Source organism: Miscanthus floridulus, chromosome 11, assembly GCF_019320115.1.
Source record: "Miscanthus floridulus cultivar M001 chromosome 11, ASM1932011v1, whole genome shotgun sequence".
In the NCBI taxonomy this organism is placed as follows: domain Eukaryota; kingdom Viridiplantae; phylum Streptophyta; class Magnoliopsida; order Poales; family Poaceae; genus Miscanthus; species Miscanthus floridulus.
This window is the reverse complement of record NC_089590.1, coordinates 91,483,248-91,555,336: the sequence shown is the minus strand read 5'-3', so window position 1 is coordinate 91,555,336 and position 72,089 is coordinate 91,483,248. Positions and strand designations below refer to the sequence as shown.

The 72,089-nt window shown below is 44.8% G+C and overlaps 3 protein-coding genes and 1 long non-coding RNA gene across 4 annotated transcripts; 2 read left to right on the top strand and 2 right to left on the bottom strand.

Annotated features, from left to right (window-relative positions):
- Positions 1-41,689: 41,689 nt before the first annotated feature.
- Positions 41,690-46,440, bottom strand: LOC136492445 (ribosome biogenesis protein BOP1 homolog). The gene is made up of 12 exons (XM_066488458.1): positions 46,399-46,440; positions 46,183-46,342; positions 45,948-46,056; positions 45,768-45,870; positions 45,552-45,676; positions 44,230-44,255; positions 43,367-43,499; positions 43,182-43,288; positions 43,025-43,095; positions 42,459-42,937; positions 42,244-42,326; positions 41,690-41,818 (listed from the first exon to the last, which is right to left on the bottom strand). Exons 1-10 carry the CDS (start codon positions 46,438-46,440, stop codon positions 42,782-42,784), a joined length of 1,032 nt encoding a protein of 343 aa, XP_066344555.1. The 3' UTR covers positions 41,690-41,818; positions 42,244-42,326; positions 42,459-42,781.
- Positions 46,441-46,823: 383 nt separating this feature from the next.
- LOC136493891 (uncharacterized) lies at positions 46,824-49,069 on the bottom strand. Its single transcript, XR_010768447.1, has 3 exons — positions 48,919-49,069; positions 47,324-47,441; positions 46,824-46,915 (listed from the first exon to the last, which is right to left on the bottom strand). It is a non-coding gene; the product is annotated as an uncharacterized lncRNA (long non-coding RNA).
- Positions 49,070-56,108: 7,039 nt separating this feature from the next.
- Positions 56,109-56,895, top strand: LOC136492444 (uncharacterized). The gene is made up of 2 exons (XM_066488456.1): positions 56,109-56,280; positions 56,561-56,895. The coding sequence occupies exons 1-2, from the start codon at positions 56,109-56,111 to the stop codon at positions 56,893-56,895; spliced, it is 507 nt and encodes a 168-aa protein (XP_066344553.1).
- A 7,791-nt stretch (positions 56,896-64,686) lies between these two features.
- LOC136490577 (WUSCHEL-related homeobox 4-like) lies at positions 64,687-65,726 on the top strand. The gene is made up of 3 exons (XM_066486782.1): positions 64,687-65,024; positions 65,164-65,445; positions 65,530-65,726. The coding sequence occupies exons 1-3, from the start codon at positions 64,782-64,784 to the stop codon at positions 65,692-65,694; spliced, it is 690 nt and encodes a 229-aa protein (XP_066342879.1). The 5' UTR covers positions 64,687-64,781; the 3' UTR covers positions 65,695-65,726.
- The last annotated feature ends 6,363 nt before the right edge of the window (positions 65,727-72,089 follow it).

The following is a 72,089-nucleotide window of genomic DNA, read 5'->3' as shown; positions in this document are numbered from 1 at the left end:
AAACTTCTATGGCGAAATTAATTTGTATCCACCAAAAATTTCATGCTCTTGACCTGGAAATTCTAGGCTCAAAATTTGTCTGTACTGGTGAAATTTTGAGCGACCTTGCTTGGGTGGAATTGTTTTTCAACTGCCGGAACTTTTAGGGCCCCACCCCAAAAATTCCAGACTGAATCGGAAGCGTGAGGATCAACACTGTGTTGCGCTGTGTTGGGCCCAATTTTCCAGGCCCCTGGCCCGAAATTTTTATGTTGGATCTGAAAATTGCGCCAACGGTAAGTTGACTTAGGGGCTCTCTCTCTTGGATATTTGCAACTTTCACCTACTTTGAGACAAGGCACTTCAACTTTCTCCCTCTCCCAAACTCTCTCTCACTCAAGCTTAGATCCCCATCTTTGTGAGTGAGTTCGGAGTGCGATCTTTGTGCTTGCGACTCCTAGAGTAAGATCCATCTCTTGAGCACTTGTGGCACTGGCCAGTGTTTTTTCATTCTATTACTCTTGGGTTCTTCTAACCCTAGCTAGCTAGGTGTTACCCATTGTAGCACTTGATTCTTGTTCGTCAAGTGCTCCGGGAAGTTTGTATTACCCACATTGTTCTAGTGATATTCCAGGCTTGATGTTTGTGGTCGCAAAGGAAAGATGGGAGTTGAGACTCTAAAGACCTTTGTGGTTGCCTCAACAACGTAGACGTAGACACAACTTTGAGGTGTGGCAGAACCTCGGATAAATCTTGTGTCCTAGTGTGCTTTTGTGACCTTGTGATTGCATATCTTGTATTACTTATTGTGGTGGCTCAATCTATATTGTGTGTAGTTGTTGAAGCAAGAGAAAGGGTGGAATCATTTTGTATAACATCTCTACACGTGTGGTGAAATTAATTTAGTGCATGAGCATTTTCATTTTCATAACCCTAGTTAGCTCTTTTCTCTCCAGGACTAGGAAATTTGGTCCTTAGCGGAATTTCTGACAAGTCCAGAAATTTTGATTAGGAATGGATATTATGGTACCTGTGATTTAATTCATTGCAAAGTTTTTAAGTTTCAGATTACGCTTATTCACCCCCTCTCTACGCATTGTGATCCTTTCAACACTTATATAGGATAGAGTCGTGTGTGCGCTTTGTTCTCCATGCCCTTTTTCCCATGGGGTTTTGGAATAGAGTTTTTAGTGAGGCACACACGCGTAGGTTGCAAAGGGTGATCTTTGCGACTAGGGTTCAAGTTGTATTCGCGCCTCTTCTAGTATGAGCATCTATTAGTTCATGTTGTACCGGCCATAACCTAATAGCTGAGGGACAACTTTTTTTATGGGGGCATGAGGTATGTGGGACAAATATTCCCCTTGAAGAGGCTCAACTAGTAGGTAGAGTAATATCATGTGAAATCCAACCCGACCAAGGGGACACTCGAAAATAGCCCTTGCCTATATAAGTGCACAAGGGCATGAGGGCAAGGAACCTCACCTCCCACTCATTTTCACTTGTTCAAAACCCTAGTGTATCCCCTCTCCACCGAGCTCTCTCCTCCCTCTCTCCTATTCGGAACCATCACTTCCAACACACTTAACATTCATTATATCAATTAAGTACTATTGTGATCAGCAATCAATAATCAACAGTTCAATAATTATTTTATGGCTTATTACATCATTTAGTATTAAGTAAAGAACCTAAAGGAGAGAGAGACATATATTATAATCATGTATAAACTAAAGAATGAATATCTATCTCGGTCAGAAATAGTTGTGTTAAAAATATATCGTAACTAAACCAAATAGCGGTGTTTAGTGAAGCTAAAATGTAATAATGGAACATTTAGTAATAGTTTAGTGGTAGACCTTCTGAAAAGCTATAGCAGGCAACGCCAAGTACTGCGTTGCCAATCTCTTCAGCTCTGCCGCCAATCCCGTGAAGAAGTCTCGCCTATCCGCTGTCAATATCTTCAACTCCGCCGCCGATCCTGTAAAGAAGTCTCGCCTATTGACAACCATATGTGTTCACTGGATTATGACATAGGAGCATAGGTGCATTTGCCCTGAGAGTCGTCGACAAGTTATGTCATGTGCGGGACACACCGCGACAGCTTCAGGATCTTTTTAACGGTCGAGTGACATGGAACACCCCATGTGGCAAACCAACACATATAACATCCAACATCAGGCCCAACTAAGAAAGTTATTATGCTTATGTTGACGGTAGTTAATATTCATCACAAACCGTCAATATAACTTGCATAAATGGATAAAATGGATCATCAACATAGACTTAGGGGTTTTAACTGGCAAATTCCATGAGTTTTGGTGAATATGTGTTTCCAGTAAGATTTAATCAAAAAACCGCCAATGAGGACCTATTCGTCAAAGGAAATTATGAAATTCCACTGCGTAAACAACATGGGAAGACTCTAGAAGACTCCACAAGGCGAATCATCAAAATAGAGGCTAAGCCACTGACATGTCATCTGGCCCCACATGCAGGCCGTCCAGCCCCTCTATGTCCCACCTGTCAGCCTCCTTGCTATGTCGGTTCTCTACCGCCTTAAGGATTGCATCTCCGCCGTTTATTCAAATTAGTTTGATCTAAGAGCTCAGGATTGACACTCTGGCCTATATATCTGCCTGCACCCCCCTCTAGGACATGTCTCATTTGATCCTGAGAGCTGAGAAGCTAGAAACCCTAATCCATATTTTCATCGAGATTAGAGCTAGCAATCAAGAGAAGATTAGTCCTCCATAGGATCTAGTTTTGTATTAGAGATAGAGAGATAGAGTGAGAGGAAAGAGTTTTGGAGGAGTCCTGGCCTGTTGGTGCTCTCCCTACGGCTTGTACCCTGGAGGAATCAAGTTCTTCTTGAGCTTGCTTCTAAGATTTCTCTAGTAATTGACTTCTAATTCAAGTAAGCATCTTGTTCATATTGTTCTTCAGGTTTACGACTCTTTTTGAGTACTTTAATCCTTGTAGCTCCTGGGTTAAAGTAGTATTCATAGTTTAAGTGTGGTGCTTAGACTCAGTTACCCGTGGATGTACCCTACTTTCTAGATCGGTGGTAGCTTGTGAGGGTGACTTTTATAGCCTCGTTGAATCCTTTGTAGTCCACCTCCCGTTAGTAGGCCTAGCAGAACTTTCTTACTATAGAAGACATACTCTGCCTATGTTTTCTCTAGTAATATCCCTAGAATTGAACAATACAAGACAAAGCTTACCGAAGTTAGAACTAGAAGACTTTAGCAGTCTCCTCTACGTTCCTATTATCTAGCCTTGATTGTAAAGTTGGGATAAATTAGATTTGGTAATTCTCACACATGTTTCCTCGAGTTCGATATAAAACTGGGTACTCCCAGTGAAGTACTACATCGGTATAATATTCGTGCACTTGTGGATTATTCTTTATGCATTAATTTATACCAATAAGCATTTCTGACGTCGTTGCTAGAGAAACAGTTGTTGAGTTAACTTTGATCCTAGCTTATCCTTGTATCATTATCTTTTATCTTATCTTTTCTTTTTACCATGCATCTAGAATCCACCCTGTCGGGTACCAGAAAAAGGGGTACCCCAAGCAAAGACCAAAAAAACTGCTTAGACCCTAAAAAGCAAGAACCAATAGAACAAACAAGGTCTCGGCCAAAATCTCCGATTCGCTCGAGGCCCCCTCACCGAGGCCTCAGAGGAAGCAACGAATCTCCGATTCGCCCGAGGCCCCCTCGCAGAGGCCTCAGAAGAAGTACCGATTCTCCGATTCACGCGAGGCCGGCTCGACACCAGCCCTGCGACTGTCGCTTTGACCAAACTGCTCTGGCTGAACATCACGTCCAATCAAAGCGCTCAACTACTCCGACAACCGCATGATGGCAGGTACAGCGAAGTGGCCGACTATACGTCAGTCGCGTCAACACCCTGCCATCTGCGACAGGACGAAGCAGGGGTTACCGATCACTGTGCTGCCTAACTCCTGCACCAAGGATAACGTGACATGGGGAGTCATGGCTGGGTCCCTATAACCTTGGAATCAGCGCACCAACCACTCCATCTCGCCCGAGACCCCTCGACAAGGCCTTGGACTCACTGATCCCGCTCCGTCTCGCCCGAGAGCCTCCAGAGGGGCCTCAGACAAACTGTTCATGCTCCGCCTCGCCCGAGGCCAGGCTCCTCCCGCAACCTCGTCGTCTCTGCCTCAAACGTCGCTCTGGCAAGTTGTCGCATCCAATTAATGCGACCAGCGGCACCCACTACATAAGCCACGATCGGCAGTGCACTACTATAGGAGCGATGAGACAACGGCCAAATCTCCTTTTTACCTTCCCTTGCTGACAATACAGGTACCATACCCTGTAGACGCACGTCCCGCGCTGTTCCGCCTAAATCAATTACGAGATGGTCGCCGAGACCCCCACATTGTCGCTTCTAAAGGCCTCTGCACAGCGGGCCTTGGCGCGACCAGCTACAGCAGCCGCCAGGCCTCGGCACTTCATAAGTCAACAAATCCATAGGAGCATAGCATGTCGCCTGCCTGACCATACTGACTAGACTTCTATGGGAACTCCCATGATGGCACACTGCCCCAGGGGTAGAGTACGTCATCAAATAGTCCTTTAAAAGCTCTACGTATAGCTCTCTCATGTACACTGGCTTCCCCCTTGCGGCTATAAAAGGAGGTAGCCAGTACCATTTCGAGGGGGGAGGAGGATAGATCAAATCGGCTCACAAACGCCCACACAAGTAACGCACCTCATTCTATAATTTAGATTTCCCCTCATAGAGACCTAGGACAAACTCCCTCTCTTGCCTAGCTTGTAACCCCCTACTACAAGCACCCCGGTGCGAGGAATACAAGAACACTTTCTCAGACTGGATGTAGGGCATCCATCGCCTGAACCAATATAAACCTTGTCTCTTTGCATCACCATCTGGAATCAAGAGCACGTAGCACAAATTCACTCATTGATTGAGGACCCCCGGTCCAAAATACTGACACGCCCCTATCTACCAATATGGTGCATCCACAAGCGCATGCCTATAGCCACGAGAGTCTTCAAAACATATCCTAACACCTAGCTATGAGTTGCGACCACGTTTAATTAACATGGTTTAGGATCAACCCTTTTCGGGCAAAAATGATGAAAACCCTTATTCCCATCTAAATGAGTTCGAGCAAACCTATGCATGCCTACGCATTGCGGGCATGTCAGATGAAACCTTATGATGGAAGCTTTTTCCTTTCTCTTTGATGGGAAGAGCTAAACATTGGTATAATCTCATCATAGGGAGTAGACAAGGAGATTGGGAAGCCTTGTGTTCTAGCTTTTGCTTGCAATTCTTTCTCATCTCTAGAGTAGTCAGTCTTCGTTCTGAGGTTCTATCTTTTAAATAAAAAGAAAAAGAATCTCCAGGCATGGCTTGGGAATGCTTTAATGCTCTCATTAATACTGGCCCTGACCTTGCCATTCAGACCCTATTCTTCTTTAGCACTTCTATATGGGTCTTGATAGGAAAACCTCGAGGTGTATTAATATGGCCTCAGGAGGCTCATTCTTGCATGTCTCCGCTAATTCAGGGAGAAGAATTCTTACCAAAATCTTATAGAACGCCCCTAAAGAAGTAGAAAAGAAGTCGCTAGAGGAGGAATCCCAGATAGCTGAACCAGAATCTATGCCTAACCTATCACTAACTTCAGTTATCCCAGATTCTGAACCACCAGAAAAGGAGGAAACTTCGATTTTGGATTTCATGCTTGAATTTGAGGATGAACTTTTTGAAAAATATGGAAATACCTTGAATTACCATACGATGAGGAGACCCCACAAGTCTAGGAAAACATCATTTTATGAAGAACCTTTAGATCCTTCTAAGGAAGCTTTCCTTATAAAGACTATGAAAGAGCTAGTATCTATTATAAGCAATGAATGGTTAGAAGAATTAGAGCTTTCCTCTGATGTAATTCATTTAGATTCACCTTCTATATCCATTCATTGTCAAATTAATAAAGCTTCTTTCGTTGCTCTTTACAATCCAGCTATGGGTGTTAATATCATGTTTGCATCTTTTGCTCATGGTTTATTGAAACACATGCCATTAACCCCAACAATAAAGTTATTGAAAAGTCTTTTGGGACACCTTCTCCTAAGTTTGGAGATACTTTATGTCCTCCCTATCTAGGTAAAAGAAACTAAGGTTCATCTAAGCTTCTATATCTATGATATCATAGAGTTCAGCCTATTGATAGGACAACTAATCGAAAGACTTATCAAAAAACAACAAACGGGGAAGTTGAATATAAGACTTGGAAAAAACTTTAAACTTTCTATACCCATTACTCATTCTCTAAATACTGAGACTGAGCCAATTCCCAAGAAAGACCCAATGGAAGAGGTTAAGGTTGCATCCCTTGATGACTTGATCGAACCCAACCTTGAAGATGATACCCAGTTCTTCATCGAGGAGGAAGAAGAAAATCCTATGGAGTCTGAACCTTTAGATGAATTGCTGGAACCACCTAAGCCCACAATTGAGCTTAAACCCCTGCCTTATGGTCTTAGATATATTTTTCTCAATAATGATCAGGATTCTCCTGTGATCATAAGTGATAAATTCCCTCAAGAAGAATATAGTTTTGTATTAATGATAGAGACATAGAGTGGGAAGGAAGAGTTTTGGAGGAGCCTCGGCCTATCGGTGCTCTCTCTAAGGCTTGTACCCTGGCAAAATCAAGTTATTCTTGAGATTGCTTCTGAGATTTCTCTGGTAATTGACTTCTAATTCAAGTAAGCATCTTGTTCATATTGTTCTTTAGGTTTGCGACTCTCTTTTGAGTACTTTAATCCTTGTAGCTCCTGGGTTAAAGTAGTATTCATAGTGTAAGTGTGGTGCTTAGACTCAGTTACTCATGGATGTACCCTACTTTTCGGATCGGTGGTAGCTCACGGTGGTGACTTTTATAGCCTCGTTGAATCCTTTGTAGTCCACCTCTAGTTAGTAGGCCTAGCAGGACTTTGTTACTATAGAAGACATGCTGATGAGGACATGACACCCATGCATATGACCATGTTTGGTGCATGGTATGGAGGGGTAGGAGGCCAGCAAGGGTGTCCAAGTCAAGAAGGAGACCCAAGGTTAATTCGGTTCGAGTCCCTGAGGTGGAGGCCCAAAGCAACTCAAGTTCAATTCTGCCTCGGCCTTCAGGACCATTCTACCCTAAACTGGTCACCCAGGACGCATCTGGACTCCATTTTCGATGATCCACATGTGGTTGGAAAGCTAATTTGATAAGGAAGCCAATCCAAGTGCTCTCATGTCAAAATCCCTTCAGAATCAACAGGAATCGTCAAAACAAGTTAGCATCTAGAATCTGCCAGGGTGTTGCGACACCGTCTTTTGGTCCGTTGGACCGTGTATTGTGTTTGGGGCCCATTAGGGGGCGTGTCCAGGGTAGGCGACGACCCTAAGACCTTTATAATCATATGCCACCGCCATCATTAGGTTTTGGGTTTTGCTTAGATTAATCTATCAAGAATAGTTTCACCGTTCATCGGTTTGTGAGACCCCAACTTCGTGAGATTAATCAATCATCTATAATTTGGTTGCTTTCTTTCTTGTTCTTGCTTGTGTTCTTCGTTGCGTAGACAGGGATTAGCCTTCTTGACGAGGTCAACCAGATCCGTGTTTCGGTTGATAACCAGAGGAGTTGTGGTGCTAAGATTGCAGGGTTCGATCTTTCGATCTGAAGTCAGATCGGTGTGTCATTCTCTGCCACAACGATAGTTATCACTACCTGATGGAAGATCGGGATCCCCGCTTCCATTAAGTGGTAATCAAAGCTAAGGTATACCATTAGGTTCACATTTATCCCCTAGTTTTGAGTGTTTCACATTCATCCCATAGTCCAGTGCCATATTTTTTTCCTGTCCTAGAACCTTCCACGCCACAGCCTTTGCATATTTCAGTTTTAGAGTCCGTCGTGTTGAGTTTGTGTCCTGGTCAAGGTCTTGTTGCTAGTTAGGTCATGTTAGAGTCCAGTTCGTGTGTTTCCCCCATCGTTTCCATCAAATCCTTGCTACCGTGACCAATTTTGCGCGCATTATTCCTGTTTTGTCCTCTAATTCGGAGTCCGTTCTTAAAACTGGTCTAGTTTTCACATACGAACTCAGATTTTGACATTCCATATATCAAAATCAATCAAAAAAATTTAGACAAGGTTTTGCACTTAGTCCTTAATTGGGAAAAATATCATTTTATGGTTAGAGAATAAATAGTGCTTGGACACTTGGTGTTCGAACAAGAGATAGAGGTAGATAGAGCTAAAATTAAAGTAATTGAACAGTTACCTCCTCCCATAAATATTAGAGGGATCCATAGTTTTCTTGGTCATGCTGGTTTTTACCGCCGCTTTATAAAAGATTTTTCACATATTGCTAGATCACTTATAAATCTTTTGACTAAAGATGATCCCTTTGAATTTGATGATGCATGCTTGGAATCTTTTAATATTCTTAAGAAAGCACTCATCTCTGCACCAATCATTCAACCCCTTGATTGGTCGCTATCTTTTGAAATCATGTGCGATGCTAGTGATTATGCTGTGGGGGTAGTTTTGGGACAAACAAAAGATAAAAAGCATCATGCAATTGCTTATGCTAGCAAAACTTTGATAGGACCTCAACTTAATTATGCAACAACTAAAAAAGAACTCTTGGCTATTGTTTTTGCTTTTGATAAGTTTAGATCTTACTTAGTAGGAGCTAAGGTGATTGTTTATACTAATCATGCTGCTTTAAAATACTTGTTCACTAAGAAAGATGCCAAACCTAGACTTATAAGATGAATTTTGTTACTCCAAGAATTTGACTTAGAAATAAAAGATAAAAAGGGAGTAGAAAATTCTGTTGCCTATCACTTGTAGAGAATGCAGTTTGATAATTTGTAGGAACTGCCCATCAATGATTCCCTACACGACGACATGCTCTTTAAAGTCACGAAATCCGACCCCTAGTACGCAAATATTGTTAATTTTATGGTTGTAGGTTATGTACCACTAGGGGAGAACAAAAGAAAGCTCATCTACGAAAGTCATCTCCACATATGGGATGAACCATACCTCTTCAGAGTCTACTCTGACGGCCTGCTTAGAAGATGTGTACCGATGGAAGAAGGGATCAAGATCATCGAATGATGCCACTCATCACCATATGGAGGACATTATGGTGCATTCCACACTCATTTGAAGATCCAGCAAAGTGGATTCTTTTGGCCAACCATGTATGAAGACACAAAAGACTTCATCAGGAGGTGTGGAGCTTGTTAGAGGCATAGGAACATTAATTCAAGAGATGCCATGCCACTCACCAACAACCTCCAGATTGAGCTCTTTGATGTCTGGGGAATCGACTACATAGGACCTTGTCCAAAGTCAAAGAACTACGAATACATCTTGGTGGCAGTTGACTATGTCTCCAAGTGGGTTGAAGCCATGCCATACAGAGCTGCTGATGCAAAGAACTCCAAGAAGATGTTTGAAGAGATAATATTTCCAAGATTCAGAGATCCAAGGATGGTGATTAGTGATGGAGGCACTCACTTCACTGACAAGAATTTTCATAATTACTTGTCAAAACATAGAATCTGTCACAATGTCGCTACTCCATACCACTCTTTGACAAGTGGCCAAGCAGAAACATCAAACAAACAAATCAAGAATATTCTACGAAAGACGATCAATGAGATGGGGACTGCATGGAAGGATAGACTACCTAATGCACTATGGGCTTATAGAATGGCCTATAAAACACCACTTGGGATGTCACCATACCAACTTGTCTATGGAAAGACCTATCATCTACCTGTTGAGCTAGAATTCAAGGCTCATTGGGCCATCAAGCGATGAACATGGACTTTGAAGCTGCCGGAACTAAGAGAAAGAGGCAACTCTCTGAGCTTGATGAATGGCGTGAAAAAGCATATCATAACGCCAAGACATATAAGGAGAGAATGAAGAGATGGCATAACAAGAGGATCAAGAAGGAGTTCACCCCTAAAGATAAGGTATTACTTTTTAATTTCAAGGTTAAATTATTCGAGCATGAAAAACTTTAAAGCAAATGGGAAGGACCATTTAAGGTTATAAGCATCTTGTCGCATGGAGTGGTAACACTTCAAAACAACAAATGTACGTTATTCAAGCTAAATGGCCACTGTCTCAAGATCTTTTTAGAACCTAAAAACCACCAGAGGATATGGATGAGGTAGATTTTCTGATTTTATCATAGATTTACACCTTTGCCATCCTCTTTATGTTTCGTAACGCATAAATATACTTTTTGGGATTAGATAGGGACAAGAAATAGTGATGAGAAAACCTCGCACGAGATGATGACATGTGGGGCTGGTTGGCCCCACCTACAGGCTGACCGTCCCACATGTCAGTCACCTCGCGCCCGGTCAATTCTCTCGAGTCTTCTAGATCCTTTCTCTCCGCAATCCCGTAGTTTTTTTACGCATTTGGTTTTTCTTCGTTACGAGCCCTCATATGGATAGATCTTGACCCCTACTACAAGTTGTTCCCCCTATATAAGTGAGCCTATGCCTGCCTCTATTGCCATACCTTCAAAGCCTCCTCTCTCCAACAGCAGCAAAGCTCTCCTCCTCTCTAGTTCTCATGGCCAACAAAGAGATCATCCCATATGGTTTTGATCTAAACAAGAAGCCCGATGCGCTTGCGCTGACCGTCATTCCCTCAGAAGCTACCCCCACTTGCTCAAGTCAATCTTACTTCACCCAAGCTATCCATCATCCAGTGATCGCTCCACTGTCACCATGTCCACTTCTTGAAGGCAAGCCATGCCAACAAGAGCCTCGTCTAGATGTCCAAAAGCTGATCAAGGTGATGAAGGAGATCAACCTCCTTCCTCCAAAGGGACACGAGGTGCTGACTAGAGTCAAGACCAACAATTTTGGAGACATCACATGTGCTAAGTACAAGTCGGTCACCCCACGCACCACCATTGACGGAGTTTGGGCTATGCTAGATCAAATCAAGGTTGTTCCTCTTGCTCCGTTGTTGCCACGTCCACTTCTTGAAGGCAAGCCACGCCAACAAGAGCCTCATCTAGATGTCCAGAAGCTGATCAAGGTGATGAAGGAGATCAACCTCCTTCCTCCGAAGGGACATGAGGTGCTGGCTAGAGTCAAGACCAACAAATTTAGAGACATCACATGTGTGAAGTACAAGTCGGTCACCCCACGCACCACCATTAATGGAGTCCGGGCTATGCCGGATCAAATCAAGGTTGTTCCTCTGAAGGAAAAGAAGAGGAAGGCACCATCAATTCTCCTAGAAAATGATGAGAAGCATCCACGGTTGACCATTGCCCTCTTAGAGAAGAAGATTAAAGATCTATGTGATGTTATCTATACCTTATAGCAAAGAATCGATGAAGAACACATTTATCGCAAGAGTCTGCAACACGATTTAAATGCTTTGAATCATTTTGTTGCTAAGATGAGGAAGTGAGAATTAGGTAGTTGATAATAAGGCACGAGTGGTTAGGTTAAGTATTTAAATATAGTATGTTTAGGTTACTCACTTAGCTCAGATTGTTAGAGTGGTTAAAGTTTGTGTTTAGGTTGATTTGTGAAATAAAGTGCCTTATGATATTAATTGAGTCTTATTCTTATTGTCTGCTCTTTATTTCTTTTGGATATGTGTTTTGTCTCCATATGTTGTGCATAAAGGTATACAAGAAAACAAGTGTGGGGGAAACACACCACGGTGACAGAACAAAATTTGATCACGTAAATCACGGAATTTAGAAAGCAATGGACCAAAAACCACACTCGCTAAAGTTGAACCCGAACTGGCCCAAGAGTGGGCCACCCAGCCTCCTACATGGGCCGGCCAGCCCAACACAGCGCTTTCTCACCTCGTGCTTCATCTACGGTCAGGTTTATGGCCCATACACTATATTTTCACATGTTATGCTTTCCGTTTCGAACCGAATTGAAAATCCTTTGATAAAACAACTTTAAAACCAGAGAAAAGATTATTTCAGTCATGACTTAAGGATAGACTCACATAATACTTTTTCTAGAAGTCTTGTTACTATTAGAAACTTATTATTAGGGACCCATGCTACTTAAGTTGTGTGGAATGAGATATAGTAGAATAATGAGAACTTGATTCTTGATGTCTTGTTATTGGAGAATTGTATTTCAAAAACCGTTAATATAACTTGTATAAATGGATAAAATGGATCACCAACATAGACTTAGGAGATTTAACTAACAAATTCCATATGTTTTGGTGAATCTGTGTTTCCAGTAGGATTTAATCAGAAAACCGTCAAGGAGGACCTATTCATTAGAGGAAATTATAGAATTCCACCGCGTAAATAATGTGGGAAGACTCTAGAAGACTCCAAAAGGCAAATCATCAAAATGGAGGCCAAGCCACTGACATGTGGGGCTAGACAACCCCACATGCAGGCCACCCGGCCCCCGTGGGTCGCACCTATCAACCACCTTGCTATGTTGGTTCTCCACCGCCTTAAGGATTGCATCTCCACCATTTATTCAAGTCAGTTTGATCCAAGGGCTCAGGATTGATGCTCTGGCCTATATATATCTACCTGCATCCCCCTCTAGGACATGTTTCATTTGATCCTGAGAGCTAAGAAGCCAGAAACCCTAATCCATATTTTCACTAGGATCAGAGCTAGTAATCAAGAAAAGATTAGTCCTCCATAGGATATAGTTTTGTATTAATGATAGAGAGATAGAGTGGGAAGGAAGAGTTTTGGAGGAGCCTTGGCCTATCAGTGCTCTCTCTAAGGCTTGTACCCTGGTGAAATCAAGTTATTCTTGAGTTTGCTTCTGAGATTTCTCTAGTAATTGACTTCTAATTCAAGTAAGCATCTTGTTCATATTGTTCTTCAGGTTTGCGACTCTCTTTTGAGTACTTTAATCCTTGTAGCTCCTGGGTTAAAGTAGTATTCATAGTGTAAGTGTGGTGCTTAGACTCAGTTACTCGTGGATGTACCCTACTTTCCAGATTGGTGGTAGCTCACGGTGGTGACTTTTATAGCCTCGTTGAATCCTTTGTAGTCCGCCTCCCGTTAGTAGGCCTAGCAGGACTTTGTTACTATAGAAGACATACTGATGAGGATATGACACCCATGCATATGACCATGTTTGGCACATGGTATGGAGGGGTAGGAGGCCAGCAAGGGTGTCCAAGTCAAGAAAGAGGCCCAAGGTTAATTCGGTTCGAGTCCCTAAGGTGGAGGCCCAAAGCAACTCAAGTTTGAGTCTACCTTGGCCTCTAGGACTAGTGTGCCTTAAACTAGTCACCCAAGATGCATCCGGACTCCGTTTTTTGATGATCCACATATGGTTGGAAAGCTAATTTGATAAGGAAGCCAATCCAAGTGGTCTCACGTCAAAAGCCCTTCAGAATCAACCAGAATCATGGAAACAAGTCAGCGTCCAGAATCTGCCAGGGTGCTGCGACACCGTCTTTTGGTCTGTTGGACCATGTATCATGTTTGGGCCCATTAGGGGATGCATCTAGGGTAGGCGATGACCCTAAGACCTTTATAATCATATGCCGCTGCCATCATTAGGTTTTGGGTTTTGCTTAGATTAATCTATCAAGAACAGTTTCACCATTTATCGACTTGTGAGACCCTAGCTTCGTGAGATTAATCAATCATCTGTAATTTGGTTGCTTTCTTTCTTATTCTTGCTTGTGTTCTTTGTTGCGTAGGTAGGGATTAGCCTTCTTGGCGAGGTCAACCAGATCCATGTTTCGGTTGATAACTAAAGGAGTTGTGGTGCTAAGATTGCAGGGTTTGATCTTTCGATCTGAAGCTGGATCGGTGTGTCATTCTCCACCACAACGATAGTTATCACTACCTGACGGAAGATCAGGATCCCCATTTCCATTGCATACTCTGCCTATGTTTTCTCTAGTAATATCCCCAAAATTAAACAATACAAGACAAAGCTAACCGAAGTTAGAACTAGAAGACTTTAGCAGTCTCCTCTATGCTCCTATTATCTAGCCTTGATTGTGAAGTTGGGATAAGTTAGATTTGATAATTCTCACACATGTTTCCTTGAGTTCGATATAAAACTAGGTACTCTTGGTGAAGTGCTACATCGGTATAATATCCGTACATTTGTGAATTATTCTGTGTGCATTAATTTATACCAACAACTTACAAGAAATTATAGAAATTCACATAGTGCATATAATCATTGTTATCCCTCCTAGGCTCAGCTCTTCAATGTCTCGCTTGAATTCTGATTGGAGTTAACTTATACCTCATCTCGGATTCGTATGATCCAAGGTCTACTATGCAGCGGTGAATAGAGTGCTACCTCACATCCACTGGGCAACAATGCCTACAAAACAACTCAACGGCTACACCATGAGTAAATTTTGTACTCACAGGCCTTAATTCCAACATATAATATCTGGTGAATGTATAGGGTAATTATTAGGTATTTGTTTAAGTGTGAAAAGTAATGATGTTCATTAAGAGTATGACATGCTATGCTCAACATTAGAAATACAATACTTATCATTATGACAAAGTGCTCATGGTCCATCATTCATGCTACCATGGGTATAGAAACAAAGAACAACTGAATAGTTTCATCCCGAAGGACTTCAGGCTTTCAGAACTCTACGGAAGTGTACAACTATATCCACATGGAAGAACGGGACAAACCACCATACCTCGTCCATGAGGTAAGGGTTGCCTCACGTCTTCCAACCTTTCCCTAATCCAGGCTGAGTGTCCGACAAAAGGTTCGACTAGGTTCCCGATCAATGTCCTAGACATTCCTGACCGACGCCACCCCATTGCCAGTTTCATAGATAAACTAGTCGTAATTAGTTACTTGGCTTGTCGACCCCATCCACGATATGTGGTCTGTATGGGTGGTTACATAGACTTACATATCCCAATACACAGTCTTTACTGCTCCACGAGCTATGTCATCTGAGATCCCACACTCACAATGACCAACCCCTCGCATGAGCAAGATATCCAAGTTGTCATCATTATTATCATATTAGGGATATTATTCTTTAGCTAGATTAGTAAGATGAGTCAAGTTGTACCCTCATTGGTTTTAGTAGTTAATTATCTAGGTAAAGCATCCTACACGCGTGAGTATGAGTTCCCTTCTCATGCTCGACTTCTACCATTGCCCAAGCAACTAAACAATAAGCATTAAGCGTTCTCATTCCCATTGTTAAGATAAAAGGCTTCTAACAGATTAAAGAATTACTCTAAGTGTTATGTGAAAGAGATCATTATCCAACTCTACATGCAATGCATAACTCATAATGCAACTTGATAAGTATCCAAAGTAGGGTTCATAAATAGTGGGGTGCCTACCTGGTTTTGCCGCTCGAACAAAATCGAAATTGTAGACGACAACTCTCACATGTTCCTCTCGCTACTCGGCTCCTGAAAGAGAAGGAGGAGCGGAGGCATCGCCGCTGAATCCAAACACGTAGTAAGCCGCTCTTTTCCCTCAAGGCCTCGACCCCTCTCGGTTATTCATCTCAGCTACCTTATGTTCATGGCCTGAATTTTGGAATCTATTGCCTGCTGTGCGCATTGTTACGCTAGTGCCCTATGGAACGAACCACGTATATGTTTCTAACAAAAAAATTAGTTTTTTATGGTGTCTGATGGTAGTCGTTTATGTATAGTTATTATTTTTTGGAAAACTTTTCAAAGATTTTGAGACATAAAAACATTTGTAAGAGATTTTGAGACATAATAACATTTATCAGAGATTTTGAGACATAAAAAGGACTTAGTGATAAATTTTGGTAATGATGTATAGTGGCTTGAGAAGGGTCAGTTGTACCCACTCAAACACTGAAGTGAGCACGACATGATTTGAGAAGCGGCTGAGGTGCCATGTGCTAGCAGCCTACTACCCGAAGTTAGCTAGGAACTAGGAAGCCAATGGCTTGTTTATCTAATAATATTGATTCCAAGATAAGTGTTGAAGGGAGGAGAACGTAGGTGGTTGAGAAAGGATATTGACCCCACTTGATGATGTTGGGAATGGGAGGGTGGGGGTCACAATTGTTTGCGGGAAATATTTGTGATCAATTGTAGCTTTTCCTTGAATCAAAACAAGTTTGTTTTATTATTACATATAAGACTATTTTGCAACAGTTGACAACAAAAATATTTTGGGTTGCTTTGCGCACATTTATATGCTTGAGTTGGTAGTTTCCTGAAGTAAATATATGTATCATTAAGGACCATGCATGATGTGTTGCTGATGGATCTATTACTATAGTGCCACAGAAGAACTCACGCTACCAAGACAGTGGTCATTCTCAATCTACAGGGCTCAAATTATTGATTACTAATTTTTATAAATCCCTTTTTGAGTCACATGCAGGTGCTCGTTTTAAAGAATTGCTAAATTAGGTGCATCAGAGGGTTACAACTGATATGAACAACTACTTAATGGAAGAATATGGGGATGAGGAGATAAAACAAGCTCTTGATAGTATAGGGGATCTAAAGGCTCCAGGGGTGGATGGTATGCCAGCCCTCTTTTACAAGCAGTACTGGAATATTGTTGGGGAGGATGTAGTAAGAGAAGTGAAGAATCTGCTAAATGGGGGCACGGTGCCGGAAGGCTGGAATGAAACAATCATTGTGTTGATTCCAAAAGTGCAAAACCTAGAAAGGTTAACAGACCTTCGACCGATTAGCCTCTGTACTGTTGTGTACAAAATTGCCTCCAAAGATCTATCAAACCGGTTGAAGGTCATCTTACCTAGGCGCCTTATTAGAGATAATGTCCTCATGGCGGCCTCTTCTTCAGTTGTTTCCGCTTCGAATCCAATATAGGGATGGCTTCGAATCCAATACAGGGAGATCTAGAGACATAGGGCTGGACACAAGCACACACACTCGCGCCACGTAGAGACAGTTAGGAGAGCAGACATTGGGCGACCGCCTTTGTGACCTCGATACCAGGTTTCATGGGGATGCTATCGCTAAACCGCCTCTTGGTCAAGGAGGAGCGGAGGCATCACCGCCGAATCCAAGCACGCAGTAAGCCGCTCTTTTCCCTCGAGGCCTCGACCCCTCTTAGTTATTCATCTCAGCTACCTTATGTTCATGGCCTGAATTTTGGAATCTATTGCCTGGTATGCACATTGCTACGCTAGTGCCCTATGGAACGAGCCACGTATATGTTTCTAACCGAAAAAATTAGTTTTTTATGGTGTCTGATGGTAGTCGTTTATGTATAGTTATTATTTTCTGGAAAACTTTTCAAAGATTTTGAGACATAAAAACATTTGTCAGAGATTTTGAGACATAATATCATTTATCAGAGATTTTGAGACATAAAAAGGACTTAGTGATAAATTTTGGTAATGATGTATAGTGGCTTGGGAAGGGTCAGCTGTACCCACTCAAACACTGAAGTGAGCACGACATGATTTGAGAAGCGGTTGAGGTGCCATGTGCTAGCAGCCTACTACCCGAAGTTAGCTAGGAACTAGGAAGCCAATGGCTTGTTTATCTAATAATATTGATTCCAAGATAAGTGTTGAAGGGAGGAGAACATAGGTGGTTGAGAAAGGATATTGACCCCACTTGATGATGTTGGGAAAGGGAGGGTGGGGTCACATTGTTTGCGGGAAATATTTGTGATCAATTGTAGCTTTTCCTTGAATCAAAACAAGTTTGTTTTATTATTACATATAAGACTGTTTTGCAACAGTTGACAACAAAAATATTTTGGGTTGCTTTGCGCACATTTATATGCTTGAGTTGGTAGTTTCCTAAAGTAAATATCTGTATCATTAAGGACCATGCATGATGTGTTTGCTGATGGATCTATTACTATAGTGCCACAGAAGAGCTCATGTTGCCAAGACAGTGGTCATTCTCAATCTACAGGGCTCAAATTATTGATTGCTAATTTTTATAAATCCCTTTTTGAGTCACATGCAGGTGCTCGTTTTGAAGAATTGCTAAATCGGGTGCATCAGAGGGTTACGACTGATATGAACAACTACTTAATGGAAGAATATGGGGATGAGGAGATAAAACAAGCTCTTGATAGTATAGGGGATCTAAAGGCTCTAGGGGTGGATGGTATGCTAGCCCTCTTTTACAAGCAGTACTGGAATATTGTTGGGGAGGATGAAGTCAGAGAAGTGAAGAATCTGCTAAATGGGGCACGGTGCCGGAAGGCTGTAATGAAACAATCATTGTGTTGATTCCAAAAGTGCAAAACCTAGAAAGGCTAATAGACCTTCGACCGATTAGCCTCTGTACTGTTGTGTACAAAATTGCCTCCAAAGTTCTATCAAACCGGTTGAAGGTCATCTTACCTGAGATTATTTCTTTGAATCAAAGTGCTTTTGTGCCTGGGCGCCTTATTATAGATAATGTCCTCCTAGCTTATGAAATGACACATTTTATGAAGACAAAGAAGAGGGGACCAGATGGTTATGCAGCTATCAAATTAGATATGAGTAAAGCATATGATTGTGTTGAATGGTCCTTCTTGGAGAAAATGTTACTTAAGCTGGGCTTTCACACAGGCTGGGTTCAGATTATTATGAATTGTGTTTCAACCATCACCTATCGCATCAAGGTTAACGATGAGCTAACAGAGGAGATTTCTCCCCAATGTGGACTCAGGCAAGGTGATCCCATTTCTCCCTACCTTTTCATGCTATGTGCTGAGGCGTTTTCCTGCCTATTACATGAAGCCAAAGTTAGAGGAGAGTTGATTGGGGTTAAAGTGTGTCATAATGCACCGAGTATAAATCATCTTTTGTTTGCTGATGATTCTCTACTACTCCTAAAAACTGATGAATGGAGTGCATATCATCTTCAAAATATTCTTTCATTGTACGAGGATTGCTCGGGGCAAACTATCAATAAAGAGAAATCTTCAGTCATGTTCAGTTTGAGTACCAAAAGTGTAGAGAGAAACCATTTGATGTCTGTCTTGGGCATTACATCAGAAGCATGAAATGAGAAGTATTTGGGACTTCTAGTTTATATGGGGCGATAAAAAAAAGAACTTTTGAATATTTGAAGGAAAGAGTTTGGAAAAGAATACAAGGGTGGAAAGAGAAGCTCTTATCGAAGGCTGGCAAGGGTGTTCTTATTAAGGCTGTTGCTCAAGCTATTCCAAGTTATGCAATGTCATGTTTTGATCTGACGAAATCTTTGTGTGATGAAATTAGTAGTATGATAAGTAGATTCTGGTGGACTCAACAGGACAAGGAAAATAAAATGCATTGGCTATCTTGGGAATTACTATGCTGCAAAAAGGAAAGGGGTGGCTTGGGTTATAGAGACCTACACCTTTTCAATTTGGCTATGCTCGCAAGACAAGGGTGGCTCCTTCTACTAAATCCTGATTCTCTATGTGCTCAGGTTCTAAGATCCAAATACTTTCCTGATGGGGATCTCTTGTCAGTAGTGGAGAAGCCTAGAATTTCTTATTCATGGAGAAATATTGTTTGGGGGCGTTCATGCTCTAAAAGATGGCTTGATTTGGAGGGTTGGCGATGGCACTCAGATCAATATTTGGGCTGACCCCTAGATCCCACAGGGCGTCACAAGAAGACCTTCTACCCTTAGGGGGCAAACAATTTTATACAAGGTCTCTGAATTAATTGACCCAACCTTTGGTGACTGGGACAGAACTCTAATAACTAAAATTTTCTGGGAAGCAGATGCAAAAAACATTCTTTCCATACCATTGAAAAATGGAATGGAGGATACTTTGGCCTAGCATTTTGATCCAAAAGGAGACTTTTTTTTGTCAAGTCTGCATATCATGTTTTAACAAACAAGAAAGAGCTATCGAAAAGAAGGCAAATAGGTGAAGCAAGTGCCAGTTGTGCTAGCTCAGATCACAGAAACATCATTTGGTAAAAAAATTGGAAGCTCCAATGTCCACCGAAGGTGAAACTTTTCTTCTGGAGGTTCACACATGATAGCTTGCCCCTATGTATCAATATCTTTCGTTGATGAATGGACATTAACACCTGATGCCCTGTTTGTTGGAGGCTAAATGAGGATGGTGGGCATTGTTTTCTTAGATGCAAATTTGTTAAGAAATGTTGGAGAGTTTTGAACTTGGAGGATCTTCGTCTGGCTTTGATTGGTCTTAATTCTGCAAAACAGGTAGCCACCAAAATTCTTTCTCTAGAGGAGGATAAGAAATTATTAGTGATTGGCTTTCTTTGGCTATGGTGGGATGCTCATAATAAGGCGAACGCTAGGGATAAGCTCTTGTCTACTAAGGAGATGGTTTACAAGGTACATTCTATGAAATATGTTGATGCTCTTCATACACCAGAGAAACCAAATAAGCGACAAAGTGGGTTTTCTTGCTGGGTTCCCCCAACAGCCGACATCCTAAAGATTAATATTGATGGAGCCTTTGTACAGAAAGAAAAAAAGGTGCTTGGGGTTTTATTATGAGGGATCACAAAGGGGATACGGTGCTGGCTGGTGCAGGTAGAATCAATGTGGCGCATGATGCGTTAAGTGCTTAGTCCTAGGCATGCCTTGTAGCCTTGTATGCAGCAATGGATCATGGTTTGTCCCAGATCATTTTAGAGACCGATTCAACAATCTTGGTTGATGCTCTATAGTCCTGCTCTTATGATTTTTTAGCTTCTGGTGTGTTGTTTAGAGAAGCAAAGTTTCTGATGTCCGTGAAATTTTTTTTGAGTCGATGTTGTTCATGTGCCACGCTCTAGCAATAGGTGTGCACACAAACTTGCTCGGATTGATTTGAATTGGGACCCAGATCGATCGCATGTTTGGATTGATCCCCTCCCAGAGTTTGTACAAAGTCTTGTGTCTCATGATGTAATTGTTCCTCCCTAGATATAATAAAGTGCAAACTTGTTTCAAAAAAAAATATCCACATATTCAGGGCCAAACCATCCTGAGGTATGGCATAACATGTTGATAATGGAAATCTTATATTACAAGTAAAACCTATGGCGGTCCCCAACTACACCTACCTCAAGCTCAAGATGTCGGGTCCCAACGGTGTCATCACTGTCGAGTCCACGTACGAGCATGCATACGACTACGACGTCGAAGGCATCGAGTACGCCGAGGCTCTCGTGGAGGCCAAGACCCTCATCGTCAACCTCGACTGGCTTGGTAGCGAGGCAACTGAGTCCAAGCATCGCGCTGAGACTTTTGAGCCCATGGAGGCCGTCAAGCTCGTCCTGGTCGACTCCACCAGCACCAACGACCGGGCGCTGAGGATCAGTGCCACCCTCGATAGCAAATAGGAAGTCGTGCTCATTGACTTTCTCCACGTGAATGCCGATGTATTCACATGGAGTCCCTCGGACATGTCGAACATATCGAGGGAAGTCACCGAGCACGCCTTGGACATCCAGGCCAGCTCTAGACTGGTGAGGCAGCGCCTGCGCCGATTCGACGAGGAAAAGTGCAGGGCCATCGGCGAGGAGGTGTAAAAGCTTTTGGCGGCTGGATTCATCAAGGAATCCTTCTCCTAGGCCACTTGTCCCTCGAGTCTTTAGCAGAGCCATCCGCGGTGCTCATTTCCTGGCCCAGTTTTGACAACCGGCCAACCTCACAAAGTACAGCGGCGAGACCAACCCCGAGCTGTGGCTGGCCAATTACTGCTTGGCTTGTTAGCTAGGCAGCATGGACGATGACCTGGTCATCATCCACAACCTCCCATTGTTCCTGTCAGACTCGACGCAAGCCTGGCTCGAACACCTCCCTCCCTCGTAGATCCATAACTGGCGCGACTTGGTAAAGGTCTTCGTCGAGAATTTCTAGGGCACATACGTGCACCACGGGAACTCCTGGGACCTTAAGAGTTGTCGCCAGAAGTCGGGCGAGTCTCTCTGAGACTTCATCCGACACTTTTCCAAGAAATGCACCGAGTTGACCCACGTCGGCGACTCAAAAATTGTCCAGGCATTCCTCTCCAGCACCTCCTGCCGAGACCTGGTCCGGGAGTTAGGCCAGAACGTGCCGACCTTGGCGACCATGCTCCTCGACATCGCCACCAACTTTGCCTTAGGCGAAGAGGCTGTTGGGGCCATCTTCCCCGACAGCGATGCCAAGGGGAAGTGGAAGGACGAGGCCCCCGGGGCCTCGGCCTCCCACCTCCCCAAGAAAAAGAAAAAGGGTCACCAAGGGAAGTAGGAGGTCCTCAAGGCTGGTCTGGTCACGATCGTGGATCACAAGAATTCCTGAGGCCCTAGAGGCCCTGGGCTCTTCGACGATATGCTTAAGAAGCCCTGCCCTTACCACCAGGGCCTAGTGAAGCACACCCTCGAGGAGTGCACCATGCTCTGGTGCTACTACGCCAAGCTTGGACTCCCCAACGATGAGGCCAAGAAGATGGGCGTCGGCAACAGGGACAACAACAAGGATGACGGGTTCCCCGAGGTGCACAACACCTTCATGATCTTCGGCGGGCCTTCAGCGTGCCTCACGGCGCACCAGCGAAAGAAGGAACGCCGGGAGGTCTTCTCAGTTAAGGTGGCCACTCCCCGATACCTCAACTGGTCTCAGGAGGCGATCACCTTTGATCGGGATGACCACCCCGATTATAGCCCAAACCCCAGGCAGAACCCACTCATTGTCGACCCGATCATCGACAACACCCGGCTCACCAAGGTGTTGATGGACGGAGGTAGCAACCTCAACATCCTCTATGCCAACACCCTAGAGCTCCTAGAGCTCGACCAGTCATAGCTCTAGGGTGATGCTGTGCCTTTCCACGGCATCGTGCCGAGGAAACACACGCGACCCCTCAGGCGCATTGACTTGCCTGTTTGCTTTGGCACTCCCTCCAACTACCGCAAGGAGGTCCTCACCTTTGAGGTGGTTGGGTTAGAGGGACCTACCACACCATCCTAGGGTGGCCATGCTATGCCAAGTTCATGGTGGTCCCCAACTACACCTACCTCAAGCTCAAGATGTCGGGTCCCAACAGCGTCATCACTGTCGAGTCCACGTACGAGCATGCATATGACTGCAATGTCAAATGCATTGAGTACGCCGAGGCTCTCGTGGAGGCCAATACCCTCATCGTCAACCTTGACCGGCTTGGTAGCGAGGCGCCTAACTCCAAGCATCGCGTCGGGACTTTCGAGTCCACGGAGGCCATCAAGCTCGTCCTGGTCGACCCCACCAGCTCCAACGACCGGGTGCTGAGGATCAGCGCCACCCTCGATAGCAAATAGGAAGCCATGCTCATCGACTTTCTCCACGCGAATGCCGATGTATTCATGTGGAGTCCCTTGGACATGCCGGGCATACCGAGGGAAGTCACCGAGCATGCCTTGGACATCCGGGCTGGCTCTAGACCAGTGAGGCAGCGCCTGCACCGATTCGACAAGGAAAAATGTAGGGCCATCAGTGAGGAGGTGCAGAAGCTTTTGGCGGCTGGATTCATCAAGAAAGTGTCCCATCCGGAGTGGTTAGCTAATCCTATATTAGTTAAGAAGAAAAATGGGAAGTGGAGGATGTGTGTAGACTACACTGGTTTGAATAAGGCATGCCCAAAAGTCCCTTTCCCATTACCGTGAATCGACCAAATCATTGACTCCACTGCGGGATGCGAAACCCTATCCTTCCTTGATGCATATTCCAGTTACCATCAAATCAAGATGAAAGAGTCCGACCAGCTCATGACTTCTTTCATCACACCATTCGGCATGTACTGCTATGTGACTATGCCGTTCGGCCTTAGAAACACAGGGGCCACATACCAGTGGTGCATGACCTAGGTCTTTGGCGAGCACATTGGGCGAACCGTCGAGGCCTACGTGGATGACATTGTGGTCAAGTCCACAAAGGCCAGCAATCTCGCCAATGACTTGGAGATAGCCTTCAAATGCCTCAGAGAGAAGGGCATCAAGCTCAACCCCGAGAAGTGTGTCTTCGGGGTCCCCCGAGGCATGCTCTTAGGATTCATAGTCTCAGAGCGTGGCATCGAGGCCAACCCAGAGAAGGTCTCGGCCATAACCAACATGGGACCAATCCGAGACCTCAAGGGAGTATAGAGGGTTATGGGATGCCTTGTGGCCCTAAGTCGCTTCATCTCACACCTTAGTGAAAAAGGCTTGCCTCTATACCGCCTCTTGAGGAAATCCGAACACTTTTCTTGGACCCCTGAGGCCGAAGAAGCCCTCGCCAAGCTCAAGGCACTGCTCACCAATCCTCCCATCCTGGTACCGCCAGCCAAGGGCAAGACCCTCTTACTCTACGTTGCAACAACAACCCAAGTGGTCAGCGTGGCCATAGTAGTCGAGAGGCAGGAAGAAGGGCATGCTCTACCCATCCAACGACCTATTTACTTCATCAGCGAAGTGCTCTCTGAGACTAAGACACGCTATCCCCACATCTAGAAACTGATCTACGCCGTAGTCTTGGCTCGACGCAAGCTGCGTCACTACTTTGAGTCCCACCCAGTGACCGTGGTGTCATCTTTCCCCCTAGGAGAGATAGTCCATAACCAGGAGGCCTCGGGTAGGATAGCCAAGTGGGTCATCGAACTCATGGGGAAAGCCCTATCTTTTGTGCCTCAAAAAGCAATTAAATCTTAGGTCTTGGCTAATTTTGTGGCTGAGTGGACCGACACCCAACTGCCACCTGCTCAAGTCCTGGCGGAATGCTGGACCATGTACTTCGATGGGTCCCTGATGAAGACTGGGGTAGGCGCGGGTCTACTCTTCATCTCACCCCTCGAAGTGCACATGCGCTACATGATTTGGCTCCACTTCACCGCCTCCAACAACGCAGCCGAGTACGAAGCCCTTATCAATGGCTTACATATCACCATCGAACTTGGAGTATGGTGTCTCGGCGTATGGGGCGACTCGTAGCTCATCGTCGACCAAGTAATGAAGGAGTCGAACTGCCATGACCCCAAGATGGAGGCGTACAGCAAGATGGTGCGTCGCCTAGAAGACAAGTTCGATGGTCTCGAACTCAACCACATTGTGCAAAAATTCAACGAGGCAGTGGACGAACTGGCAAAGATGGCGTTGGCACGGGCCCCGGTCCCCCCAAACATCTTCGCTAGAGACCTCCACAAGCCTTCCATTGACTACACCTCGGCGGCAGAAGAGGGCCCACTAGTCAAGCCCACCGTAGGGCCCAAGGCCCCCTCTGTTACTGAGACCCCTTGGGCCGAGCCCAAGGTCATGGAAGTCAATACGGAGCCTCCTGAGGCCAACCAGGGCACGGACTGGTGAGTCCTATTCCCTGATTGCCTTGTTTGAGGAGAGCTTCCCATAGATAGGACCGAAGCCTGATGGCTTGCGCGACGAGCCAAAACTTACGTCCTCAGCAACAGTGAGTTGTACAGGCGAAGCCCATCTAGCGTCCTCTAATGATGCATCACCACTGAGGTAGGCCAGGCCCTACTTTGGGACTTGCACGCGGGCGCCTGTAGGCACCATGCGATATCTTCCATAGGTTTGGGGTTCTAAACACCATCATCACTGACAATGGGACACAATTCACTAGCCACAAGTTCCTGACATTCTACGACGACCACCACATCCATGTGGCCTAGTCAGCCATAGGACACCCTAGGACAAACGGCCAAGTAGAACATGCCAACGGCGTGATCCTACAAGGCCTCAAGCCAAGAATATACAACCGGTTGAAGAAATTTGGCAAGAAATGGCTTGCCAAACTCCTGTCAGTCATCTAGAGCCTGAGGAACACTCTGAGCCGAGCCATGGGGTTCACACCATTCTTCCTGGTTTATGGAGCCAAGGCCATCCTCCCCACTGACTTGGAGTACGGTTCCCCGAGGCTACAAGCCTACAACGAGCAAAGCAACCACACTACCCATGAAGATGCCCTCAACCAACGAGAGGAAGCCCGAGACGTTGCGCTGCTACATTCGGCCAAGTACCAGCAAGCCCTATGACACTATCAAGCCCGACGCATTCGAAGCTGAGACCTAAAGGTGGGCGATCTAGTGCTGAGACTGAGGTAGAGCAATAAGGGCCGCCACAAGCTGATGCCACCATGGGAAGGACCGTACATCGTCGCCCAAGTACTAAAGCCCAGAACCTACAAGCTGGCCAACGAGAAAGGCAAAATCCTCACCAATGCTTGGAACATAGAACAGCTACGTCGCTTCTACCCTTAAGTTTCCAAGCATTGTATACATTATTTCTCGAAATACAATAAAGAAACGTTCTTTAGTTCTAATTTTTTGAGAAACACCCCGAGCCCATCGTGGGGCTCAGCGTTATGATAACACCATAAGGGAGACTTGGCTCTGCCTCTGCAGAGGTGCCCACCGCGGGGCTCGAACAAGACTCAGCTCTGCCTCTGTAGAACCGAGCCTCCCTCAGGGGCTAGAAGGGGGGATCCCCCCCTAAGTCCTAGACACCATTTTTTAGTCGTTCTTTCGAAAAAATTTATACGCCAAACTCTCTAGCGTGCTCTGACAAATCGATTGTAAAAAACCTAAGGTCCGAAAGACTATCTCAAGGCCAAAAGGCTGACCAAACCATGAGACGGCCTACGCCTCTAGGCTACGGCACTCCCTCACCACCTTTTGCCCGAGGGGTAGCTTAGGCTCTGAGGAAGTTTTTTGCAAGAAATATGTTTAGAGATGAGATGGAGGGCAGAGGCTTGAAAATACAATAAAAACAATTAAAAGCGTAGACGCATAAGTACTTTAAAAAGGCCTCGACGGCCACAAGCGTTATGGTACAATAATAATCCTAATCTGTTTACATGGCCCCTTTGGCCCAGGTCAAGGCTCAGGGTCGCCAGCGTTGGCGGACGGCGTGGGAGGAACCACCTCCTCTTCGAATAGCTTGGCCAGCACCGTGCTGGGGCCCTCAGTCGCCTCCACCAGCTTCGTGACCTCCTCTTCGGCCTCCTCGTCATCCTCGGCCAAGACGTAGCCGTCGCTGACAGCCTCGAGGTCGATGCCAGCGTAGTGCGAGGAGACAACGGCCAAGGCACGCTTGACACCCGTGTGGAGTGCCCCCCGGAGTCACTCGCACACTTGGCCGCTCAATGTGATCAAGCGGCTCCCAAGGGAGCTGCCCGACTCGACCCCCTCAACCTCTAGGGCCTCGCAGGTGGTACGGGTGGCACTCTGTAGCGCGTTGTGCTCCCCGATCTCGACCTCGAGCACCACCTGCACTTCAACAGAGGCCTCAACTGCCCGAGAGACCTCCTTCTCCAACCCTATGCCAAGATAAGCGGGACGGGGTTAAGCACAAAAGGAAATAAGCCAAATAGGGGCGAAGGCCTACGGGACTCACCCTCGGCTTTCTCTTTCTAGCTTTTGACTTCGACCCGAGAGGCCTCGGCCTTTTTTCTTCTAGCCTAAGGCCTCGACCTAGGAGGCCTCGGCCACTTTGAGGGCCTCTACTAGGGCACCTTTCATCAGCAGGTGCGTGCCCTGCTCCACCCCTAGCTGCCCAGCGATGGCCTTGGTAGAGGTCGTCGCTTCTTTAGCCCAAGACCTAAAGGTGTCCCGCTCGCCGGCCACCCAGGTCAGCTCCTCCTCTAGCCCCTTGATCCACGCCGCCAAAGGGGCAGCCTGCTCCAGAGCCATGGCTACCTTGGCCATCATATCAGCACAGCGAAGGCGGAGGTCCTCCACCTCCGCGCTCCATGCCAATAGAAGCTCGTTGGCATGGGCGAGCAAGTCCTTCTGCCGCTGGAGCTGGTCCTAGACGTCCTCTCCCACCGGAGGAACAATGACTTCCCGAGGGACCGGGCCTCGAGCTCCTGGATAGGCAGAACGGACATCAAGTACTGCGAGAAAACTAGGAAAAAGACGACATAGCACTGGGAAAGAAAGCGCGCACCTAGGCAACCCCTAGGTAGATCGTCAGCCACGACGAACAGCACTGTCCGCAGCGACCGCTCCACCAGATGGCGGTATTGCTCGAAAGAGCTCCAACGCCCCCCTTGGCCGCGTCCTCAAGGGCGAACAGAGGCTCCCCCTCAGGGTCATCCTAGATCCACCACAAGACGCATGGGTGATCCCAACTACAAGGCTCGGGTTGTACCTAAACGAGGGCCGAGCTTCCCTCGCCAGAGGTCGGAGCTGGCTGCTCCACGGTACCGGTTGCCTCGGCATCCGCCACCTCCTTCCCCCGGGAAACATCATCGGAGGAGATCGAATGGACCTCCACTTCCCGGGTGCTCTCCTATGACGGCGGCGGGCCTTAGACCAGGGGCAGTACTGAGGCTTGCCCTACCTCTGTCTCCGCTTCCTGGGTCGCCGACTCCGCTGCGCCCACGCCAGCCTCCGCCGCCTCGGCCTCGATGGTCCCGGGGCTCCGGCCTCCGCCACCTCAGCCTCGGTGGTCCTGGACGCCCTGGCCTCCATCGCCTCGGCCTCGGAGGTCTTAGGGGCCTCGGTGGCCTCAATGACTGAGGGCGCCTCGGCCCCATCTGACTTGATGGCCTCGGCTTCAAGGGACGTAGGCGCCTCATCCCCCGCTCATTGCGAGGCCACCTCGGTAGCCTCTCCTTGGACGTCCGGCCCCTTCGGGTCAGCCCTGGCCGAGGCTGCGCCATGTTGTATGGCGGCTTATGCCTCCATCACCCATTAGGCGGTGGAGCTGGCACTCACCTTGAGCGCCTTACGTGGCGCCAGGGCGGGCGCTTCTGCCTGACGCTTTCGGCTAGAGGCAAAGCACTCACAAGATCAACATGCGGCCAAGGGACGAGCGGGAGGTACTGCAACTCCACTGACAAAACACTTACCTCGAACGGGGGCACAACCGCTTCTGCACTGCGTCCCTCGTCCTCCGCAACGGCGGAGGCGGCGGTGGTGGCATGGCCCCCATGTCCGTCGGTGTCGGTCGGCCCTCGCCGGACCTCAGCACCGCCTCGACCCTCTACGGAGGTGGTTGTGTCGCCCCCACCGCCGCCTGCTCCACCTCCGCTGTCGAGCCCACCGGGTTGACGGCGCGCTTCCCTAATGCCCATGCCTCGAGCGCATCGGCCTCAGCCCTGAGGCAGGCGATCGCCAGCCCCAAGGCATCCTCTCCCCCTCCTCCTTGAGACACCAGGCCGCTCGCCGATGCCCCGGGTGCAGTCCCCCCGATGTCAGGGAGATGGTCCAGGGGACCTCGCCCCACCTTGCCCTCGTCGTCATCGCTCGAGGAATCCGATAACGATGGCGACAGAGACGCCTCCATTGGGAGACCGTCGTGCCTCTGCTACCGATGGCATTTCTCCAGCTCCTCGTGCTCAAGGTTCTTCCTCTTGCGCCTTGCCTCCTCAGCGTCCTTCCGCTTCTTCTACGCCTCGGCATGCACCCTATTCACAGCCTGCCGCTCTGCGTCCTTGGGAACGGGCGGCGGGGAGGCTCGCACATCCCTCATCCCCTGTAGGAATGGCAAACACAAATAAGGGATCAGGAAAATGCGAGGAGCAAGGAGGCCTCGGGGGCCACAGCGGCGCATGAATTACCAGAGAAATGTACCCCTGTGTCGGGTGCATCGGGAACGGGGACAGACCGCTGCTCCTCAGCCGCCCCTCCATTGTCTCTCTCACCCGACATAGAATCTCCTCGTTAGAGAGGGCGATGGCGGACATCCGGACGCCCTCGATTGGCTCATCCGGTGTCATGTCGAACAGGCGCTACCACCGAGCCATCAGCGGCAGCACCCTCCGGCAGTGGAAGGCCGCCACGACCACTGCCGCTATAAGGCCACGGCTACGTAGCCCCTCTAGGAGCGGCCGCAGCTTGGGCTGATCAACCACCGGGATGCCGTACCTCCACTTCTCCGGCTGGCTCTCCATGACCCGCTCGGTATAGGGGGGAGTCCACCGTCGTCATTGCGGAGGTAGAACCAGCTGTTGTACCAACGACGGTTGGACGACATGAGCTGGGCCGGGATGTAGAAGAGCTGCCGGTCTTGGCGCACTTGGAGAGTGCAGCCATCGGCCCTCATCGCCTTTCGCATGCCCATCGTGCCCGTCGACTTGGTGGTAAGCCCCACCCGAAAGAGGTGGAGCCACAGCTCCTAGTGGGGGGCAATGCCTAGGTACCCCTCGCAGATGGCGACGAAGATGGCCGCCTGCGTGATGGAGTTGGGGTTGAAGTTGTGGAACTCCATGCCGTAGTAGTGCGGGAGCGCCCGCATGAACCGGTCCGCCGGCAGGCCGAGACCGCGCTCATGGAAGGCCACAAAGCTCACGACGTAGCCATCGCGCGGCCTCGGCTCCGGCTCACCCCCCAGAGAGATCTACTCCGGTCTATTGGGGTCGGTAACCGGGCGAAGGAGGCCGTCGTCGACAAGCGACTGCAGCGTCTCCACGAACACGTCGGATGGACCCCAAGGATCCTCCTGGAGGACAACAGCACCGTCGGCCATGGGTACGGTGGAGAATGCGGCTATGGCGGTAAGGCTCGCTCTCTCTCTCTCTCTTCCTCGCCCTTCTTCTTTCTTCTTCCCGGCGCTCTCTGCTCTTAGCAACGGCTCGAAGGCAGAAAAGGCGAATGTGGGCAAGGTAAGGAGGAAAGGGGCGAGGCTCGTCACGTATTTATGCAGGAAGGGGGCAAAACGGACGGACGATGAAACCGGTGAAGTTTCCCTCAGATCTGGCGCAGTTAATCCGGATCCGATTAAACCGCCCACACGCCCACCTTTTCCTTATTAATTGCGCACGCACAGTAACGTCCCATCCGCTAACATCACGTCGCATCCGACCGCAGCGACGGCAGGTGCCGTTCCGTCTCCCCGAGAAAACCGCCTCAAAAGGCACGTCTGCCGTTGTCAGCCGATGGGAGGGGAATATCCCCACCCTATTCCTTTCAGACTAAGGAACTGGGCACCGAGCCCATTACGGTCTAGGGGTTCGATGGCTGGGCCCCCGAGGGTCTCGACAGCCGCCCCAGGACAATAGAGTCAGGAATGACTATGGGCGAGCCCGTACATGGCCGAGGCCCGAGCAAGCGATTGCTCGGGATGCCCTAAGTCGTGTCTGAGACCAGCAGGGAAGTCTCTGAATGGGATCCCACCGAAGGGAGGCACCGAGCCCCCGGGGCCAAACGAACGGCCATGGGACCCACTAGAGAAGCGCTCTAGTACTTTTGGAGTGCGTCTCTGGACCACTTGCCGACCCCTATCGAATGGGGCACGGGCCTCCACTTGGACTTACCCGATAACAACTCACCGGAGATGTCACTGCTCGCGTCCACCGAGGGTAGCCTGACATACTCCACCCCTCCTTCCGAACGAAAAGAATACATGAGAGCCGCACAAAAAAAGATAGAGAAATTTCTGACCGCCTCCTGCTACGCACAGAGGCTCGGGGACTCTCCCTGCATATACACCGAGGCCCGGCAACCCGAACTCACGCTCGGGGGCTCTCCCTGCATATACACCGAGGCCCAGCGACCCGAACTAACACTCGGGGGCTCGGCCCGTTCTGTCCGCCACGCCGCCCTCACCGTCGGCCCCTCCGCCCCCATCGTCGGCCACGCCTCCGCCTCGGGACCCCGCCGCAATGCCTTTCCCACCGGGCACCGGCCCCCTCCGTCTGCGACGTCCACAACTCCTTCGCCGCCACCCGCTTCCGCTACGCGCGCAGCTGTCGTGCCGATCGTTGTCACCGCCTCCCTCGCATCGTTCCAGCACCGCTGGCCAGGCAGCTCCTCCAGGCCGGCAATCACCTTCAGGGATGGTTATCGCTCCTCCGCCAGAAGGACGACAAGGCTACCCTGCACGCCGATCTCCTGTAGCTGAAGGGTGAGTTGATGGATGCGTGGGCGGCCGAGGTGCGGCTAGGGGATCTCAGTTGATTTACCTCTCTACTACATGGTACAATTCCTGAGGATGTCGGACCTACTAGTGTCATAGTATAGTCTCTGAGAATACCCCTGGCTGATTTGGGTTTTGTTTGTGGAACTCGTCCGAGCCTGCACCTAAAAGTTGATTTCGTTCCTCATCCATATTATGTGATTGATTTTTGCTGCGTTGGCTGCTCCCCTTGCATGTGACTTCTCATGCATCCATCATCCATTTTTCCCTTTCAGTCGAATCTCCTGCCTTATTTGAGACTGATTTTCATGATTTGTGCAATTCAGACAGGGGAAGTTATTTGTTGGTTTCATCTTTTTTTCTCTCTCCGTATTTCCTGACCTTGTAGCCACAGCGAATGTCTCTTCTGATGATTTGCTAGGTTACTATCTGTCAATTAGTTACTACTAATAGCTCAACCATAGACAATCATTTGCCTAATTGCCTTCATCGGTTTGTGCAAGCTGCAAGGTATGCGGCACACACAATGCAATATTTGATTGGTTTTAGAAATTCAGATGACAGATGCGTTCTGTGCATCAATCAACAGCTGACACCTTAAATTCAAATATATTCTCAGTTGCAATTCCAGACTGCTTGCGACAGATATGTACCTGTACATAACCATGTGTTTATAATCAATGCATCAGTGCTAACAACCTAGCTAGTAGTAGCAGATAAAGTAGAAACAACAACAACAACAACAACAACAAAGCCTTTAAGTCCCAAACAAGTTGGGGTAGGCTAGAGTTGAAACCCAACAGAAGCAATCAAGGTTCAGGCACGTGAATAGCTGTCTTCCAAGCACTCCTATCTAAGGCTAAGTCTTTGGGTATATTCCATCCTTTCAAGTCTCCTTTTATTGCCTCTACCCAAGTCAACTTCGGTCTTCCTCTGCCTCTCTTCACGTTACTATCCTGACTTAGGATTCCACTACGCACCGGTGCATCTGGAGGTCTCCGTTGCACATGTCCAAAGCATCTCAACCGGTGTTGGACAAGCTTTTCTTCAATTGGCGCTACCCCTAATCTCTCACGTATATCATCGTTCCGAACTCGATCCCTTCTTGTATGACCGCAAATCCAACGCAACATACGCATTTCCGCGACACTTAGCTGTTGAATATGTCGTCTTTTCGTATGCCAACATTCTGCACCATACAACATAGCAGGTCTAATCGTCGTCCTATAAAACTTGCCTTTTAGCTTTTGTGGTACCCTTTTGTCACATAGGACACCAGACGCTTGCCGCCACTTCATCCACCCTGCTTTGATTCTATGGCTAACATCTTCATCAATATCCCCGTCCCTCTGTAGCATTGATCCTAAATATCGAAAGGTATCCTTCCTAGGCACTACTTAACCTTCCAAACTAACATCTTCCTCCTCCCGAGTAGTAGTGTCGAAGTCACATCTCATATACTCAGTTTTAGTTCTACTAAGTCTAAAACCTTTGAACTCTAAAGTCTCCCGCCATAACTCCAGTTTCTGATTCACTCCTGTCCGGCTTTCATCAACTAGCACTACATCGTCCGCGAAAAGCATACACCAAGGGATGTCCCCTTGTATGTCCCTTGTGACCTCATCCATCACTAAAGCAAACAAATAAGGGCTCAAAGCTGACCCTTGATGTAGTCCTATCCTAATCGGGAAGTCATCCGTGTCTCCATCGCTTGTTCAAACTCTAGTCACAACATTGCTGTACATGTCCTTAATGAGCCCGACGTACTTCGTTGGGACTTTATGTTTGTCCAAAGCCCACCACATAACATTCCTTGGTATTTTATCATAAGCCTTCTCCAAGTCAATAAAAACCATATGTAGGTCCTTCTTCTTCTCCCTATACCGCTCCATAACTTGTCTTATTAAGAAAATGGCTTCCATGGTTGACCTTCCGGGCATGAAACCAAATTGGTTCATAGAGACCCGCGTTATTGCTCTTAAGCGATGCTCAATAACTCTCTCCCATAGCTTCATAGTATGGCTCATCAACTTAATTTCCCGGTAATTTGTACAACTTTGAATATCCCCTTTATTCTTGTAGATCGGTACCAATATACTTCTCCACTCATCAGGCATCTTGTTCGATCGAAAAATATGGTTGAACAGCTTGGTTAACCATACTACAGCTATGTCCCCGAGGCATCTCCACACCTTGATTGGGATACCATCCGGTCCCATCGCCTTACCTCCTTTCATCCTTTTCAACGCCTCTCTGACCTCAGATTCTTGGATTCTCCGCACAAAGCGCTTATTGGTGTCATCAAAAGAGTCATCCAACTGAAAGGTTGTGTCCATATTCTCACCATTGAACAATTTGTCAAAATACTCTTGCCATCGATGTCGGATCTCATCCTCCTTTACCAAGAGATGCTCTCTTTCATCCTTAATGCACTTAACTTGGTTGAAGTCCCGTGTCTTTCTCTCACGAACCCTAGCCATCCTATATATGTCCTTCTCTCCTTCCTTCGTACTCAAATGTTGGTAAAGATCCTCGTACGCTCTACCCTTTGCCACACTTACAGCTCGCTTTGCAGTCTTCTTTGCCACCTTATACTTCTCTATGTTGTCCACACTCTTGTCATGGTACAAGCGTCTATAGCATTCTTTCTTCTCCTTAATAGCTCTTTGGACTTCCTCGTTCCACCACCAAGTATCTTTAGCCTCGCGTCCCCTTCCTTTGGTTACTCCACACACCTCTGAGGCTACCTTTCGAATGTTGGTTGCCATCTTGTCCCACATATTATTTATGTCGTCTTCTTCCTTCCAAGAGCCCTCTTTGATAACCCTTTCCCTAAATACCTCTGACGTCTCCCCTTTCAGTTTCCACCACTTTGTTCTTTCAATCTTAGCTTGTTTATCCCTACGGGCACGCACCTGAAAACGAAAATCTGCCACCAAAAGCTTATGTTGAGAAACAACACACTCCCCTGGTATCACCTTGCAATCCAAGCATGCTCGTTTGTCCTTTTTTCTTGCGAGGACAAAGTCAATCTAGCTACAGTGTTGTCCGCTACTGAAGGTCACTAGATGAGATTCTCTCTTTCTAAAGAAAGTGTTGGCTATCATCAGGTCAAAAGCTACCACGAAGTCCAGAACTTCCTCCCCCTCCTGATTCCTACTACCATACCCAAAACCTCTATGAACTGCCTCGAAACCTGCACTTGTAGCACCTACATGCCCATTAAGATCTCCTCCTATAAAAAGCTTCTCACTACTAGGTATAACTCTAACCAGACCATCTAAGTCTTCTCAGAACTGTCTCTTAGCACTATCGTCGAGGCCTACTTGGGGGGCATACGCACTAATTACGTTCAAGACCATATCACCAACGACAAGCTTGACTAAGATAATCCTATCTACTTGCCTTCTCACTCCCACCACACCATTCTTGAGGCTCTTATCAATCAAAACTCCTACTCCATTTCTATTCGCAACTGTCCCTGTGTACCAAAGCTTGAAACCTGTATTGTCCACCTCCTTCGCCTTCTGACCCTTCCATTTAGTCTCTTGAACGCATAATATATTTACATGCCTCCTAGTCGCGGTATCAACTAATTCTCTTAACTTACCTGTAAGTGACCCTACATTCCAACTACCTAAACAGATCCTAGTTGGTTCGACTAGCTTCCTTATCCTTCGCACCCGTCGACTCTGATGCAAAGACCCTTGCTCATTTTTCACTACACCCGGGCGCTGATGTAGCGCGCCACTAAGGAAGCGATGACCCGATCCTTGGTTACTTGACACCATGCCCAGATCACGACACGGCGCGTCACGGGGGTGACGACCCGGCCCTTGCCCATTTAACACCATACCCGGGTTCCGATATGGCGCGTCGCTAGGAGGGTTACGCCCCAACGATTTTCTTTCGGGTTTCATCTCCATTTAAGTGGCTAGGTTTTTACATTGGCTCGCCACGCCTAACACAACCCTCCTCCTTTACCAGGGCTTGGGACCTGCTATGCTATGAATAAAAAAAAACTATGTACTGCATGATGATTTATGAATTGATTAAGTCAAGGGATGTCGTTCTTGCTATTTAACTGTATGCCATGGGGCTTTGTTCCTCTGAAGCCAAATACCAACTTCAAACTGTTTATGAACAAGCACAAGATATTATTTGTGTTCATCGATTTTTTATCTGTCATGTTATTGAACAAGCATCCAGTTACCATCTTTCTTGAAATACAGTTGGATAGCCCTTGATCCTAGCAGGGTCAATAGTGGATATAAGTTTTGCAGCTGCAAGCCTATATTGGAGGCTGGGACATATTCTGATCAAGGCAACATTCAGTTAAGAACTATTGAAGACGTGTTGTGGTTTGTCTAATTAGCATATTAACAGTTTGTGTCCACTAGCTCAAAATGGAGCTGGATAGTGAATTTAGAATTTGATCTTGGTTTGTGTTTCAGTTTGGTCCAGAATTACATGTTGATTGTTTGTACCAGCAGAAACTGTATGCAAATCTAAGGAATTGTGCTTAAAATTCTGGATTTTGCAAACTTGCAATCCATGTTTTAGTCTTTTGCAACCATCATTTAACAATCTGGAGTCGTGCATTACAGCCAAGTTTCCAAACTGTATGCCCTGAAGAAGGATTAGCCTTGCAAACTCTAGTTAGTTTTGTTGACGTTACATGGTATGGTGGTATTGGAGTTGCACAGTGTAGTACTAAGTTTATGAATAATTGGGACTTGTCGTTTGTGAATATTGCATAGAAACACTAGGAAATTTTGTTATATGATTTGAGTCTGTTCTTGTTTAGCTTGTCAAGTATGAAGAACCTTTGTATGATCAAGGAACTCAACCTGGTTCAATGGCAGTGTAGTGTCAGACACGTATTTGCATTGTAAAGATGAAACCATAATATTTCTCTGTAGTGATCTCAAACATGCTGTACACATACAAATCAACTTTTGTGTTTAAGCTCTAGTTGAAACCATGGTTAGTTTGATGAGTTATCTAGTACTTGTGAGTCGCATACAAATCACATGGTCCTGGGGAAAAAACAAAATAGGGGCAACTTATTAAATAGGAGCCGTTTTTTCTTGCTCTCGGCACATCTGCGCTAGGGATTGAGATGCATCAACTCTTTTCCGGTGAGTTGTCTAGTACTGAGTCTACATAGTCAGGTGCTTAGTTTTTAAGGACATTGTCCAATGGTAGTATAGTGGTATAATTGCACTTTTAAATTCTATTAATTAACTGCACTAATTGAAAAGTGCAATTTCCTTATCTATAACTATATACTGCACTTTTTATATCTTGTATCCTGTTGCATTTTTTCTAGCGAAGTTTATTATTTCTATGTAATTGGGAATCTGTTTTGAGTTTCACTTTTTTAATAAATTCAGTGACTTGTCCATAGATCGTCATTTGCACAATTACACATCTCCATAAACCCAATCACAAGGATCAGGGGATGGGCATTTTTTTATTACAGCCTAAACCCAATTTTAAGTACCAAGCAATACATAGTGCAAAGGAGATGAGCTAAAGATAAGACAAAATCCAACATATTAACACCATTTCCTTTGAAAAATCTTGTTCTGCTTTCCTCTTCTTTTTTTTATCCCTGTAATCTTCGCCGATTCTTTGTTCTTCTCTTCTGTGGTTTTCCGTGGATCTGTTTGAATTTCTTTCTTGCAGCTAGGGAGGGTACAGGGTAGTCAGGCCCTGTTTAGTTTCCAAAAAAATTTTTTTTTTGCCTCCTACAGTAAAAGAGCAAGTTTGGACATATGTATGGAGTACTAAATGTAGAAAAAATAATAATTGCACAGTTCTCGGCAAAATCGCGAGACGAATCTTTTAAGCCTAATTAATCCATGAAAAGCCTTAAGAGCTACAGTACCCCCACATGTGCTAATGACCGATTAATTAGTATCATTAGATTCGTCTCGCAGTTTCATGATAGGTTCTGTAATTTGTTTTTTTATTAGTATCAAAAACCCCTCTCGACATATCCAATGTGACACCCAAAAATTTTACTCCCTAACTAAATACACCCTTAGTTATTTTTGCTCCTGTCCCCACGGGCCGCAGACAGCTCGAATCAGAGAACACAGAACAGGCAGAGACGGCGGCCAGGGGCCAAGGCTGGCGCGGTGGGGCGGCCGGGGGCGCAAGGCGAAGCGTGTTGGGCAGCAACAGTGCACTGCAGCGGCGGTTGCGTCGATAGGCGCGGAGTCTGCACTCTGCAGCCGGCGGTAGCGCCCAGGCGAGGCAGCGGGTGGCCCGGTGCTAGTAAATGTAGTCCCCAGAAGAATGTGATTATCGGTGACTAATAACCCGATAACCGAAGGAGGAAGAAGGATGAAATCTCTTAGCATAGCAATAGGAGTGAAGGACACATGATTGTTCACACAGAGTACACGGGAGACATACCCTTGGGCAGGCATCAGGTAGCTCTAGTCCTGCGAGTCTTGCCCTCGGTCAGTGTCTAGCTCTAGCCTCTCGCGTGTCTCGGTGTCGTTCTACGTTCCAAGAACTTCTTTCCTTTCCAGTAGGGGCCAAAGCCCCTCCTGTTTCTTCAAAAAAAAAAGAACTTCTTTCCTAGACTGCGAACGGGACATTGTTCCAAACACATGCCGGCGCTTGATTCAGATGCAAGATACAGTAAGAAGGAGAGGAATTAAATCGAGAGCCTACAACGCTCGCGCAGCAGCGCACTTTCCTAATCCTTATCATGTAGTACTAATTTGATTCTATGTCACGGACACATTACCTGGTAGTTCGCGCATTCTCATCGGTAGGTATTCTGCACGCTCACGTGGGGATGAGCAGTGTAACTGCCGTATAAATGTTGCCCTCTCCGGTTCTCAAATTATAAGTCATTGCAAAAATCTTGGAAAGTCAAAGCATTTTAAGTTTAACTAAAATTATAGAGAGAAATACAAATATACATAACATCAATTAGGTATACGAAAATATATTTAATGAAGAATCTAATGATACTTGGTTGGTATCATAAATATTAGTATTATCTTATTATATAAATTTGGTCAAACTTGAGATGCTTTAACTCTCTAAGATTTTTAAAATAACTTATAATTTGCGACGGACGGAGTAGATGAAAACTTTACGTGCTAAGACCGAACATGTTTTGATTACACAGTTAATTCATTCATCAGCACAAGTAAAAAAAGCGACGGCAAGCAGAAAATTTTCCCGAAATTGTGAACGAAATCCTGCTATAGCAGGCCAAAGTAGAAAAACGAAGGCAAGCAGAAAAATCCATAAGCCAGGACAAAACCCGGGCAAAACACCAGGTAAATCTATTTAACAAGCATATAATAATCAGCCCACCATAAAAATATATAACCAAGTTATACATGATCCAATGGGTATGAAATTTTTACTATAGTTTAAGCATACAATAATTAATCCACCATAATTAAACCATAGAAACTGCAGCTATGAATTATTCCATTTAATTATAGAAAAGCATAGATCTAAAGCCACAGCAAAAACTTTGTACTAAATCATACCATATTATATGTTCACTGTGTAGATCTACTCATGTGGAGTCCAACAAAATTGGATTTTCCGTTTTATGATTTTTCTGTGATTTACTATGAGTTTTCAAAGATTTAACTAAAATAAATAAAAAAGAAAAAGACAAAACCGCCTCCAAAACCACTTATAACAGGGCTAGGGAGGTAAGATGAACGGTTTTAAAAGTTGAGGGAGATGTTTTTCCCGGTTTTGGAGTTTGGGAAGGAAAAACGGACTTTCGCGAAAGTTGAGGGATGTAATGTGGAATTTTTCCTAAAACACAGCCCATTAAACTCCTTATTGCTAAGGCAAATCAGCCCATACAAACAGCTCGTGGCCCATTCAAGATTACATTGCTTACAAAGGCCCCCACAGATTACATTGCTTACAAAGGCCCCCACATACCACAGTAAGCCACCTCTTAGGCTCATATAAGCCTGGGCGTTCGGGTTACCCGATTTTTTCGGGTCGGGTAATTCAAAATTCGGGTAATGAAAATTGCTACCCGATATTACCCCCGAAAAAACACTACCCGCAAATTCGGGTACCCGATAATTCGGGTTCGGGTTCGGGTATTACCCGATATACCCAAATTTACAGAAAACAACAAACTACACTAAATTTCAGTAGCGATCTATACATAATTTCAGCAGCAATTTGTATAGAATTTCAATAGCAATTTGTAGAGAATAATATATTACAGTCACTCATTCAAATAGAGAGAATTATATTCTAATAAAGTGATAAGTTAAATGGTTTAGCTAACAACACATGATAAATACAAAGACAAAAACAAATCTTTGGGTAGTTCGGGTAGTTTGGGTATCGGGGGATATTACCCGAATTACCCAAACTAATTTCGGGTAATCAAAATCGCTATCCGAATTTATGATCGGGTACCTCGGGTTCGGGTAATTCGGGTCCGGGTTCGGATAATTCGGGTATGGGTAATGGGTATCGGGTATTTTGCCCAGGCTTAGGCTCATAGCTAGCGTGAATTAAAGTCTCTTGCCTGAATCGAAGTGACGAAAGTCTATGTTGCCTGTTCTGCGTATCATTGCTACATGAGCATGACCCTATGGACGAACCTCTATTGCTGCGTATTATTTTCACCCGCATGTTGTTGCTCATACAAAAGTCAGTTGGACCTTCGGGGGCAGGTTTGAACAGATAAAAGGATTTCTTAATCAATCAATGAAATGTGTGTATGCTTCGAGGGAGGTAAAGGCACCACTAAAACATGTCAACACAAGGGCAGTATAAGCCAGTTAGTAGCTCTAACCCAACCTCTCCAATAGTGCTATCTTTTAGCAATGGCTTATAGTATAATTAGACCTACATGACACTCTCACATGATCTTAAAATATATATATGAGCCTGGCTCTCGAAAGAGCTAGCTTTTCCTTCTCTTTTATTAAAATATAAAAAAATGCTTAGAGCCTAATGAGTCAGCCATTACAGATGCGCTAATTTGAGAAGCGGCCGGTGAACCATGCCCTACCTACCTCAGCCAAAGCACTAATAAAATCCACCACTCAATCGAATAAAAGTGTTGTTTTCATATTCCTGTTACAGCTACAGGTGTTCGGACTCTGAAACACCCTGCCCGCTGTTTGAATGTTCCTTTTCAGAGCCGCCGTAACCGCATAATAAAATCCACCACTCAATCGAATCAAAACTGCTACGAGCCTGATGCTTTACACATGTGCACCAATCCAACTGCCACATTATGCAAGATTTAGTCGGGGGACTTCATACCAGAATATAGCAATCATCACCATACTGAGGCCCAACGACAGGCTATTGCCTCGCAAAATCATGAATCCTTGCAGGAATGCTTAGTCGCAGTATAGTCTAATCACAGAGTCAGCACCAGCAGTGAACAACCATGGTTGTTTAGGATGGAACTTGCAGTCCAAAACCCCTGCAAACCCAGAGAAGTGATTAAATATTGCCTCGAGATATCTGGGGAGGTGGAGCAACATAATATGCCTGTATCAAGGTATAAATAAAAAAACCTAATAATATTTTTATTCCAAAGAACACAAAGCAAGTCCTAGTCTGCAATGCCATGAATATCATCTTTGCACTCACAGCAATGCATCTCCAAGAAACACTAAGATCAACAGATCCAATGAACACGGTCAATCTAGCAGGAAATAAAACTATTTTAACTATGTACTAGTTTCCCACCAAAACAGAACTATACATAATGATGTATCCTCATTGTTGGGTTTAAGACGAGTGTAAAAATCATTGAAGCAGTGACATGCATACCTCTTCCATCTGAACTAGAATGGCCACGAAGAATTTCCAATGGTACATAGGCAGTACATAGGCCATCACTCGACAATAAGTGGGTTCTGGTTAAGATCAGAATAGACCATTCCATGACATACATAGGCAGTACAATCCTCGGAGGATGAGGCAAAAAGAGGGTACTTTCGGTGAAAGGTAACACTGGTAATATCCTTAGAATGGATCCTGAAATTTAGCAAATAAGTTATTGGTATTTCAAAATGAAAAAAAAAAAAGAAACAGGAAGAATCAAAGACAAGACTGGCAGACAACTGTGGGAATTTTGGGTTAATTTGGCCATCATGAGGCAGTGGACAAATAATGGTGTTGATGACGATTGTAAAAGTGCAAGCAGTAACCACACCAACCAGGCAGCAAACATATGGCCCATGTTTTATAAATATTGCAACATGTTTATCGAAATATTAAGTTGGCATAAAGTCCTAAGAAAAGTAAGCAGAAGAAATTAATACAGTGGAACACATTATACCATGAGCATTCTAAATATAGTAGAACACATGAAAATCAAGTTGCATCTCATATGAAGATCTTGAAAAATTACTTGTCCTTTTTATTTTCAAAAAGGGATTGAAATAAGAGAAGAACCATACTTTAGTCTTGTATGGTCTGGTAGATAGATGAGTATCAAACCAGCATAGTTTTCCATCTTTGCTTCCGACAATAACATTATCACCTACAAAAGAAACGTTAAGTAATCACAATACTTAACCACAAATATTGATATTTTGCTACCAACAGATGCAATCAGTTTGAAGCAACTCGTTAGAAGATTTCAAAATTCGCAACAAGCTGACTTGTGACCTACCACCAGGATGGATCGAGATGGAGGAAATCTCGCGGAGACCTGACTCCATCTTCTTTACCAACTGAGCTTTTTGGAGATCATAAACCTGAACAAATTTCTTAGTAGCAACAAAGAACATCTTCTGACTTGGATGGAATGTTGCGGCAACAGGAAGGCCTGGCAATTTACGGAAAGGATGGTGCGAGTGCTTTTTCGTGAGCTGATGCAACAATACAGCTCTTGCATCGCGTACGTTGGAATTAAGGTGTACAATTGAATGGGGAAATTAAAACTATGATATCATTGGTCCTGAATATTTAATGTGACCATGCATATGAACATACCTACAAGTAGAGAGGTGCCACACTTGAAAAGAAAAAGGAATCCAGAACAGATGGAAATAAAACAGAATCAACAAGACATGATTCATAAAGGATATCAGTTGGTACAACTGTGGTGAAGTAATCTCCCTTGTAATGCCACTCCACATTTGACACGGCCTAAACAAGAAATAAACTGGTAAGCAAAGAAAACAAGTTATTTAGTCCAAAGAGTAAAAAAAATAAGTTAAAATATGAATATCAGACCTTTTGATGAATCAAGGTGATCCCATCAAGTTTTTCATGCTTCATCCACCTCACAGCTGGTTTCTTGTCATCTGTTAAATAATAATTATAGTAATTAAGAAGACTGAAAAAGGCGGTAGGACACTGGAAACATTGATTGGCTATCAATTCAACACACCAGTATCATCTTGAGGAGCCATTTCATCAATCTTGAGCAGATCTTTTACCCTCATTTGCATTTCTTCATTCCCCACCTCAGCATTAATAAGTAGCAGGTCATGTCCATGCACCAAATAAAATGAATCAGAAGAATACATAAAGCTTACAGAAAGGACACATATGCTAGAATAGCAAAGGGCTTACACGACAGCAGCAAGAATAGGCCTGTCAGGTGAAGGATTCCAGGCAATATTACGGACATCACCTCCAACGTTCCAAACTTTAAGACAGCGACCAGTTTCAACCTCCCAAACACGAATTGTACCATCACAAGAACCTTCAGAAAGGAGCAATTGTAACTTAGCATTGTCACACTCATTTTTATGAAATGATCTTCTAAAGTGGAGAAACCTGCTCAGGTCAGTTAACCTTATAAATGCAGGTTACCAATATTCCATGTGTACTAAAACAGAGCCCCCGAGTTTAAGGTCAACAGTACTTATAAGCCGTACTTTTTCAGCCAACGAACAGTATTTTTCTCTCACAACAAATCAGCCAACAGTACTTTCAGCCATGGCTTATCAGCCAAGCGAACAGGGCATTAGTAGCTGGCCAGCTGCAACTGTTTTTAGAAAGCAATTTTGGTTTACTACTTTTCACATATCATACTATACAGTTTATAACCAATATAAGAACTATTTGGCTTGATTAAGAAATATCTTAACCACAGGTTTTGCTTAGTAATTAGATTAGGATACTCTTCACCACCCTTCCCATGTGGATTAGGCCATGTAATATTACCACACTTCTATATGCAACTAAAATGAGCTCGGCATTTCTCTACAATCCAAGCTGACCAAAATATAAATTACTTTTGCAAAATAAATTACTGAGATATAGTTAGTGCTACTATTTTAAGCCATAAATTACAGTGTATGGAGAAAGATGATGTGAGTACAACATTACAGTTCTCATTGAATTAGTTAATATCACCCCATTTGAGTATCAAAACGTTCTGTGCATGTATATTCAGATAAATGCAGAAAATAAATAACAATGGTGCATACCAGATGCAAGCCACTGCCCTGTAATTCAATGTTTTAAAGGCGTCGCCTAGGCGTCCAGGCGAGGAAAGTTTCTGGGCGTCGGGATCGCCTAACTATGTGGTCGTATGGCGTCCGCCTTCCCGTCCTAGGCGTCCGCCTTTTGCGTTAGGCGTTCAGGGCGTCGCCAAGGAGGCCGCAACGGTCACCTTGCGTGCCAGGAAGCCAGCACGGGAAAGAAGTATCTCCCGTCCGGCACATCCCGCTTCCGCGCGGGAAGGAAATCGCGCGCGGGAAGGATTCGCGCGCTGGGATCTGAAGGAAATCGGGCGCGGATTTTTGGGAAAGAAAAGGGATAAGGGGAGGAGAGACTGAGAGAAGAAATCCACTGCACCTGCCAGGTTCTGCTACCCTGCGCGCTCACGCATCCCACCGACGCACCGCGCGCGACTCGTCGATTTCCACTTAGGAAGGGGGGATTGGACGGACTCGTCGGTCCTGTGCTCTTCATGGTGTCCAGCTTGCGCTTTGCTTGCCTGTATGTCTCTTCTCTCCCTCTTCTTGTCCTCTCTCCTCTCTTGAAGGTCGAATCTTGCCTGCCTTGTTCTCTGCTCCTCTGTTTTCAACCCTGCTCGCTGCTGCTCTGTTTTTACCCCTGCTCCTTTGGTCCATAGATGCAGAGTGGAGTGGACTGCTGATTCCTTTCCACGTGCTGTTCTTTATTAGTTCTTTAATTCTTGTGTTCACAGTTGATAGCACAATGGCAAGTTCAGATCCAGGGTGGAAGTATGCCTACTGGCCAAACCTTTGTAACAGAGATGTGGTGACATACACCCTATGTGGTCACTCATTTTATGGAGGGATAAAAAGGTTGAAGCAACGTCTGGCTGGTGGCTTTGGAGATACAAAAAAAATGCACAATGACTACTACTGCAATTAGAAAGGAGATGAGAGATGACTTGGAAACTAGAAGGAGAAGGCCACAACATCCCTAGATGACATTGATTAGAGATTTCAGTTCTGTGCTAGCAGCAGTGCATCACTATTAATTATGAAATATTATGTCACTAGAGACTAGTTTATGGCCATTAAGAGATGAGAGATCTCAGAGTTGCTACCTTACTACTTGATGTTGTGTACTAGTAGTCTAGTAGGACCACTTATTATTGTATTACATGCTAAGAATTGGCAATATTAATGTCTGATTTGCTTCTGAATTTTTAGTTAACTTATATATTAATATGTTTATATGGCGTCGCCTAGGCGGTTGCCTTATTCGCCTAGGCGTCCGGAAGGGGGTCGCTCGCCTCGCCTCGCCTTACCGCCTTTAAAACATTGCTGTAATTTCAACCAAAATGGATTTCACAGGACTTGCATGGCCCTTGAACTCAAGATAACAAGTTTTCGGGTATGGCCTCAAATCCTTTTTACTTGGTAACTTGGGCTTGAGTGACTCAGGATCAATATTTAACTGGCATTGTCAAATGATTGGCACAAATTAGAGACAAATATTGTCTTTTAAAGCAATAAATGCATAAAAATAACATAGGGGCTCAACTTACACGCTTTTTGCGGGTTCTAGGGCAGAGATAGAGATCTAGACACCGATCAAAACCTTCCCTCAGTGCCTTCTCATATGCAGGTACACTTCGAAGGGACTCAAATCTGGTGAAGCGCACAGCTCAAAAGTCAAAATGATTTAGACGATATAAGACAATGGACAATAAAAAGGAAGATAGTACCGTTTCGGAATGAACTTTGGGTGATCCTCCTCATACATAAGCTGGTATGAATCTATTTCCTCTTGTGTAGGAATGTATTCAATGGAAGGATTATATGACTCTTCATGACCTGGATACACCATGACGAATCAATAGAAAATTATATAGTACATGAGCACTAAGTGAAACATGTTCCAATAATTTCTCAAAGATTATTATAGAAGTGACTAATGCTGAAAAAGGAATGTCAACATACCTGGTAACTTAGGTTTAGGAGGAGGAATGTAGCTCAAGCCATGCCGCTTATTGTCTGCTGTATCAGTTTCATCTCCCCATAATAGATACAAGTTACGTTCCTCCTTGGGCTTGTCAAACTTTATCCATCCATTACAAATGGCTCTTACAAGTTTAACAACCTACCACCAGAATGCATGAGCTCAAGGGGTAATTCAAATAACTTAAAACGCAATACAATCACGGAGCAGTTTAAGAGAGAAGATCCAAAACAAGCCATGTGATTACTGCAGGATGCAAATGCAAGATTTTGTCTCTGTTCAGACAAAAAAGAAGCACCGCAACAGAATAACAGTAAGTTATGTAAGCTCCCAAATTCACTAGTGAATGCATAACTGAGACACAAAACTTGTGACTGCATAACTAAGTCACCTGCTACTTCCTAAACATGTGGTATGATGAGAGGCCCCAGGTGGGCTGGTGTATGGGTCATGCAGAGGGACTGAACCAGTAAACAGTACTGTGTCATACTATAGCAACATGCCCGAATTCCAGAAACAATCAAGCTTAACTCTAAATAAATTAGTTACAATCATTAAGATTAGAAGATATGCTTAGTTGCTTACAGGTTACAATGAAGTGATAAACAATGAAACAATCTAGTCCCACTTTGAAGGTACAAATCGCCTCTTTGGCTCAGGGGCACTAGAAAGCGGATGACCTTTATCCTCATATTCAAACCAATCAACATAATCCTAGGATAAAAGTTAATCAGTATGCCACATCCGTGCACTATAAACATATGGAGAAACAAAAATAAATCATCTAACTGTAAAAGAGCAATCCATTTGCATGAATCTGGATAGCAATCATTGGCACCATGCATAACGAATTCAAAACTATATGTGTATATCATGTACAGGTCAATCGGTTATTATCAGTGAAACTAAGTTGTAAACAGCCACATGTCAGCAAGAAATAAGCAACCATTACAGTACTTAGACTAACGACAGAAGGAGATCTAGTATGAAAGTTTTAACAAAACAACTCATGCAAGTGTCCAGTCATCCACAAATATAATACTAGGTTGTTGGATGATCATTTACTTAACATCTAAACTTAGCACCTTGAGCAATATTATAGATAAGGATTGTAGTACATACTGGATATGGATCAACATTGGTATGTGGAGTCTTTCCCTTTAACAATCTACTAATTATCTTAGCCTCATCCTTTGTAATCTGAACCTCCTCGTCATTATACTCATCATAGATCTTTGTCCTACATTTGGTGAGGAAGAAAAGAAATTATAAGATTAAGTTAAATGAGCAAGAAAAAGAATACCAAATGCAAACAACTAAATGGTACTAGGTGTAAGTATAAAGAAATTGCACAAGGTAAACAATCAGATGCATCTGCTAACTGGCACAGGGAGATCCAGATTTTCCATATTTGAATAATCACATGGTTCTCAGAGGAGAAAGATCTATGAGTATAGTCTGGAGCACTGAATCAAAGTGACTGTCAATGACTTGTTTAATCCATGTTCTTAGAAAAACTATAAATGTACTGAAATGCCATGCAGCTAGATTGAACCACACAAACAATGTCCTGTTGTAAGATTTAGAGTACAGAAATGTCAGGTGACTAAGCCACTTGACAGCAATTGAAAGCTCAATTTTCCATATTAGGATAAATTTAAAATTTTAAGGTAAATGTTCTTAGTGGTAATAACTAATAAACAGAAAGATGATCAAATACAATCAAAATATAAGAAGAACGATGTGTCAATGTATGACGCACTAGGATCTAACAAAATACTAAGGCCCAATCCCCAAGCAGGATGAGCCTACAAATATTTAGCAACTCTTTGATTTTCATCCTCTCTTCACTCAAAATGATCAATGTTTTGGCTGTTAAGTATTTGTTTGCTACTAGCTCTACTGTACATGTCATAAAGCCAGGTCTAATCCCAGCATTTAAACATTTAGGCCACACAAACCACTGTAGGCCTTGTTTGGATGCTCATGTATCCACTTCAATTCATATGTGTTGGGGTACCAACCCACCCCAACATACATGGATTGAGATGGATACATGGGCATCCAAACAAGGCTGTAATTGGTCCAGGGTGTAAACAAGGTTTAACGCTGAAAATTCATACAGGCCATTGTTGGGTAGGACAATAATTCAATAACAGAATCCATTATAGATGTCAGCATATCAACCAAGGCCAGGTGAAACTGGCACAAGATATTATCCCAACAATTACAATTAATTTGCTGAAATCAGATTGTAAAAACACTCTTTAATGATGGAAATCTCATGTATTAGCCATGGCCACACTCATATCTCCAATTAGCTCATTCTGCTTAGAGATGTTTTAACTCTGCAGTCTCCAAAAACACAAGTTTGGCTACAAATTGTTAACACTAACACGCCAAAAATACAAGGGAAAAATTAGCTCAGCAACACCCCAAAGATGTGTAAATTGGACATCAGCTGCCAATGTGAACTTGATAATTCCAGGACAACTTGTTTATAATATGCTGATGTTGTTTTCCAGCTTACAAAATTTCTGTAGGGTTACTGCCAGAGCAAATTATCCCTAATATCATATTACAAATATATTATGGCATTATAAGTATCTGTCATTACTATGAGGCAATCTCAAAGCTTGATCATTCATCCATTCAAGATTGGTTTGAACTGACAACAGCTGATTGAGTGACTGAAACAGAGCAAGTTCAAGCCTTACCAATTCTTGGCATCATCTGCATTCCTGAGGTAGGCTTCAATGCGCCCCTCCCTATCACGTTTCTTGATCTTCCTCCCATCGATGTCATACCCAATGTGCTCCTCGTCCTTGTACCACTCCAGAGGCACGTCTCCCACGGTATTCCTTGGCGCCACCTGCAAACAACACGAAATTTAGCTCACTTTAACCTCAAATACTCAGAAATAAAAATACGGAACAACAAAAGAGTCTGCAAACCAGTAGCTTAAGCAACGCAAACACTAAGAACACAAATGCTTCACCTCATCCTCCTAAGAGACGCTCTCTTCGGCCGCCGCAGCCTCGTCGGACTCACCGCAGGGGCGGATCCAGTAAAGGGACATGGGTGTACACCTGTACACCCAATAATTTTTGCAAAAACGTCGACGTTTGGTGGCTTGCCAAATAGCTAATAGCTTTAGGCTTGGGTTTCGGTGCTCAGGTTGAAGGAAAGGGAAAGAAGGGGTGGAAGTACCTGGTGGGTGCTCGTCCCCGGCGAAGAGACCAACTAAAGCCTCAGCACCTGGCTTAGGGCGGCGGCGGCCCACCAGTCGTCGGAGAGCGAGAGGGGGCGAGGGCAGACAGAACGCGCGAGTAAGGTTTAGCATCCTAGCTAATCCTAAAGTATAAAATCTCTTATTATTAAAGCAGGAGACTTAGGCCGTCAACCAAGTTGGCCACGTCGCCCTGAATTCCTCTCGCCATCCGATCTCACGTCGCTTGAAGCGGATTCTCATCTGCAGCCGCTTCTCCTTCTTCTGATTAGCTTCTCTCGCTTCTCCTCTACTTCTTCCGCTTCTCGTCAGATTCCAGTCAACCAAATATATATAGCAACTTCCATTTCTCCTTCCTGATTCTTCTTCCCACCCCCTTCTCTCTCTCTTCACTCTCTCCCTCTTTTTCCCGACGCGGACAGGGGCAACGGCGGCGGGCACGAGCGGCGTGCGGCCCTGCTCCTCTTCCTCCGTCTCGTCCCCCTCCTCCTCTCTCCCTCCATCTCTCGCCTCTCACCTTCGTTTCTCTTTCCCCTTCCTCTCTCTCCTCTTCCCTCCCGATGCGGCAGCGGGCGGCGTGGCCGGCTCCCCACGCTGCGTGCGGCCGGCCCGAAGCGACGCCGCTCTCTCCCCACAGTTATGTGTTGCCTTCATAGTTGTTTTGTCTTCATCGGATTCTTTACCTTCACTCTTGCCTGTTTTACGGTTAGGATTTTGGCCAGCTCTAGGTATGAAGAGTTCGTTAGGGTTACCTAACTTTAGGTATGAGGAGTTTCCCTGCGATTTTAGCATGCATGATTTCATAGATTCATTATATGCCCAAACTGTGATGCTTATCTACTTTTTGTGCAGATCCTATATGGTTGGAAGAAATGATTTTTCTTTTACCTTAAATATAATGCTCTGGTATGCTCTACAAGTCTCATGCCCTTTTGCTCTATTGTCTTATATCTATGTCCTTTGAAATTTGAGGTAAAATTGATACTTGAGGCTCGTTGGAAATATGCTCTGGTATGCTCTACAAGTCTCGTGCCCTTTTGGTCTATTGTCTTATATCTATGTTCTTTGAAATTTGATAGTCGAGGCTTGTTGGAAATAATTATTTTCCTCTTAGCTCAAATATGATGTGCTCTGTTATGTTGTACGAGTCCCACGCCGTTTTGGTCTATGGTCTTATATTCATGTTTTTTGAGATTTGGGATAAAATTGATAGTCGAGGGTTTTGGTTTCTCAATTTTTTTGGGACAACATCCACATATCGCCGCATCAATCAAAAAAACTATTAGACATCGTTAAATGAGGGGGTTTATTCTAATACAAATGACTTTGTGTACTCCTATATATAATGTTTAGTTCTTTTCCGGTCGCAGTTAAAAGTCTAAAACATCTTATGCTAACTAGATGACACGCTGTGCCTTGTTGCTTTTTAATTTATCCCAGTGCTTATATTTCCTACTCTCTTTATTTATGCCGGTAGCTAAATATCTATTGGAGCAACTACATCAAACCACTCTACCACTGCATCCTGGTTCTATGTTGCCTCTTAACTCATGTACACACCTATATATAATGTTTCCTTCATTTTATGGTGGCAGCTAAAAGTCTAAAATATCTTAGGCTAAAGAAATTACGCACCATGCCTTGTGTCTTTTTAGCCTATCCCGATGCTCATGTATTCTGCTCTCTTCATTTATGTTTGGCTGGTAATGTATTATAGCTGACACTTTATTTTTGGCTATGAGCAGGCTGTCATCGCACTATATTTTCCTTATGGAAAATGTATAGATTCATTGATGTGCATTTAGGTATAATTATCATGGTGTCCTCCTGTGCATGAAAGTTGCTCGTGCCGCTGTTTGTGTTGCTGCAAGGCCAGCAGGAATGATGAGTACGTTAGCCACCCAACACAAATTGCTCTTAGTTGGCAAGAAGTTCAACAGAGAGTTTATCTCTGACCTTTCTGCAGCAACATTAGGTCCACCACTGCACCACAACGTTGTTTCCTCTTCTAAAACTATTAAGGTAGCAACTAGATACTTTAATTTGTATTATGCAGTTCTTTCAGTGCTTCAAGCAAGATTGCTCAGATTTTATGCTTCATCTTGCTGCAAATATTAGATGATGTCATGTGCTCATCTATTAAAGTGTATGGGAATTCATTTATTAAAGTGTATGGCAGTTCATCTACTAAAGTGTATGCCTTGTCAGTGTTTTTCTTTTCAAAAAAACTCCACTCCAAATGCATGCTGCAATGGTCTATTTGTGCTATTCCTTTTCTTCCTAAATTGATTATCTGCATCTTTTTTGCCTGCAGTTCCATTTCATAGATCACTGGGAAAACGAGGTTGGGTTAACAGTAGAGGCTCCTTTGCATCTTTACATGTAATAATCCTTGTCATAAAGATGATTATCTCCTTTGGTTCATTATATTAAGATTTTAGACATCAACATACTTTTTAGTTTGCTCTCATAGTCTAACCACTTGATGGTTTTATTAGACCTATGTCCCAGAAACACATTGAAGTTGTTGCGCATGGTGTTAGCCTAAGCTATATTCCGAGAGGCATCTTCGTAAGCCTTCAGATCGATATCTCGATTCTTCCTATGCTTGTGGCCTGCAGCAGAGCAGCTGTGCCTTTTTTTATATATGTATGCAAAATTGTACCACTATTAAATGCAGTCTATATTTATAGCACACCATGCCTGATCAAATGTAGCTTGAATTTCACATATCCTGCTTTTTTTTAATTTCCTGATGCTGCCACCGACTACTGTCACAATATTATGGTCGCTATTTTAAGCACACCATGTCAGGTCATATATAGGTTTAGTTTCACAGATCCTGCCTTTTTCTAATCTTCTGACAGTGCCACCGACTTTGTAAGAACAATTATGAGATTTTAGCAAATTGACAAGTTTTAAATGTCACTGACAATTGAGAGCCACAAACTGATTCCAATAATTCAGGATAAACATTAATGTTCAATAGATCTTTGAATATTGTTGTATTGTTTGTTTGAACATAGTCCATTTACAGAATCACTTCTTATACTTATATATGTTCAGAGTTCTTTAAACTTGGTGAAATAATAAATTATACATTGATGGTGCATAGACAATCCATAGATGCTGAGCTGTATTTATTAACAAGATAATGTCTAGCAAGCCTAAAAAGCATGTTACTCTTCTATGGTTGCCTGCTACGGTTTTGATTTGGACTATTTTTTCCAACACTTCAGAAAGATACAGGAGTAGGAAGACCAACTTAGAGCAGCAGTAAAGTATGGGGAAGGTCAAAGCCATAGTGCTTTATCGGTGTTGATAAATAGTTTAGATTTTCTAAACAAATAGCGCTTCAACTTCTAATAGGACTACTTCTAATTTCGGTACTTATATAGCTTTACTTAAATTATTTGATGGCCAGGATCACGGGTACCTAGAGATTAGAGGTAGCCAGAATCTCTTCTTAGCCATCTGATAGAAGTGCTTCCTTTACGAGACAGTGCACAAAATTTTGGTGATAGTTCTGGTATGTATATTTTCTTGTATATCTAAACTGCCCTAATGAAACTCTTCTTTTGAGCTTTGGCATCTATGGATTACCCATTTTCATATGCAATAGACCAAGCTTCTATTGTGCTAGGATTAGTGCTTATCCTCAATCGCTAAAATCTCGTCCATTTGCATTTGAGATGTGTTCCGTAAAAGTTTCTCGTATGTTTGGCTCTTTACAATATTAATTGGAGATATGTCCCATAAAAGTTTCTTATATGTTTTAACTCTTTGGTTGTTGCATTGGAGATGTATTTCAGAAAATCACATCTAATTACTATTTGTATTTGCTGGTAGTTATCCCAAACATTCGTAGGCATTTGTTCCGATTCTACAAGTAGTTATGTAATTATAACTGATTTATTATTATGGTATTAAAAGAGGTCCATGTTCTATTGTATTGCTCGTTTGGTTAAAAACCTCTTAAAAAAAGAGGCTCATTGACTAGCATGGTTCGTTCTGATTGTTTGACAGAATCTACAGATTCAAGCACTATTTTCTCAAACGCCGGCCATACACCACGTCGTCTTCTGGACAGAAACAATCCTTAGGTATGTCATCTAACAAGCAACAGAGATAACAATCATGCACTCGTCTTCCTTTTCATAACACCTTGGAACACAAATATCGCTATAAATAGATAAAAACATAGACATCTATTTATGTGGGAACGCTTTCTGTACATACAAATGAATCAAAAAAATTACTTCCGGTTCCAACCACCTAGATTCCCATAAACGTCTCTCAACCACAGCCTATAATTTATCCATAAGGTTCATGCCTACTAAATCCATGACATGAAATGCTTTGCAAATTTAAGAGTTCTTGTTTGAATATTACAAGATTTAAATAGCCTTAAATTTAAAACATTGCCTTATTACTTCTCTTTATACCATCCCTACTTGCCAGCACAGCCACCTCACATGCAAACTTCTCAAATGTCTTTGATTTTGCAGCAGCAGCAGCCATGGACACATACCAATATCCCAATGGCCCATTTGGCTGCAACCAATTGATCTCACTTCCGACGATGACTTCAACATGTAGATCATGCAGGAAGAAGAAGATGCAAGACTAGGTATGCCTCAACATCACAGATCCTTTGTTTTTATAAACTTTTATTTACATTTGTTCCTTATTGGTTCTAACCCCGCTCCCTCCACACACCTAGCCACACATGTACATTCTGTCCCAAAAAATTTAGTTGATTACGACTGCCTCCCTACAGACTACGGTGACCATGAAAATGACGTGGCTCTATCTGATTCAGCAGGTATAGCTAAAATAGATATAAATAATAGATCAGCTAAACACTTCATAAGCCGAACACTCTATACCTCTTCTTCACTGTTCTATAGGTTCTATATCTGCATGCAGTCACCACACAGAGGGCATGTGCCGCTACCAAGAATCAGGTACACAGATTGTCCCTCATCATTTGCCAACTTTATCATATACTTTATATACCACATATAACACACATCTAGATGCATACACAGATTCATCCATCAGCCCCTGATGCTTCGAACAGAACAACAAAGGTACCGCCAGATAACAAGATCGGCATCAGCATCTGCACAACTGCTACCTGATGCTTATTTATTATGTATAATATGCATGCTTATGTGCACAGCAGTACCACTACATATATCGTTGCCTAACATATGCAGCCTAGAATTGTATAGTTAAGACATTCCCAGCTTATCACATCGTAGCAAATTTGTACAGTAGTAAATCATATACGGCATGGGAACTCTACATTGAAAATCCTAAGGTTATTCTCTTACCGGCGCGCGCGAAGGCGCGCGGCATTCACTAGTGAAAATAAAAGCCCATGAACAACGAAGGCAAAGCAAGAAAAGATTCATATGCTAAGCCCACGAAGGTAGCCCCGTTCTTGCTAAGAGGGTGTTTCATCCATTAACTAAAGTCTAGGTATCATACGGGGACGTCGTATGGGATATTTGATAGTAATAAAAAAATAAATTACAGAATTCATCAGTAATTCGCAAGATGAATTTATTAAGTCTAATTAATTCGGCATTAGCATATGTGTACTGTAGCACCACATTGTCAAATCCTAGACTAATTAGACTTAAAAATTTCGTCTCGCAAAATAGTTTTAATCTGTGCATTTAGTTTCAGGGATATTTAACTTATTGCCATCCTTACGGATGGCACCTCTCCAATTGCCAACTTTAGAATGGAACCTACAGAATTACCATACAAAACAGTGACCTCCTACGTTTTTTCCACTTTTGATGATGTGGCGTGCCACGTGACCTTGCCAGCACGGCATCGTCCATAGGAGCCCTAACTTAGCACGGGGAAAGACCGTTTCGCCCCTGCCTCCTTCTGCCTTTGTGGCCCCAACGTTCTGCGCCGATCTCCATTCTCTTCCCCGCTGGTCTCCATTCTCTCCCTGTCGCACCAGCGTCCACACGCCGCTCCCTGCTGTTGACTCGCTAGTCGCGATGTCGCTTGCCCTCGCCCTTGCCGGCGCCGGCGGCCGCGACCGACGTGGAGGTACGCTAGCCCATGCGCCACGCCCCCACACACGCGCATAGCTGGGCCGCCTACTCCAGCTCCAGTGTGCCGACGCCAGCACGGTGGATGGAAGAGCGTCTGGTCCAGGAAGTCCTGGTTCATGTACTCATACACCAGCAGGCGCCCTCGGCCTAGATCCCACGGAGCTTCACCAGGTTCACGTCATGGACGTTGCCGATCACGGCGATCTCCATCAGGAACTCGCGCTAGCCCTGCGTGCCTAGCCCGTTCATCCGCTTCACCTCCAAGTTGCTCTGGTCGGGGAGCTCGCCGCGGAACACGGAGCCGATCTGCCACTTGAAGCCATCCGTCGCCGCGTCCTGGTCGGCAGGCCGAGATGAACACGTTCTCGTCGAGGCCCTCGACGTTAGACAGGGCGGAGGACGCAGCCCACGGCGGCGATAGCATGGCCGACAGCTTGAACTAGCTGCTGCTGCTCTTCTTGACGTGCTGCGGGCTGCGGCCGGCGCCTCGTGAGCCACTGCGTGGTCATGGTGTAGAGCAGGTGGTTGCAGTCGTTGGCCGACGCGGCCCTGAAACATTCGGCTGGCGGCGGCGGCGGCACCGGTCCGTACAGACATGGGCCGCCTGACGCCGGCGGTGGTGATGGCGCTGCCCGTCGTCCTGGCGGCCGTGTCCGGGCTCCCGGCGATCAACGTGACGACGATGGCATTCGAGGACGCGTACGCGCCGCTATTCGCCACGGCAACATGCCAACATCCTCCGCTCCGCCGACCACGCACCGATGATTGTCTGTTTCCGACTTTTCATGCACGTCTTTGTCAAACGCATTCATCAATAAACAATTCGATTGCTGGATTGATGGTCGATCATATTCGAAAACATCTACCCGATGAGCGAGCAATTATTAATCTAATTGATGAACGAGAATGCATTTTGCGGTGGATTAATTTGCTGTAGGGTCTGGTTTCATCTCCTCGTCCATGTATGTACCAGCACGGCTTCTTCAGCGCGTCCATCAAGTTTCCCTCCGACTACATGCTTCCTGCGTTCCTGCATGCTGCCTGCAGGCGTCCACCGGCGACGTGTTCGAGAAGCGGCACAACAAGCTGGACTTCGAGTTCCTGGGCAACATTCGGGGGCAAGCCATGGCGGGTGCATGCAGATCAACGTGTACGGCAACAGCGGTGTCGACCGGGGCCAGGAGGAGCGGTACGTGCTGCCGTTCGACCCCACTAGGGAGTTCCTCCGCTACTTCATCTTGTGGACGGCCGCCGCCGTGTCCTTCTACGTGGAAGACGCGAGCGAGGTGCGCTGGTCGGACGACATGGGCGGGGACTTCCTGTCCAAGCCCATGACCTGGGGGCTGGGGGAGAGAGGGGCTCTTGGCTGCGAGTGGGTTTGACCAAAGGAGCGACCGACGCTGGGCCACAATACAGAAGGAGGCAGGGGCAAAACAATCTTTTCCTATGCCAAGTTAGGACTCCCACGGGACCTGCCGCTCTAGCACGCTCGCGTGGCGTGCCACGTCAGCAAAAATAGCAAAAACGTATGAGAATGGCAATAAGTTAAATATCCCTAGGTTTCATAATTAGTCTATATTTAATACTCCATACATATGTCCAAACATTCGATGGGACATCGACTAAAGTTTTGGAGGTAGAACCAAACACCCTCTAAGGCAAATCAGTCCACCAAACAATAGTTTATGGGCCGTTTCTGATTATGTTGATCTCTCTTCCAAAACTTCAAAACCACTATTATTGGTTTTGAAGGTGTTATTATCCTTTTTATTTAGTTAAAAAATCGACAAATACTTGACAAAAATTTTAATCCTCAAAAAATATCTCTGACCTTTAAAAAGTTCTGACAGAAATCTTGCAGACAGACTGGGATATGAAGAATTCAAAGAAAGATTTAGAGCCCATGAAAATATATCTAGAAGTGTCGAAACATTAGATTTAACTTAAAAATGAGAAAAATATTTAAAAAATCAAAACATTAGATTTAGCTCTAAAAATTGAGAAAAATATTAAAAATATAGAAATGTTACAAAAGCATTCTAATTAATGTCTATATATGTTTTAAAAAATTGCATTGTAAAAATATGAAATGCATCCACATGAATACATGACGGATCTGCTGGTTGACATACAAAATTTATCATGCCAAAGATTTGACAAGCCAAAAGTTGGGGCCAAAACATTGTTATAGATTTGACAAGTCAAATGTGAGAGTTTAGTAAATTTTGATAGCAAACCAAATACTAGCTAAAATCATGACTTGCCAAATCATTGACATGGAAAATTTTAAAAGCAAACCAATTAGACCCAACATATTAATGCTGCGCTGAATGGCTAGCCACTTAGCTATATTATTCGAGCGTCGCATGACTCGCTAGAGGAATATACGATAAGCGCCAGAAAAAACACGAGAAGGAGTTACGTTAAAAAAAAAACACGAGAAGGAGCATATTCTTCGCAGAAGGGAGCGAAATGAAGAAGCAAGTGAGTTTCAAACCGAATCGGCGTTCGGTGATACTTATATTTGATTCGGGGCCCAGTTTAGTTTCAAATTTTTTTGGTAAAATGGGTACTGTAGCATTTTCGTTGTTATTTGACAAATAGTGTCCAATCATAGTCTAATTAGGCTTAAAAGATTCGTCTCGTGGATTTCGTCTAAACTGTGTAATTAGTTTTATTTTTTATTTATATTTAATGCTTCATGCATGCGTCCAAAGATTCAATGTGATGGGGAATGTGAAAAATTTTACAAATTTTTTTGCAAACTAAATTGGACCCGGGTTTGTGACATCGAGTTCACAACTAATAATTAAGAATTTAAGACCCTGATTCGCATGTACGCAGCTTTCCGCCTAACGTCTCCGCCGATCTCGCTTGCCGTCCGGCCGGCCGGCTTGACGTACGCTGCTGATGCGGCGTCCTGCTCCTGCGTGCTAGTTTTTCCCTTTTCCGGGCTTTTGTCATTTCACCGCTTTATCAGGATTGACACGATCTCTTTTCACTAATCCCATACCATTTCATAAAAAAAAACTAATCTCACACCAGTACACCACACTAGGTAGCATGTCCGTACGTTGCCACGTGACAACTAAATCTTTTGTACTAAAAACACACGGATTGCACGATAAGATAACAATACTGTTAAATTAAATATCGACGTCAAAGTGACATTTAATTCAAAAAGCAAAGTCCGTGAAATTAATACAGTCTTGAAGAGTGCGACGGTCGCAGGCTCACAAACTCTACTGTATAGACTTTTTCGTGATACGACTAAGATAATATTTTATATCGGCAAAAAGAATTCTACGATATCCATTTCTTTCATGCCCCAATAAATCCATGAATAAGTTCCGCTGTATCTCTATATAATCATGTACACACAGGTTCGAGTATATATGCAAATAGGTTCGTGCCCGTACGTTACTACGGGACAACTAAACTTTTGTACTAAAAACACACGGATTGCATGATAAGATAATAGTACTGTAAAAGCATATGACCGACGTTAAAGTGACATTTAATCCAAAAGTTAAGTTCGTGAAATTTACACAGTCACAGAGAGCGTGGCGTCGCGGCTCACAAACTCTACTGTGTAGATCTTTCTATGATGCGGCTAAAATTATTTTTTATACCGACAGGAAAAGATTTTCGATATCCATTTCTTTCGTGTGCCAACAAATACATAAATAAGTTCCACCACATCTCCGTACCATCCTGTACATGACGCTGGCAAGCGAATTAGCCACAACTTATGTAGTTAGTTTTATAATTAGCTCATATTTAGTCCTCCTAATTGATATCTAAAAATTTAATGTGACAGGGACTAAAGTTTAGTCTAGGATCCAAACACCCCTGACTCTCGACTCCTGCTAGATGCTCATTTGCACCACCATGCCTATGTGTCTGCACGTATATACTCTAATGCCAGAACGTCTAAGATGGTCTTTATTGTACAACTTTGAAAATATCATAACTTTAAGGTTACCATTTGTGTATGCTGTAGTATTGGGATGCTTTGCACTGATCCATGAGGGTGTCCATGAGAGTCGAAATTTTTGATGCCATTATGATGTCTAAGCTTACCAATCAGACAGAGACAAACTTGATTGTTAAAATATTTTCAACACTGCTTTCATATACTCCCTCTGTCTCAAAATAGAATTTATTCTCGCTTTCCGAGAAGTTAGCTTTTTTTTTAACTTCGACCAATTATATATAAAAGAATATTAATATTTATAATACATAATTAGTATTATTACATAGAATATTGAATATATTTTTATAATAAACTTATTTAGAGATACAAATGTTGCACATATTTTTTATAAACCTAGTCAAAGTTGAGAAAGTTTGAGCTGCATGCATCCCATAATGACTTAGGGCATGTACAATTCACAGACATGGATCCGTCTCTAAGTGCCTCGAATCTATCATACAGACAAGTATAAAGACCGGTCATACAACCCATAGACGGAGTTATGTCTCTAAGCTATTTAATGTTTTGCATGTAGCTAAGATCAACTATAAATAAATATTTGTATAACATTGTGTGGTTATTTGATAGAAAATGTATCAAGGATAAATAAGTGCAACATAATTACAATATTTTTTAAATCATCACAGCTAGGTTTAATGTGATAGAAGAATATTGCAATAGCCAAGAAAAAAACAATGATATATCATCTGCAGTGATCTTGGTTTAATATGATATTGCAATAGCCAAGAAGAAAACAATTTTGCTAATGCTTGACATATGATCCAAACATTGGTTTTCCTATTTTTGCCTTAACTTATCAAGAAGTAATCAGTAAAGATCACATACTCACACCAACTACGGCATGACAAAAGCAATTGACTGTAGATTCATCAAAAACAAAGGAAGAAAGCAAGGAGCTGATCTTCTCGTTCATGTTGCCTGCGAGCTGGCGCGTATTGAACCTGAGCCACTAGCGCATCTTCTTGTTCCTCGATCCCCCACTTCTTGCCCCCCGGCCCCGTCTCCACCAGCGCGTACACCAGTCGCGAGCTCCGGCGAGCAGCCCAGCACGGCCTCCCTGAACATCTTGACGACGAACTCCCAGAACAGGTGCTGCAAGAGCTCCGCCTCGTCCTCGAGCCCAGCAGCTCCCAGCCAGCAGCGCAGAGCACGGTGTTGACTCAAGTGCGAGGCGGCGGCGAAGGCACCCAGCGCCTGACAAGCGGGACGGACGCGCCGAGCTCCCAGTCGAGGTGTGCAGCGGCGGCGGCAAGCTGGTGCCGGCGGACGCCCGGAAGCAGAGCTGAGCGTCGTCGAGGCACCGATCGAAGGAAGCGTCCCAGGCGGCGGCGAACAACAGGGAAGCAGCGAGATGGGAACGATTTTGGCGCGAGACTTCCCTCCGGCGCGCGGCCAAACTGAACCCCCCGCGCACAGACGGGATCCGCACACGGTCGAGTAGGGGATGCGATCCATACAACGCTGCCAGAGTCGGCGTTTCGGCCTCGGGCAACGGGACTTCCCCGTCGTCTCACGAGACGACGTCGATCCCGTCTCCTCGTATCGGTGGGGTGCTTTTTGCAAAATATACATTGTAGAAATGGCTTCTGAAGACCCATTGTACATGCCCTTATATTTTGAGGTAGAGGAAGTATATGCTAATGGGAGTAGTTAACTGGAAGTGGTGATGAACACAATAATACTTTCATATTATATGCTAATGGGAGCACGAAGAAACGCAGGGGAATAGAACTATATACTAATGGTGGGAATATTCGTTTAGAAAATTGCAGAAGATTCACCAATCTCACCATGTATAACCTGCACATCTTTTATTTGGCACCACTGATGTTTCCTTCCATGCATGATTATTGTTTACTTCCATGCATGATTATTGTTCCATGCATGATTATTGTTTCCTTCCATGTATGATTATTGTTTTCTTCCATGCATGATTATTGTTTCCTTCCATGCATGTGGCCTCAGGTGATCGATTTGTTTCCTTCAAAGCAGGCGGGGATCGCATGGATGACAATTTCTTTTTCTATCGCGCCTTTCCTTTTCTTGCTCGCCCGTTGGACAGTGTGGGAGGTGGGATCGATCGCATAGGGTGGCAGACGGACGAACTAAGGCAATTGTCGCACCAAAATGGTGTCCACACTTTGTTCTTTTTAGTTGTAGAAGATACCAGTATATATCCTCCCTCGGTCAAAAAAAAACTTATGCTTTAGAGCATGTTTGAGAGTGTTTTTGAAGCTCACTCTTTAAATTATCATTTGAAAGTCATTGGCATAAAAATCGCTTTCTATATCTTCTCACTCTCCAATTGTTTTTTACATCTTGTGTGTACTCTAAAGAGCTATTCTCGTTTTCTACCTTTGATGGTAAGAAATCCGAAATAGAAGATGACTATATTTGAATAACCAAATAAACAAAATGTTGGAGGGTATTTTTTCATCAAACTCTCTATTTCTAGCAATTTGGAATGATATAGAGAGTCGCTTGGAGTTGCTCTTAGAAATAAATAATTATCCAAAAATGATGATTTAGCTTTTAGGCACTTCGTTAGGTCCATATCAGTTTAAGATTGTAGCATGAATAATATCTCTGTGTATTTCTTTTAAGGACCGACTTATTTTTTTTATTAACGTGGATAATTACATTCAATAAATAGGGATATATATATAGGTGAATTTTATTAAACACTGTATCCAAAAAATCCCCAAAACGTATTTTAGGACAGAGGTAATACAATGCACATACGCATGCTACATGCATGCTTTAATCCCCATGTCTAGGTCACTCCATCGCCCAATTTCACCGAAATGCTAATGATTCTGCCCCATCAGCCCGTCTTGTTATACTATCATTACTGGGAGTAAAAGCCCGACCGATTTGACGGCCCCCGACACTGCATGCTGCATTGGTGTGCCATGCATTGTGTGTGACACTCACCTCGACCAGGCATTGCTTGCTAGTAGGAATACTTCAAAGCTTAGCCGGACTGTCTGATCTCATGCATGCCAGGACCAGCTCATGCACGCATGCATATGTAGTCACCTTCACATGGAAGCATGCATGCACCTCGTTTTCCTGTGGTGTACTCGGCAACTTTCGCCCGAGAATGATGTGCGTGCCAGAGATGTGTCAATTGTCATTAGCTAGGAATGGGCTTCCTTCTCCTCCTGTTGCTTCTGCCTGCTGTTTTATTTATTAGCAGGGTTAACTAATTATTAGAAGTGGTAGGTTAATCAGAAAACCATGCGAGGCTGAGAGCTGGGACTCTTTTTTTTTTTTAAAAAAAAGTGGAAGAGACTTCTCACCTCTGCGTGTCTGCACATAGCATTTACATTATTACATATAGTTCTATAGTAATATTGAATCAGAGAAACAAGAAATGCAAAAATTATACATAACAGAATCTATTATTAAATTTTCATCCGTGAGAGGCGAATAACTCCAACATGGTGGTCTCTAATTTTCTGCTCGCCAACTAAAGATTACAACATTGCAACATCTCTAAATTGTCCAACATAATGCCGCTGCCCCCACCATAATATATTTTCTATTTTAAATCAAATTAGATAGCCAACTTCCTAACACTTAGGATACAGAGATGGGATCTAGGAGCTAGGAATGAATATATATACATGTTCTTTGTTTCAGTGGAGAGATATAGGAGTAATTCCTCTAGCGGCTACTAGTTTATCTATATGCATGGCTAGGTGTTCATGTGTGCAGTATCCTGTTCCAGGTCCAACGGTGGATGGCGGCGCTAACTCCGAGGTCAACCTGAGCATCCATCATGCATGCTGGTTCTCGCTTTCGTCTGCATGCATGCCTTTTCCAATCATATATTAGCGTGTTGCAGCTTCACTGATGATGGTCTGATATAGAGGTTTTTTAGATGGTCTAATCTTTGATAGGCCTATGTGCCTAGCTACATATAGGTATGGCAAAACCAATCTTACAGATTGTGGCAAGAGATTTGCATCTCTTTGTTGGCCTTTATCTGGTTTATGATGTGCAATCATGCAGATGGGGTACAGGTTTACAAACAAGGGAGAGAGATGAGTGTTAATCAAACGATATCATCCATACAGATAGAGTAGACAGTAAGTAAGCTACCAAGAGATCGAGGTTAATTGTTAGATGAAGATTTACTTATTACTCCTACGTACATAGCACTACTCCCTTCGTTTTTAATTACCACATTTAAAATGAAGGGAGTAGAAGGTTGCTAAATTACTTCTGAATAAACTCTTTTTTATAAGAAAAATACTAACTACTTGATGAACTCACTCACAGCAACATGCATAGGGCAATGCTACGGTACAAGGTAATACCTCAAACCAACCTCGCTAATAAGGAAGGTTACTGGTCCAACTGGTTAGAGCGTCCCGGCGGCACTCCCCGTGGGAGCGAATTTCAGACTGGGGTTAAAAAAATTCCCTCGTCTGTCCCACGCCAAAGCACAGGTCTAAGGACTGGCCCGTTCTCACATGGTGATGGTGCCACTGTGTAAGGGTGGAGGGGTTTTCTAGGCCTGCGTGAGAAGATCTTCTTCTTAATGCAATGCCTGGGGTGGTCATACCCTCGCAGTTACAGTTACTAAACTTTACTACTCCGACCTGGTACAGAAAACGAACTTTCTAGCTAGCTGCAGCGAAGTGTGCATTTTGATTAGCGAGGTGAAAAGCTGTCGCGTGATCTGGTAACATGCACTTCAAATACTCTAGTTAGGTGAAGATTAACCGGCGTAGCTAGGCTGGATTCAAACTCGCTTTAACAGCATGCCAACGTACAGAGCCGAGAGAGTCGATATTCTCCCCATATATTCCTTGTCAATCGTCATGAATTTCGACAGGAAAGGTGAAAAGAGGTGAGCTCCATGCGAGAATTTTACCTTTTCACCTTTATTACTGCGCCTGCTTTTCGTGGCTCCGCTGATGATTGCGATTCACCACCACCATTGCTGACGCCCTTCCATCAGCAATCTCCCACATTCCCTGTCGCCCCCGGCCGGCCATGAGAGCACGCCTTTCGACTGTTACCTCGATCTCGCACACAACACTCAAACCCTCACTACAGCCCCCGCCTTAGCTTTCTCCATCGATCGTCTCCGGCCGGTCTCCCCATATATAAACACGCAAGGACGCCCGATCTCTTCTCACCTAGTATAGCCCTAGCTCTCAGCTGCTTTCCGTTTTTACATATACTCTCGATCTTTGCTCGATCTGCTACGACATCTCTACAAAGTTTGAAACGTAGCTAACTACAAAGTTTATTGACATGAGGCTTCACCATTTCCATGTGGCTTACTTGGACAAAGCGGCAGGCTCGCCGCCGCCATCGTCTCCACCATCCATCTCACTAGCATCTCAGAGCTCATCTGCTGCCATCCCTCTGGCCCTCCAGCAATACTGTATGCGCCCGCTTGCGCCCAAGATCTCGTTCCCTGAGGCGAGGAAGATGGTCGTCCTTCCTGAGTTTGCTCGCGTCAGGAATGCTTCTTCGAGGCTGCTAAACTGCACGGTTAGATAGATTAATTAGAAACCAAAGAGAACTCATGCACTAGCTAGTAGTAGTAACACTAACACAAGCAAGGTACGGATGACTTGATCTAGCTAGCTAGCTAACCGATGATCATATCTTTGCATTGTGCAAGCTGCAGGTGCAAGTGCCAACGGCGGGTGGCACGACGCGGTGGAATCCGTCGCCGGATCAGATAAGGGTGCTGGAGATGCTGTACCGCGGGGGGATGCGCACGCCCAACTCGTTCCAGATCGAGCAGATCACGGAGGAGCTCGGCAAGTATGGCCGGATCGAGGGCAAGAACGTCTTCTACTGGTTCCAGAACCACAAGGCCCGCGAGCGCCAGAAGCAGAAGCGGGCAGCAATCCTCACCCTCAGCACCACTGCTTCCACGCTACCAGCTGCTGCTGCTGAAACCAAAGTATATACACACAGTAACTTTGTATGCATGCATAAATTTAAATGCAGTGAACAGCAGTATCATATCTGCTGCGCATGCATGCAGGATGGAGTGGAGACGAAAAAGGAACAAGCGTGTGAAGATGCATCGAGCCGCAAGCGGAGGTTCAGGACCTGGGATGATGTCGACCATGGTGGCGGCGGCGATGCCGCTACCGACGATGTGACCCTGGAGCTCTTCCCGTTGCGTCCTCAGGGTAAAGCTAGCTAATTAATTAAGGCCAACCTAGCTGCTAGCGTATATGCATATGATGCTCTCGGTTTATGCATGTCTTCGGTTCTTCCATGCATGTTCCCCTGGATTCTGTTGTTCGTGTGAACACTTAGTCGTCGTTGGCGTTGCATCCACATGTGCTTTGTATTATTGTAGTATGGACGTGCTTGGATTGCTTAAACGTATGCATCGTGTGACCGTGAGTGGTCAAAAGTATCAGTTACCCAATACTACTTCATTTGTTCAGGCTACTGCATCCATGAGACAAATCAAATTAATTAAAGGGTAGGTAGCTACACTTTGTATTTGGAAAAAAATACTACGGACACTAAAAGTGACGTCGTGTTGTTTGCTAACTAACCGACACTAAAAAAAGTTCAATTGGCTTCTAGACACTCTGGCTTGTGAAAAAATTATTGAAAGACATCACGTCCACTAAAATAACATTTTTCAGGTGAGTACGTAGAGTAAGACGATGAAATGTTCTTTTTGCCTCTAACTCTTTCTTCTTCTGCCCTCCCCCGCATCAACCTCTTCTCTTCCCCTCTCACCAACCTCCTCCAATGAACACCTAGGCAAGATGGCAAGCTCACGACCTCCAGCAGGCGGCAACAAACGCCAGCTGCGTGTCCCTGTCCCTGTTCTCAGCACCGAACTCGAGTAGGGAGGAGACCATGCATCTTGATGGCCCCGCCAAAAGGGAACATAAGAGCAATAGAAGATGAGAAGAAAAGGATGCCTCAGCGATTGGGCAACAGTGAAAGTGGCTGCGGGGAGCTCGTCATCAGGTCACCTTCTCCTCGGCGAAGATGGTGACCCTATGCTCCCTTATCCGAGTGGCGGAGTTGCTGGCGTCGCCAGCAATGTCAAAGTCGATCTGGCGCCACCTGCGCCGAGATGGCGGTAGCAATGACAGTGACGGAGAGGTTAGCGGTGGTGACGGGAACGGGTGGGTGTGGGTGATTGGGTGGAGAGGAACGTGGGGAGCGTGTGGAAGTTGGTGCGGGGAAAGAAGAACGAAGAGAAGAATGTGAGAGAGGCATTAGTAAAAAAGAACAAGGGCAAAAAGAACATTCGTCATCTTTCTCACTCCTACTCACTTGGAAAACATTATTTTAATAGACTCGGTGTTTTTTTAGTAAATTTGTCACTAATCAAAGTATCGAGCAGCCAATTAGACTTCATCTGGTGTTGCTAACACCATGCATGAGATCACTTTAAGTGTCCCCAATTTTTCCCATTGTATTACTAGCTGCTAAGAAGCCATCTAATCTAAAATAAATGTATATATTAGGTTTTCACTTTATATGATATTGTTAAGCTGCGTATCAAGTATGAACACGTACGTGGAAGAAAGTGCATGTAATCCGGTCGCGTGTTGAGTAAAAGAGCCGAACTATGACATAGAGCACCCATATTTAGCAAATTTATAGACCACCCCCTACTTAGCAGGTTTCTAGACCAGATGTTGTAGCCTACTGCCTACACACGATAAGAATGTCGGGTAATAAGGCCAGAGTTGAGCAGATAAGCATTATCATGCTTCATGCACGACAATTGACAAGTAGTAGCCAAAAGTTTAAGCTAGCTAAGGTGGTACAAATTTGTAATATGCCAACACATATAAATTTTAAACCAAGAAGTAACTTTTTTAGAACAAGGGATATATATTTCACCAAGCAAATGAAAAGGTCTCAGCCTCTACATCATTCGAGATTTACAGATCCTTGAGGCCCTCGAACATCCACAAAAGCACTTAGGCCCACATAACTAAAAAACGAGCACACGAACCAGATAAAAGCAAAAAAAAAAAAAAAAAAACTAAAAAGAGACTAATTAAGCTTCAATTTGGCTCGAGAACTTCCATTCCATCCAAACTTTGCAAATGCATGAGGCATATGTATGTAAATTAATCAACCATATAAATTAAAACCACGAACCATATAAGGCGTATATATGTAAATGCATTGCCTGGACAACACTTATATGAGTTACGAGGCAAGAGTTTTTACGCTAGACGACGGATCCTTTTTGGCGCCCCAAATCATTCATTTCTGTATATATAAGCTGCTTGTAGCCGACGCAAGTTCAGGCTTTATGAGGCAATTATACCCAGGCCTGAGCAGCAAGCCTTCTGCTCCAGCTTTATACATTCCTCCTCGGCTCGCTTTAAACATGTACCGATGACATCATGGTTATAATTGCATGAAACATGCTCTGACGCCAATCATACTGACTATGTACTATCTCTTGAGTGCACGTGAATATAATCGTGATGGGCAGAAAAATCCTCCGAGGGCCGAAACACACTGTTGAGGTGTTGGGTGTTCCGCCCGGCCGTCTCGGTCATGTGAAACACTGAAACACACTGTTTGTGACGACGTCGCACACAGCGCTCTCGCTTCTTGGCATCGATCAGCGCATCAGGCCGAGCCGTCGCCAATCGCACGCTGAAAAAAGAGGCCATGTCAGGGGTGAATCGAAGCAAAGTCCGCAGGCGCGCGCGGGGCAACCAGCAAGTTATGCATCATGCATGCATTACATTACGTGGCGTCATTGGCTGGGTGCCGCCCGCCCACATCCATCCAACCGAGCGGGGCACTGGGCGCAGGGGAGCCCAGCGACGCCCCGGCCCCCAGCCATGCTGCCGTAGCATCGGTTCTGTGCGGCTCACGCAGTTGAGGAAGGGAACCGAAGGAAAGGGAGAGGATAAGGTTGGAAGAGTGGGTCCCACCATTATTTGTGAATAATTTGTTTTTTTTAAATTTGTGAACAATTTGTGAAAATTTTGACATATATTTCTCCGATATCTACATTCCATACAAATAATTTGTAAATTTTTCTAAAAAATTTGATATATATTTGTATTATCCCCAAATTACACCATTGTGTTCAATAAATTGCATTGAAAAAATCATTCTAAATATAGTGATAAGCCAGTGTAAATTAGCTAGAAGACAGTTTGAGTGCATGAGAAAAATTCAGTTGAGGAGTTAAAATAACTGAATGTCACATGGACTAAGATGCAAGTGGGGCAGCAACGGCTAACCCGCCCCACGTCCGCCGAGCCGCAAAGGCTTCACGGGGCTGATGCGGCGAGCCCGCAACTACCGCACGATATACGCAGCAAGATGCTTGTTCTCCTAGCCCATTTATCTTGGTGTCCAATGTTCGTTTGCATGATATACGCTGTGTTCGCGGCTCTGCTGCATGCCTGCGGGCCTCGCCCCATACATACTCGGCCTCCGTCCACTCCACGCGCGTCTCGCGCTCGCCTTCGCCAACCTCATGCTGGCCACCCTTGAGTCGACGAGCTTGCCGCGCGCATACCGTCTTCTGGCTCCAGCATGTCCTCCAGCTTCAGCAGAGGACCAAGACGGCCCGCGCGCGGCCGAGCGGCTAGGTGGTGTCGAGCAGGCCGTGGGGCCTTAGTTTCTCTGGCGCGTGTGGACGACGCGCTCACGTGGCTCAGCGCTGCCATGACCTACGAGGACATGTGCGCCGATGGCCTCAGGCCACGCAAGTCCGCCCGCTCCGCGCAAAAGTGCGCCGCGCCGAGCAGTATACTAGTATCGCTCTCGCGCTCATAAACATCTATCCTTATCAGTAACGACCAAGTGTATGTGTAAGCGGGATGTGGGTTGGTGGCCCCGATGCCGAATGTGGGTCGGACGCTGCAGCCCACTCTAAGTGGGTTAGGTTGCAGTCTCATGCGGGTTGGTGGCGCAGACAGCCTAGCGGGTTGGCGCGACAGCCCGTCCCACCTTGCATTTTTAACCTAGACAGATCCTATACTGTGGCAGAACCGTCCGAAATAACACGCTTTCGAAGACGCTCGTCTTTCACTAGACACTAAGCACCTCGAAAGTGAGCTACCTCGGACTGTTCCATCGAGCACACCCCAAGGGAGAACTCAAAACAATCCATGTTTTACATCCAGAATTCAATAATGAGTACGAGCTTACAATACTCAGTCTATTTCATACAACAAGAGTTCTTAGAAATTATTCATTACAATACCAGAGTTCAGAGTGCGATAATTAAACAATAGAATGAAAATAGACATCTAACAAAAACGATACAAGGATCCGTCTGTGCCCACCAGAAGAATCCTCCACACAAGAGCTACTCCTCAAGCTACACCTGCAACAGGGGTAAAATAAACTATGAGTACACAATGTACTCGCAAGACTTACCTGACTAGTGGAAATAGTTTCCCAACTCTAAGGAGTAGGCAATATGGGTTTACTGTTTTCTTTTGTTTGCGAAAAGCATTACTAATAGTTCATCCTTACAGTCAAGTTTTATTAGCAGTCATGATTACTTCATTAGCTAACCATTCTAGGTAAGCACATGTTCTACTTTCAAGCAAGGGTTAAGCAATCAGAACCATTTCACCATCTTTCATCTTTTAGTTCTTACTACGATGCTAGACCATAGCCAAACCGTACCGTCTTATAGAAATGGTGATTCACAAACCAATGTATCCCAGTGGGGTACCCCAAAACACACGCCCCATTTGTACCCTAGGCACAAATAAGACTAATCCATTCCACTTCTATCACGGGGTCTAGGTCCCCGTCCAAACTTGGACTCTAAGCCCCCACACTTGAGACCCGATCTCAGTATGGTGCTTAGACCTCCACTTGTCCCTGTCTCCAATCAGTCGGTCTGGAAAGAGCTAGAATCCACGACAAGAGCGTAACGAGCCTTCCCACTCCTATAAGCAAGTATGTGCTCAGGATAATAAGTCTGTGGCCTGACTAACATCCACAACAACGGACGGTCCTTAATCGACATAGGCAGAGAAAATAGTGTAAACAAGCTAAGCCCCATTGGTCACGGGATACAACCTGTTACACCCACCAATACCCATACCATATCCCTGCCTAGTCTCTATTTTTCCTTTCATCATTTTATTATGAGAGTAATAATAATTACCTATTGTGAGTAAAGACAAGTTACTCATGCTACCGAAAACCTAAGTATAGCAGCTACTCGAACCTGTACTAGTAAGACTCAATATGTCGGGTTCATAAACCTAGGGTCCCCAATGGACCCGCTTCCCTACAAAACTCGACCCAGCAGGCGGCGCAACAACAACACATGCCTGGGCTAGCCTAGATACACAATAATAGGCCAAGACCACAATCCAGTCCCCGATAGGCACCTCTGACCTCTAGGGGTAGGCCCCGCACTCGCTCGACCTCTATGTCGTGGGCTCCGCCTCGTTCGACCCCTTTCTCCAACCAAGGATACGTCGGACCTCTGCTCGCTGCTCTTTCTCAACTGACATGGTCGGGGACGACTGGGAACGACTGACCAGGACGCCTGCTCGGTATGGGCCTAGGGAGCAGGCGGAGCCGATAAGGTAAGGCGCTAAAGTCAAACATAATACCGAGGACCATACCCTACCATACCCTACGCACCTGCAAGACGGTGCCTCCAGGTCATGACAGACGAACACAATACAACCTTCTAGATGCGTCAGACCACAAACAATATTGTGGGCACCGACATTTGCCATACTAGGCGAACACGGTAGAGCCTGCCAGACGCATCTGGACATTAACAATATTATGGGCGCTGGTAGCCATCCCGTATCCAATGGCATGAGCAACAAGACTAGGCAGCACACGTATACACTTTCTCTGTTTCTCTCTGACTTATAAGGCCATCCCATTCAACTATAAAAGGGGATACGCTCTCTCTCCTGAAAAATGATGCTATCTCTCTCTCTCTCTCTCGATGACTCGAGAACACAACAACTCAACAAGCTTTAGAGGCACACAGAGCATATGCTCCAATACTTAGCAAATGTTAGAGCCCCTATCACTCTCGACCACTCGGTTCATAGTTCGACCGGGCCTCTAACACCCCCTTCTCATTCCTTACTCATTTATAACCCCACAGCAAACTTTGAGCACCTAGGCTCAGGAATAAAGTCGTCGATCGACCTCAACTAGACGTAGGGCCTGTTGCTTGAACTAGTATAAATCATGTGCCACTGAGTGCTAGGCCACATCCGATCACAACGCACGGTAAAACTACAAATATTTACTTGTTGGCCACATTTCACACCGATAGTTGGCGTCGTCCGTGGCATGGACGCCATGCATTCACGCATTTGGTCATCGGATGGCCCACCTTTTTACCATCTTCAGCATGGCGGGCTTGAACGATATGATTCGCTTTGACTCGCTAGAGTTTCCCATGCTTGCACTATTGGAATGTGGGTTCCTCCCATCTTCAAGCCGCTCCAGACTTTTCTCTTTGGAAGCTTGGACTTCATCGCTGACCAGCTTGATGTACTCCGCCTTTGCGAGGAGGTGCCCGTCCCAGCATCTACTGGAGGAGGAGCGCCCTCCACTGACCCCAGGCCACTCGATGAC

Coding starts and splice junctions, on each gene's coding strand:
- LOC136492445 (XM_066488458.1), bottom strand. CDS start 46,440: ATGGCTTGTTTTGGATCTTCTCTCTTAAACTGCTCCGTGATT. Junction 46,343..46,398: donor TCTTAAACTGCTCCGTGATT/GTATTGCGTTTT, acceptor TTCTGGTGGTAG/GTTGTTAAACTTGTAAGAGC. Junction 42,938..43,024: donor TCACCTTGATTCATCAAAAG/GTCTGATATTCA, acceptor TTTCTTGTTTAG/GCCGTGTCAAATGTGGAGTG.
- LOC136492444 (XM_066488456.1), top strand. CDS start 56,109: ATGGGCCGCCTGACGCCGGCGGTGGTGATGGCGCTGCCCGTCGTCCTG. Junction 56,281..56,560: donor CCGACCACGCACCGATGATT/GTCTGTTTCCGA, acceptor TGCTGCCTGCAG/GCGTCCACCGGCGACGTGTT.
- LOC136490577 (XM_066486782.1), top strand. CDS start 64,782: ATGAGGCTTCACCATTTCCATGTGGCTTACTTGGACAAAGCGGCAGGC. Junction 65,025..65,163: donor CGAGGCTGCTAAACTGCACG/GTTAGATAGATT, acceptor TGCAAGCTGCAG/GTGCAAGTGCCAACGGCGGG. Junction 65,446..65,529: donor CTGCTGCTGCTGAAACCAAA/GTATATACACAC, acceptor GCATGCATGCAG/GATGGAGTGGAGACGAAAAA.